The 72089-nt window shown below is 32.4% G+C and overlaps 1 protein-coding gene across 2 annotated transcripts; it reads right to left on the bottom strand.

Annotated features, from left to right (window-relative positions):
- Positions 1-1143: 1143 nt before the first annotated feature.
- On the bottom strand, positions 1144-58768 carry LOC142339982 (rho-related GTP-binding protein RhoA-B-like). 2 transcript variants are annotated; one of them, XM_075390364.1, is made up of 4 exons: positions 58493-58768; positions 57861-58062; positions 50530-50674; positions 1144-1525 (listed from the first exon to the last, which is right to left on the bottom strand). In XM_075390364.1, exons 2-4 carry the CDS (start codon positions 58030-58032, stop codon positions 1264-1266), a joined length of 579 nt encoding a protein of 192 aa, XP_075246479.1. In that variant the 5' UTR covers positions 58033-58062; positions 58493-58768; the 3' UTR covers positions 1144-1263. The 2 variants fall into 2 exon arrangements, with proteins under 2 accessions (XP_075246479.1, XP_075246478.1); XM_075390363.1 differs by having other exon boundaries at positions 57861-58072.
- Between the last annotated feature and the right edge of the window lie 13321 nt (positions 58769-72089).

A 72089-nucleotide genomic window follows, 5' to 3' on the forward strand; every position in this document is an offset into this window, starting at 1 on the left:
GGTCCGTTCTTGTCACTTGGTCTTAATGATAACAGTTCTTGTTGGCGTTCTAGTGCCATGAAGCTTTATTCAGTTTACTGGCTTTAAATTTTAGCTATTACTTTTTGATAACTTGGGTACTAATCGTTTTTGGAATTTTTGGATCTTGATTTTACTAAGTGTTCTTTTTGTCCTCTTTTTAGCTAATGGAATTTAGAAAAAATTACCCGATGGAATTTGAACCCTGATCTTGCATGTATTGCGTGGTTATCTGGTTCTGTACTTTGGGGCCATGGATTTTTATATAAGATTTTATATAAGATTCTAGTTTTTGCCATTGTTGTTCTTTGCTCCTTTTTTACATCGACTCTCATTGGTTTTGGCAGGTTGTTCTATATTGTGCGGTTCTATGTTGTTCTAAGGGTCCGAAATCAATTTCTATGTACATTTCCATCATTGATCGTGTTTGGTTTTATTTAAATTCGTTGATGGAAGACAATATTGCCTTAAAGACGAAAACAAAGTTCTTCATTTTAACAAAAGTTTAAATTAATTTTGACAAAGAAAATAAACATCAAATAAAGTATTTAGATGCGTTTGTTGCACTTATCTTAAACAAATGGACATTTACGAAGGGTTAATTTAGTGACAAAGACAAATATAATATGTAACTTTGCAACGTGTCAATTTGTGTAATTTAAGTCAAACTTTTGCGAAGATATAGGGCACGAGAGAAGAGTTCTATATAATAATGCGAATACAACTAGATTAGATAAGTAATGAGACGTTGCTTTAAAAAATCTTCATTCAATAATTTTCCAAAAACTTCAAAATAAAAAATTTTTTCAAAATGTTGCTAGCCAGCCACTGTATTTAAAAGCTCATTGCTATGCATAGGGTAATATATTCTACAAAACATTTGAAGCTCACGGAATTCTCTGTATCAGGGGAAATTATTTTGTAATCTAAAGAAAATTTTTTATCAGAACCTTTGCATCGAATGACTCTGACAGATGCTTCAATTACGTCACACTAAACTTACAGACAAATGCGTCTAGGCTGAGTTACATCAAGAGTGTTACAAGAGTTTTTTTTCAATTATAAAAAGCTTTTTCAATTATAAAATTTTTTTAACTATAAAAAGTTTTCAGTTATAAAAAAAACTTATGTAATCAAAAATGACTTTAAAAAATGGTACAGACATTTACAATAAAGATTCCGCGTATACAACTTAAGTTCTTCAAATAAATTTAGCGACCCCAAATTTGGATTACTGTAATAAAATTACAATATAAAGCATTTGGTTTTTTTCTGTCCTCTGGCAAGTGTCGCTAAGGCTGCCTTTTGGAATACCTTTTGCACATCGGGATAGCCATTCTCGTCCTTGGCCGAACACTCATGGTAGTAGTCGGTCCCTATCCTTCTGGCCAGTTTGGCTGTCTCTGAGGATGGAATAGTCTTTCTAGGCATGTCTTTGCGCAAGTCTGTTTTCAAGGCCACCAGAACCAATGACACTTTATCGTCGGGAATTTTTGGGTAGTAGTCTCTAAGCAGCAAAAAACGCCCATTAAAAACTCCATTTCGCTTCTTAAAGTAAAAAAGAAGGCTCGCTAATGTGAATTGCACATAATGTTCCGACCAATCTCATTTACAAAGATTTAAAGTAAAAAAAGATTGGTATAATAAGTGGTATAATAATTTCAAACTAGCAGTGGTTTCCATAGAGCTTTAAGCAGTCAATTTTCAACTTTATATGAAGTTGAGCAAATTCTGAATATATTGTTGAATAAAAACTTGAAAGTAAGTTTTGCTAGAAAAATACTAACGGGAAGCAACACGTTATAAAGTTGGATTGAAAATTTCGATAGCCAGCATTTTATTTTATATTGTGAAAGATGCAATCGAACTATGTAATAGCGGTTAAAAATTATGACCACCGTCTATTTTCTAAATTTGTAGTGATATATAACTATTTTTATATGAATAAAAGAAACATTATAATTGCAAAATTTATTGGCCATTTTTCTATTTTATTGTACTACTATGTAGTTATCTTCACATTCTACAAAGCGTGTTTGAAAGAAAACTGACCAAAAACTTTTTTTCCAAGAAACTGAACGTCGAACAGTCACAAAATTAACAGAACCGGGATTTAAAAAAACTGTGTATTAGAATCGCTGAACGTTAATAAAATGTTTCATCAATACTACAATATTAAAGTCTACCTCAAATGAATTTAGTCTGCTTTCTAGCTTTCAACAGCAGGAATTGGAATGTTTTGAGACTATTATTAACAAAAAAACGATATCTCAAAACTTCAAAAACATTCTTCTGACTGAAACAACTACTGAACGAGGCAACTAGTGTCAAGTGGTTAAAGACTTTTATTGCTAACCATTTGACACCATCGGCTAACAAAGACGATACAAAATTTTCATTAAAAACGAGATTTTAAAAAATCTGAAGGGTTTTTTCAAGTCTCGAAATATTTACAGAGGTCAAATTCGACTAATAAACGAATCAGAATCGTTCTTCCATGTCACGTAGTTGCTTTGCCAATGTCGCTATTAAAGTGAGACTGAAAGGCCTGAATATGAAATGAAAACATTTTTTTGTCATATATTTGCAGTATTGTGCATTTATTTTTTTCCCCAAAAAATCGAAAACTTCCCACATTGGAATCAATTTAGCAAAATTAATATTTACTTTTAGTTGCACGTTTTTGGATCAAATATGTGTAACTTTTGCTCCTGCCTGAGTCACAAATGTGTTTTCAATTAAAGTAGTTGCTTTTTCAAAATCATCTGTCTTGTTTACTTTTTTCTCCAAGCGAATCTAGTAACTTCGAATGCAATGATTGACAATAAAAATTTTCAGAAATATCTATCTTTAATAAATTTTGATTTAAATATTTGCCGTTGAAGGAAAAAGTCTTTTCAAATGTTAAAATTTCAGGAAAAGTTTGAAATGAGAAGTAAGTTTCCTGAAGTCTTATTTAGAATGAATAGAAATATAATTTGCTTAGCAGAAAACTCGCAAAATTGTAATGCCATATCAATTTGTTGGGCGGCAGCAGCGTCAATCACCCTCATGGATACGCAGCGGTATAGCAGCCTCAATCACCATCTGGTTACTTTGAATTCGATTTTAACTTTCACGCCCGTTCGTTTTGTTAACATATTGTATCGCGCTATCTAACAAAAAGTAAATTACTATGTGGCGGTCGGGAAAAAAATCGGGTGAGGTAGAATTAATCCGAATTGTTAACCAACGCAAATTTCTAAATTATAAAAAGAGTCCAACTTATTATGGCAGAGAGAAGATAAATGATTTCAAAGGAGACCGCTAGTCTTGCTGAAGCGGATAAGAGTAACCGCTTTGGCCGCCTACAGAATTAAATTAAGAAGAGCACAAAATCTTCTATTTTTCTAATTATCTGGCCTAAAATTTGCTAGTTCAACCGCTTTCTAAATAATGTCAATGGAAAAAGTTGCATAAGAAATATTATGTCTGAGGTGAAAATTGGAGTTTTTTTGTCGGTTATTTCGGCACTAAATCAAACTATTTGTTTTTAAAACCACTGAAAATAAATTTTCGTAATATGAGTGCCGCAAAGATTCTTTGAAAACAAACAACCTAAAAAATTAAGTGCGTTCGCAACTAAATTGAAGATTTCTCTCGATAGTATTTGGCAAATTGTGGAGATCTCAAAATGCCAGATTCCAAGTGATGTATACAATGTATTAGATAGCGCCAGAAAAGATGCTCCAATTCCCAAAAAATTTTGCTTGGATCAACTGTATGTCGAATATTTCTCCTGCTGGATTCAGAAACGTTTTCCTATTTTGTCTTCTATCGTTGCAATTAATAAGGAGTAAAAAGCCTGAATTCAAATCAACATTTTGCATTACTAATTTTTTCTCTCTCTTTTTAAAAAAAACAACATATCAAAAATGTCTCCTTTTGGAATCAAAATGAGACCAAATTTTTTGGAAGAATCAGCTGCCAAAATTTTTGCGTCATGAAATTTCAAATTATTTAATTATGTTACGTTCATTTAAATACCATTACAATTATTTGGTTTTGATGGCTATTTCTACTACAGGAAATGGAAATTTAAATTTTTTTTGGTTTTGTGATATGAAGTATTGTCGTCTTGTGCTGACTGAAAATTTAACTGTGCAGAATTTCTGCGCTTCTGACAATTTTTTTAAAATTGCTACTAAATAAATTGCATTACTAATTTTTTCCCTTTTTTTAAAAAAAAAACAACATATCAAAAATTTCTCCCTTTGGTATCAAAACATGACCAAAATTTTCAAGAGAATCAGCTGCCGAAAATTTTGCGTCATGAAATTTCTTTTTAAAAAAATGTTCCGTTTTTTTTAGTTGCCATTACAATTATTTGCTTTTGATGGCTATTTCTCCTGTCGGAATTGGAATTTTTCGAAGAAAATTGGTTTTTTGACATGGAGTTTTCTTCTGACTTTTAGTTACACTCTTGAAATCAGAAATTGTATTCATACAAAGAAACTTTGGTCAATTTTACGACGCAGTTTTGTTGACGCAGCCTCTCCAAGTAATAACTGTAATGCTGAAATCTCTTGAGTGGTTCATTAGATTTCCGTATTTCAAGATCTGTGGTTGCATTGGAAATTGCATAAGGTACGGAAAAACATCAAGCCTCGGAGTTAATGAAAATATCTAACTTTAGATTTCATCTTAGCTGAAAGTTACAATTTTATCCGAGTGAAATCAATCACTTTGGAATGCACTGATTTACTAATTAGCATCTTCTGCATTATGGCTATATCAATGAAGTTTTTTACAAAAATATAAAGGAAAGTTGTTGGAAAAATTTGAGCACTGCTATTGTTTTTTTTTGTTCTAAATCGAACTTAGAATCACAATTTCTATTTTGAGGACAAGCACTGAAATTTTATTAATTTGTTAATTTCACATCGCTGTATGGATTTCTGCACAGTTTTTGTTGTTTAGGAATATATCGGTCAGGGAACTATAAAAAGTTCTTTGTAAAACTAAAAAAGATCTTTTTTTGTTTTCCTTAGTGTTAGTAGTAACGTATTTCAGCTGGTTTAAGCAAAAAAATCAGGTAGTTACAGAGCGCAAAAAAAATCACTTAACGTTTCTAAAGTGAAAACTCCAACTGGAGTTAGTCTAATCTATCAGGCTTTCCGTGCTAGAAAATCGAATGGGTTATTTCTATTATAACAAAAAATACGATTTCTCAATGAGAAAAGAAAAATTTTGAAAACGTTTTTTGAAAGTAGCAAATATTCATTGGTTGAAATGATGGCGTAAAACGCCTTGCTAACTTTTTTTTCATAGTGGACAATGATACCATCGGATACCGAAAACGATGAAAAAGTTTCATTAAAACACGAAATGAAAAATCCTAAAGTTATTTTAAGCCTCGAAAAATTGTACTTAGATCATTCATCTGGCACATGTTTCTCCTGCTGGAACCAAGTTTGTTTTTCTAATTAACGTAAATTCTTTGGCGATGTAAAAGAGAGTAAAAAACCTGAAACAAAATCCTTTTCGAGCAAAAATTTACACCTCTAATCGTTGTTTATTTCCAAGAAATTTTACATCAAAATTTCCTCCATTAGATTCAGTTTAGAAAAAGTAAGAATTTCGCAATCAAGATTGCGTCCTAAAAATTAGTTTCCATTGAAGATGTATCCATAGAAAAAAAGAACGTCTGATAGTACGTTTATTTTGTTATCATTGTTACTGTTTGGTTTTGATGACAACTTCTCCTTGTGGAAGACGTAAGTCAAATTTTTTGGGTTTGTTGGCATGAAAACTTGTTTGTTGTCTTTCATTTATACACTTGAAAAATAAAAATTAAGACATAGAGATGTGTCGGAAACATTTAGTCTCTCCAATTAGAATCTCTAACGCTGAAATCTTTTGAATGATTAATCGGATTTTCATAATTCACGATATGTAGTTGAATTTATAATTGCATTGAATACGAAAAAACGTGATGCGTTAATCCAATTTATTTAAAAATACTTTCACAGATTATCAAGAATACCTCATAGTACGTTTGATTAGTGGTCAATACATTTTTTTATGGCTATTTCTCCTACCAAAACGGGTAATTTTTTTTAAAAAAATAGATTTTTGACATTAAGCCTTCCTTCTTCTGACTTTTGGTTGCAGTGTTGAAGACAAAAACTGTATTGATACAAAAATGTTTTGGTTAATTTTTTGATGCAATTTTGTTGACGCGTAATGCTTAAATCTTGTGAATAGTTCGTTTGATTTCCAAATTTCAAGATCTCTGGTTGCATTTACAATTGCATAAAAATACGGAAAAAACATCAAGCTTTAGAGTAAATAAAATAATCTAATTCTGGATTTCATCTGAACTGAACGTTAAAATTTCTACGAGTTGAAACCAATCACATTGGAATGCACTGATCGGCTAGTTTAACATTTTCTGTGTTATGACATTTTAAATGAAAATCTTTCACAGAAATGTTTGAAGAATTTTTGAAAAAATTTAAGTGGAATTACTGTCTTTTTTGTTCTCAACCAAACTGGGAATCACAATTTTCATTTTGAGGATAAGCGCTAAAATCCCGCTAAAATTTAAATATTAGCGGGATTGTATTAGGTTGTGAAATTGACCTTGTTGTATAGATATCTGCTCCTTTCTAGTTGTTAAGGAATAAATTGGCCAGGGGACTTAAAAGAGATTTTAATAAATCAGGAAAAAAATGATTTTTTTTGTACCCTTAGCGTTAGAAGTAGCACATTTCAACTATTGTCAGCAAGAAAATTTCTTCAATTGTTGGTCTGTGCTCAAAAATTATCACCGTTAGCCAACGGAAAGGCAGAAACTGAAGTTCGAACAGTTATGAAATCAACAATATTGGGACAAAAAATCAGTGTAGTTACTAAGTGCAAACTTTTCGTCACTTAATGTTTTTTTATTATTAGAAAACTCTACTTCATGATATAAGATTCCAACTGAAGTTAGTCTAATCTGTTTGACTTTCCGTGCTACGAAATTGAATGTGTTAATCCTATTAAAAGCGATTTTTCAATAGGAAAGGAAAAATTTACAAAATATTTCTTGAAGATCGCAAATATTCGGTCGTGGAAACGTAGATAACGTGATTCGTGGTGACGTTAAGTTCCTTGCTAACTTTTTTTACGCAGTGGATAATGATACTGTCGAATACCGAAAACGATGCAAAGGTTTCATTTAAACACGACTTGAAAAAATCCGAAAGTTAATTTTAGGGCTCGAAAATTGTGCTTAGGTCATTTATCTGTCTTATCATTCTCCTGTTGGAGTCAAATAGGTTCTTTCAATTAACGTAGTGTCTTGGACAATGTAAAGGAGAGTATAATTTTTGTCAAGAAAGTGTGTATTAAAATTCCCCCTTTAGAATCAGTTTTAAAATAATGCTTTCCCTATCAGGTCGAGATTGTTTTGCGTCCTAAAATTTTATTTCCACTAAAGGTTTAGTTACAGAAATTAAAAAACGTCTGATTGCACGTTTATTTTGTTATCTTTGCAACTATTTGGTTTCGATGACAAATTCTTGTGGACTTTTTAAGTTTGCTAACGTGGCAGCTTGCTTGTTGTCTTTTATTTACTCTTGAAAAATAAAGAAAAATTCCGGACATTAAAATTCTGTCCGAAACGTTTAGTCTCTCCAATCAGAATACGTAACGCTGAAATCTTTTGAGTGATTTATGCGGTTTTTGTAATTCACGATCTGTAGTTGATTTTATAATTGCATTAAATATGAAAAAACGACATGCGTTAAAAATAATTGTATATACTTCTTTATTTCATCTCAACTGAAAGTAATAATATCCTCAAATTGGAGCCAATAACTTCAAAAAGCAGTGATTGATTAGTTTATTATATTTTCAGTTTAATACAAATAAATAAATAATATTAGATAGGAAAAAAGTTTGAAAAAAACTTGATCAGTTATACTGCTTTTTTGTTTTGTTAAACTGTAATCGCACGCAGAGTCACAATATCCCTCTTGTTGAACAAGTAGCGCTTTCTCATTGAGTATTTATTTTGATCTTGCTGCATAGACTGCTGCGCAGTTTGAATATTTTTGGGAAACATTCGTCCAAGGAAGTAATTGGCTTAATTTAGTAAGCAGCTTTTGTTTTAATTAGTAAAAATTGGTGTTGTTTGCCCTTTAATTTAGAAGCAACATAATTAATCTGGTTTACGCAGAAACATTCATTCAATTGCTGCTTGATATTGACTTGTTTTTTTAGGAACATTCTATTTGCTTTTTTTCAATATTATAAATCAGCCTTTGTCAAAATTTATCAAAAATGCACAATTTTTTTTGAATATTTTTGACGTTTTTTTTCGACTATTTTTAACGTTTTCCCGGCTGTTTTAGGCAATTTTTTTGCTATTTTTGACGTTTTTTTTTACTATTTTTGACGTTTTTCCGACTATTTTTAACGTTTTCCCGGCTATTTTAGGCGTTTTTTTCGGCTATTTTTGACATTTTTTTCGACTATTTTTGACGTTTTTTTGACTATTTTTAACGTTTTCCCGGCTTTTTTAGGCAATTTTTTCTGCTGTTTTTGACGTTTTTTTCGACTATTTTTGACGTTTCCCCGGCTATTTTTGACGTTTTTTTCGGCTATTTTAAGCGTTTTTTTTGGCTTTTTTGACGTTTTTTTTCAATTGCCAAGCCTAAAATCAGACTTGGATTAGACTTGCCAAGTCTAAAATCAGACTTGGATTAGACTTGCCAAGTCTAAAATCAGACTTGGATTTTGACTTGCCAAGTCTAAAATCAGACTTGGATTAGACTTGCCAAGTCTAAAATCAGACTTGGATTAGACTTGCCAAGTCTCAGCCCAGACTTGGATTTAGACTGCCAAGTGTAAAAAGTGACATGATCATGGTTCTGAATCAGTAATGAAATAAGACTTGGATTTAGACTTGCCCAGTACTGAAATTGACTTGGGGTTAGGTCGGGGTAATAAAAAGTTTTAAAGTGATAAAGCAATAAAACGTCATATATTTTCAAATCGTAGTTAATTTTTTTATCCGATAGATATCCACTAAATTTGAAACAAGTGTAATGCGCCTGTTAAGCAAATGTTTTTCATTTCAGCATCAATTAAAAGTTTCTTAGCTGCTCAAAGTTTGTTTTTGGCCACTGATTTTAACACCATAAACTGCTGCATAGACTGCTGCGCAGTTTGAATATTTTTGGGAAACATTCGTCTAAGGAAGTAATTGGCTTAATTTAGTAAGCAGCTTTTTTCTTAATTAGTAAAAATTGGTTTTGTTTGCCCTTTAATTTAGAAGCAACATAATTAATCTGGTTTACGCAGAAACATTCATTCAATTGCTGCTTGATATTGACTTGTTTTTTTAGGAACATTCTATTTGGTTTTTTCAAAATTATAAATCAGCCTTTGTCAAAATTTATCAAAAATGCACAATTTTTTTTGAATATTTTTGACGTTTTTTTTCGACTATTTTTAACGTTTTCCCGGCTATTTTAGGCAATTTTTTTGCTATTTTTGACGTTTTTTTTACTATTTTTGACGTTTTTCCGACTATTTTTAACGTTTTCCCGGCTATTTTAGGCGTTTTTTTCGGCTATTTTTGACATTTTTTTCGACTATTTTTGACGTTTTTTTGACTATTTTTAACGTTTTCCCGGCTTTTTTAGGCAATTTTTTCTGCTGTTTTTGACGTTTTTTTCGACTATTTTTGACGTTTCCCCGGCTATTTTTGACGTTTTTTTCGGCTATTTTAAGCGTTTTTTTTGCTTTTTTGACGTTTTTTTTCAATTGCCAAGCCTAAAATCAGACTTGGATTAGACTTGCCAAGTCTAAAATCAGACTTGGATTAGACTTGCCAAGTCTAAAATCAGACTTGGATTTTGACTTGCCAAGTCTAAAATCAGACTTGGATTAGACTTGCCAAGTCTAAAATCAGACTTGGATTAGACTTGCCAAGTCTCAGCCCAGACTTGGATTTAGACTGCCAAGTGTAAAAAGTGACATGATCATGGTTCTGAATCAGTAATGAAATAAGACTTGGATTTAGACTTGCCCAGTACTGAAATTGACTTGGGGTTAGGTCGGGGTAATAAAAAGTTTTAAAGTGATAAAGCAATAAAACGTCATATATTTTCAAATCGTAGTTAATTTTTTTATCCGATAGATATCCACTAAATTTGAAACAAGTGTAATGCGCCTGTTAAGCAAATGTTTTTCATTTCAGCATCAATTAAAAGTTTCTTAGCTGCTCAAAGTTTGTTTTTGGCCACTGATTTTAACACCATAAACTGCTGCATAGACTGCTGCGCAGTTTGAATATTTTTGGGAAACATTCGTCTAAGGAAGTAATTGGCTTAATTTAGTAAGCAGCTTTTTTCTTAATTAGTAAAAATTGGTTTTGTTTGCCCTTTAATTTAGAAGCAACATAATTAATCTGGTTTACGCAGAAACATTCATTCAATTGCTGCTTGATATTGACTTGTTTTTTTAGGAACATTCTATTTGGTTTTTTCAAAATTATAAATCAGCCTTTGTCAAAATTTATCAAAAATGCACAATTTTTTTTGAATATTTTTGACGTTTTTTTTCGACTATTTTTAACGTTTTCCCGGCTATTTTAGGCAATTTTTTTGCTATTTTTGACGTTTTTTTTACTATTTTTGACGTTTTTCCGACTATTTTTAACGTTTTCCCGGCTATTTTAGGCAATTTTTTCTGCTAGTTTTGACGTTTTTTTCGACTATTTTTGACGTTTCCCCGGCTATTTTTGACGTTTTTTTCGGCTATTTTAAGCGTTTTTTTTGGCTTTTTTGACGTTTTTTTTCAATTGCCAAGCCTAAAATCAGACTTGGATTAGACTTGCCAAGTCTAAAATCAGACTTGGATTAGACTTGCCAAGTCTAAAATCAGACTTGGATTTTGACTTGCCAAGTCTAAAATCAGACTTGGATTAGACTTGCCAAGTCTAAAATCAGACTTGGATTAGACTTGCCAAGTCTCAGCCCAGACTTGGATTTAGACTGCCAAGTGTAAAAAGTGACATGATCATGGTTCTGAATCAGTAATGAAATAAGACTTGGATTTAGACTTGCCCAGTACTGAAATTGACTTGGGGTTAGGTCGGGGTAATAAAAAGTTTTAAAGTGATAAAGCAATAAAACGTCATATATTTTCAAATCGTAGTTAATTTTTTTATCCGATAGATATCCACTAAATTTGAAACAAGTGTAATGCGCCTGTTAAGCAAATGTTTTTCATTTCAGCATCAATTAAAAGTTTCTTAGCTGCTCAAAGTTTGTTTTTGGCCACTGATTTTAACACCATAAACTGCTGCATAGACTGCTGCGCAGTTTGAATATTTTTGGGAAACATTCGTCTAAGGAAGTAATTGGCTTAATTTAGTAAGCAGCTTTTTTCTTAATTAGTAAAAATTGGTTTTGTTTGCCCTTTAATTTAGAAGCAACATAATTAATCTGGTTTACGCAGAAACATTCATTCAATTGCTGCTTGATATTGACTTGTTTTTTTAGGAACATTCTATTTGGTTTTTTCAAAATTATAAATCAGCCTTTGTCAAAATTTATCAAAAATGCACAATTTTTTTTGAATATTTTTGACGTTTTTTTTCGACTATTTTTAACGTTTTCCCGGCTATTTTAGGCAATTTTTTTGCTATTTTTGACGTTTTTTTTACTATTTTTGACGTTTTTCCGACTATTTTTAACGTTTTCCCGGCTATTTTAGGCGTTTTTTTCGGCTATTTTTGACATTTTTTTCGACTATTTTTGACGTTTTTTTGACTATTTTTAACGTTTTCCCGGCTTTTTTAGGCAATTTTTTCTGCTGTTTTTGACGTTTTTTTCGACTATTTTTGACGTTTCCCCGGCTATTTTTGACGTTTTTTTCGGCTATTTTAAGCGTTTTTTTTGGCTTTTTTGACGTTTTTTTTCAATTGCCAAGCCTAAAATCAGACTTGGATTAGACTTGCCAAGTCTAAAATCAGACTTGGATTAGACTTGCCAAGTCTAAAATCAGACTTGGATTTTGACTTGCCAAGTCTAAAATCAGACTTGGATTAGACTTGCCAAGTCTAAAATCAGACTTGGATTAGACTTGTCAAGTCTCAGCCCAGACTTGGATTTAGACTGCCAAGTGTAAAAAGTGACATGATCATGGTTCTGAATCAGTAATGAAATAAGACTTGGATTTAGACTTGCCCAGTACTGAAATTGACTTGGGGTTAGGTCGGGGTAATAAAAAGTTTTAAAGTGATAAAGCAATAAAACGTCATATATTTTCAAATCGTAGTTAATTTTTTTATCCGATAGATATCCACTAAATTTGAAACAAGTGTAATGCGCCTGTTAAGCAAATGTTTTTCATTTCAGCATCAATTAAAAGTTTCTTAGCTGCTCAAAGTTTGTTTTTGGCCACTGATTTTAACACCATAAACTGCTGCATAGACTGCTGCGCAGTTTGAATATTTTTGGGAAACATTCGTCTAAGGAAGTAATTGGCTTAATTTAGTAAGCAGCTTTTTTCTTAATTAGTAAAAATTGGTTTTGTTTGCCCTTTAATTTAGAAGCAACATAATTAATCTGGTTTACGCAGAAACATTCATTCAATTGCTGCTTGATATTGACTTGTTTTTTTAGGAACATTCTATTTGGTTTTTTCAAAATTATAAATCAGCCTTTGTCAAAATTTATCAAAAATGCACAATTTTTTTTGAATATTTTTGACGTTTCTTTTACTATTTTTAACGTTTTCCCGGCTATTTTAGGCAATTTTTTTTGCTATTTTTGACGTTTTTTTCGACTATTTTTGACGTTTTTCCGACTATTTGTAACGTTTTCCCGGCTATTTTAGGCGTTTTTTTCGGCTATTTTTGACATTTTTTTCGACTATTTTTGTCGTTTTTTTTACTATTTTTAACGTTTTCCCGGCTATTTTAGGCAATTTTTTCTGCTAGTTTTGACGTTTTTTTCGACTATTTTTGACGTTTCCCCGGCTATTTTTGACGTTTTTTTCGGCTATTTTAAGCGTTTTTTTGGCTTTTTTTGACGTTTTTTTTCAATTGCCAAGCCTAAAATCAGACTTGGATTAGACTTGCCAAGTCTAAAATCAGACTTGGATTAGACTTGCCAAGTCTAAAATCAAACTTGGATTAGACTTGCCAAGTCTAAAATCAGACTTGGATTAGACTTGCCAAGTCTAAAATCAGACTTGGATTAGACTTGCCAAGTCTCAGCCCAGACTTGGATTTAGACTGCCAAGTGTAAAAAGTGACATGATCATGGTTCTGAATCAGTAATGAAATAAGACTTGGATTTAGACTTGCCCAGTACTGAAATTGACTTGGGGTTAGGTCGGGGTAATAAAAAGTTTTAAAGTGATAAAGCAATAAAACGTCATATATTTTCAAATCGTAGTTAATTTTTTTATCCGATAGATATCCACTAAATTTGAAACAAGTGTAATGCGCCTGTTAAGCAAATGTTTTTCATTTCAGCATCAATTAAAAGTTTCTTAGCTGCTCAAAGTTTGTTTTTGGCCACTGATTTTAACACCATAAACTGCTGCATAGACTGCTGCGCAGTTTGAATATTTTTGGGAAACATTCGTCTAAGGAAGTAATTGGCTTAATTTAGTAAGCAGCTTTTTTCTTAATTAGTAAAAATTGGTTTTGTTTGCCCTTTAATTTAGAAGCAACATAATTAATCTGGTTTACGCAGAAACATTCATTCAATTGCTGCTTGATATTGACTTGTTTTTTTAGGAACATTCTATTTGGTTTTTTCAAAATTATAAATCAGCCTTTGTCAAAATTTATCAAAAATGCACAATTTTTTTTGAATATTTTTGACGTTTTTTTTCGACTATTTTTAACGTTTTCCCGGCTATTTTAGGCAATTTTTTTGCTATTTTTGACGTTTTTTTTACTATTTTTGACGTTTTTCCGACTATTTTTAACGTTTTCCCAGCTATTTTAGGCGTTTTTTTCGGCTATTTTTGACATTTTTTTCGACTATTTTTGACGTTTTTTTGACTATTTTTAACGTTTTCCCGGCTTTTTTAGGCAATTTTTTCTGCTGTTTTTGACGTTTTTTTCGACTATTTTTGACGTTTCCCCGGCTATTTTTGACGTTTTTTTCGGCTATTTTAAGCGTTTTTTTTGGCTTTTTTGACGTTTTTTTTCAATTGCCAAGCCTAAAATCAGACTTGGATTAGACTTGCCAAGTCTAAAATCAGACTTGGATTAGACTTGCCAAGTCTAAAATCAGACTTGGATTTTGACTTGCCAAGTCTAAAATCAGACTTGGATTAGACTTGCCAAGTCTAAAATCAGACTTGGATTAGACTTGCCAAGTCTCAGCCCAGACTTGGATTTAGACTGCCAAGTGTAAAAAGTGACATGATCATGGTTCTGAATCAGTAATGAAATAAGACTTGGATTTAGACTTGCCCAGTACTGAAATTGACTTGGGGTTAGGTCGGGGTAATAAAAAGTTTTAAAGTGATAAAGCAATAAAACGTCATATATTTTCAAATCGTAGTTAATTTTTTTATCCGATAGATATCCACTAAATTTGAAACAAGTGTAATGCGCCTGTTAAGCAAATGTTTTTCATTTCAGCATCAATTAAAAGTTTCTTAGCTGCTCAAAGTTTGTTTTTGGCCACTGATTTTAACACCATAAACTGCTGCATAGACTGCTGCGCAGTTTGAATATTTTTGGGAAACATTCGTCTAAGGAAGTAATTGGCTTAATTTAGTAAGCAGCTTTTTTCTTAATTAGTAAAAATTGGTTTTGTTTGCCCTTTAATTTAGAAGCAACATAATTAATCTGGTTTACGCAGAAACATTCATTCAATTGCTGCTTGATATTGACTTGTTTTTTTAGGAACATTCTATTTGGTTTTTTCAAAATTATAAATCAGCCTTTGTCAAAATTTATCAAAAATGCACAATTTTTTTTGAATATTTTTGACGTTTCTTTTACTATTTTTAACGTTTTCCCGGCTATTTTAGGCAATTTTTTTTGCTATTTTTGACGTTTTTTTCGACTATTTTTGACGTTTTTCCGACTATTTGTAACGTTTTCCCGGCTATTTTAGGCGTTTTTTTCGGCTATTTTTGACATTTTTTTCGACTATTTTTGTCGTTTTTTTTACTATTTTTAACGTTTTCCCGGCTATTTTAGGCAATTTTTTCTGCAAGTTTTGACGTTTTTTTCGACTATTTTTGACGTTTCCCCGGCTATTTTTGACGTTTTTTTCGGCTATTTTAAGCGTTTTTTTGGCTTTTTTTGACGTTTTTTTTCAATTGCCAAGCCTAAAATCAGACTTCGATTAGACTTGCCAAGTCTAAAATCAGACTTGGATTAGACTTGCCAAGTCTAAAATCAAACTTGGATTAGACTTGCCAAGTCTAAAATCAGACTTGGATTAGACTTGCCAAGTCTAAAATCAGACTTGGATTAGACTTGCCAAGTCTAAAATCAGACTTGGATTTAGACTTGCCAAGTCTAAAATCAGACTTGGATTAGACTTGCCAAGTCTAAAATCAGACTTGGATTAGACTCGCCAAGTCTCAGCCCAGACTTGGATTTAGACTGCCGAGTGTAAAAAGTGACATGATCATGGTTCTGAATCAGTAATGAAATAAGACTTGGATTTAGACTTGCCCAGTACTGAATTTGACTTGGGGTTAGGTCGGGGTAATGAAAAGTTTTAAAGTGATAAAGCAATAAAACGTCATATATTTTCAAATCGTAGTTAATTTTTTTATCCGATAGATATCCACTAAATTTGAAACAAGTGTAATGCGCTTGTTAAGCAAATGTTTTTCATTTCAGCATCAAATAAAAGTTTCTTAGCTGCTCAAAGTTTGTTTTTGGCCACTGATTTTAACACCATAAACAGCTGCATAGACTGCTGCGCAGTTTGAATATTTTTGGAAAACATTCGTCCAAGGAAGTAATTGGCTTAATTTAGTAAGCAGCTTTTGTCTTAATTAGTAAAAATTGGTTTTGTTTGCCCTTTAATTTAGAAGCAACATAATTAATCTGGTTTACGCAGAAACATTCATTCAATTGCTGCTTGATATTGACTTGTTTTTTTAGGAACATTCTATTTGCTTTTTTCAATATTATAAATCAGCCTTTGTCAAAATTGATCAAAAATGCAGAAATTTGTTTGACTATTTTTGACGTTTTTTTTTTGGCTATTTTTAAAGTTTTCCCGGCTATTTTAGGCGATTTTTTCGGCTATTTTTGACGTTTTTTTTCGACTATCTTTGACGTTTTTTCGACTATTTTTAACGTTTTCCCGGCTATTTTAGGCAATTTTTTCTGCTATTTTTGACGTTTTTTTCGACTATTTTTGACGTTTTTCCGACTATTTTTAACTTTTTCCCGGCTATTTTAGGCGTTTTTTTCGGCTATTTTGGACATTTTTTCGACTATTTTTGACGTTTTTATCGACTATTTTTAACGTTTTCCCGGCTATTTTAGGCAATTTTTTCTGCTATTTTTGACGTTTTTTTCGACTATTTTTGACGTTTCCCCGGCTATTTTTGACGTTTTTTTCGGCTATTTTAGGCGTTTTTTCGGCTTTTTTTGACGTTTTTTTTTTCAATTGCCAAGTCTAAAATCAGACTTGGATTAGACTTGCCAAGTCTAAAATCAGACTTGGATTAGACTTGCCAAGTCTAAAATCAGACTTGGATTTAGACTTGCCAAGTCTAAAATCAGACTTGGATTAGACTTGCCAAGTCTAAAATCAGACTTGGATTAGACTCGCCAAGTCTCAGCCCACACTTGGATTTAGACTGCCAAGTGTAAAAAGTGACATGATCATGGTTCTGAATCAGTAATGAAATAAGACTTGGATTTAGACTTGCCCAGTACTGAATTTGACTTGGGGTTAGGTCGGGGTAATAAAAAGTTTTAAAGTGATAAAGCAATAAAACGTCATATATTTTCAAATCGTAGTTAATTTTTTTATCCGATAGATATCCACTAAATTTGAAACAAGTGTAATGCGCTTGTTAAGCAAATGTTTTTCATTTCAGCATCAAATAAAAGTTTCTTAGCTGCTCAAAGTTTGTTTTTGGCCACTGATTTTAACACCAAATGGTCGGAAATCAAGTTATCGTTTTCTAACCTAGTGATCGGCTGTAATAATTTGAATCGTGTAGTTGAATTTTTAATAGGCAAAACAAAAATTCGCAACTCAATTAACTTTTCCCTAGACAATGATCGGCAAACTCATGGAGATCTCAAATACTGGATTCCAAATGACGCATACAAGGTTTTTAGTGGTATCTCAAAAGACAATTCGAATTCCATAAAAAGGTTTTACAACATTAATTTAAAAAAAAAATAGGGTATCAAAGCGTAACAAAGGCCCGGCAATCACCTTGCATCTACCTCTGTTACGGGAAGATCGCCAAATTAAACTACTCAAAAACAATGAATATGTTTGGACGATGTAACTTTTTCATGAAGTGTGGTTGAAGCAATTCCCAGTTAAATTTGGCCCAAGACTCTAATAATTATTTCATCTCCGTTTTCCTATAAGTGGACTCACCGTTCACGATTGGCCACATTACAAATAATATTTAGTTGCACGGATTACAAACAATATTTTCCGACCCTTTGAAGAAATCATATGAGGCCCACTTTTCAAGAGCGGTAGCAGGTACCGCTTCATAGCAACACTAACAACATTGTCATTAGTGTTTGAAAAACTGATATAATAAGCATTTATTCCAGAGTCAATGACGTGATCAACAGCATTATTTTCGCACAGATTGATCTACCATAACTTTGCTTTTTACATTTTGCGATGAACTGTACTCAAACAATTATAAACTCTTGCGTAACCAGTTCCAGTTCTTAAAGTCATTTGATTACAAAGTGCAAAATGGCATGCTCCGAAAGAAAAGTTTCTATTCATTTCTATGAATTTGCCCAAAAATTTTGAGAATAGTAAGAAGCAAAAAAGTTAAAGGTATTATTCAAAATGTCAGCTCATTTTATCATAAAAAGTATATAAATTTGCAATCAGAAGAGTAAGTTCCTCTGAATTTGACAAAGGTGTTGCCGTAAAAACCGCTCTACTGTCTCTATAGCGGACCTCTAGCATGGAATCTACGAATGAAAGCTGTTTTTATATACGGTTTATGATAAACGCAAAGTTTCATTGAGATGCTCACCTTTTGTTTTCATTTAATCTTGCTTAAACCTTTCAGCACCTAGGTCGATCTCTCTAAAGCACAAAATAAAAAAGTTCAACTGTGAGTCACAAACAAATGGTACCCGGACTTACCAGTCATTACACTTCAGAACTGAATCATGGATCTTTTACAGAATGCACAGAACACTGATCATTGCATATTATAGACTGTTTATTATGAGCTTTTATCAACACTTCTTGTAATTATCTGAACAAGATGAAAAAATATTCTGCTGATACTCTGAATAGGTTGAAACATTTTCTGCTTATAGTCTAAACAGGCTGTTCAAAAATATTCGGCTGTTCGTCTGAACAGGATGAAAAATATTTGCTGTTGATCTGCCTACGCAATCCAAAACGGTCTGATCGGACACATTTTTGGTCTGTTTTGTCTTGCCACAACCTCTGGGCTATGTCATTGGCTCTCATTTAATTTCAACGCCTTTTTACATATAAATCAGGGCTATTTCATCATTCAGCCTAAATGTCACATTTTTTTTCTGAAAAAACTAGTTCGAGTAATGTTTATGAATCTGGTTCCAGAAAGTTGAATAACGTGGCACATAAAAGTAAAATAGTATACATTGGGCTACGAAACAAACCACCAGAAAACAATCCAATAAATTCAAATCAAGGTACCATTTTTTCGAAATCGTTGAGAACGCTTAACACCGCTATGTGACTGTAGCCTTCACCAAATAGGTTGAAATGAAAAGTTTTTTCATCCTGAAAATCTTCTCTTTTAATAATCATAGTGCTCTGGTAATGGACCCCCAAGCAATCAATAAAAACTAATATTGTTTGCCATAACTACAGGATCAAGATGACTTTGGCGCATAATTCCCGCAAATTTTACTTTGGTTGGCCGAATATCATTTTTGAATTGCAAAAATTTTAACAAAATGTTCTCAATTTTTCGCTCTTGAACATCATTGTCGCCAATTATTTTAAACACATGAGTGAAACTCGATGCATATTCGACAAGATGTTTGAAGTCAGCAGAACCACGACCGACAACCTTTACCATGGCATAAAGAAAAGAGATAAAAATGAAAGTAAAACCTAAGTATCCGGGTGGGTTAGGACAAGAAGCAACAATGACACGCAATTAATTACTGTCTCCTCAATAGAAAAATGAATTGTGATTTTTTCTGTCATTATAACTAGCCAAGATATTCACAACAACTTCCAATCAACCTTCAATCAGCAACAACTTTCACGAAAAAACAATTTTCAATGAAATCTGAAATACACAACAAATGAAGACCATTGAGTCTACTATTCACACACGTGAATAAGATAAACTGAAATAGATTGATAGATTGATAAACACTGAGATTGACACCCCATGGGCGAAAGCCCCAAGCTTACACTACTACTACTACTACTTCCACGTCTACGCCAAAACTAAATCTGACTCGCACGTCGACCTCCACCGACCTCCACTAGCCTTCATCACCCTTCTACCTGCAACCCCCCTCTACCTCCAACGACCTGCGCCACCAACCTCCACCGACCTCCGCCACCAACCTCCGCCAACGACCTCCACTGACCTTTGCCAATGACCTCCACTAACCTTCATCAATCTGCATCGCTTTTATCCCAAAGATGTAAATGCACCACTTTGAAGAAGAAGGCTGGTTTATGGGGGCGGCCATTTTGTACACATCAATCGTGGATTTTCAAAAATTTCATTCTTGTTTATTATGGAATTGCTTTGCGCATACTGAAACCTGTTGGTTGATACTTGTCAGACTACTCAGTGAAACAGCAGAACGCTAGTGCTCCTAGAATGCATGTCTCATCATGCTCAAACATACAGCAGTGCATGTCTCAACATACTCAGAAAAACAGCAGTCCTCTTCTCATCATACACAGAAAAACAGCTTTCAGAGCGTCATCAGTAATTTTATGCCGATTCAAGGCTCATTCTGTCAGATTTATTTAGTCTGCAAATAACTGGATTCAGTGCTGAGTAATATTGGAATATAGTGATTCATTAATTAAATGGTACGAGGTTGGCAAAAGTTTCACCTATAATTTAAACCCGACTGTTTGTCTTTTGTTGGCTCAAATAAAAGCGCTCGATTTTGTGGGTACATCTGCTAGCCATGTTAATGTCTAATTTCCTTATTAATTGGATTGTTTCGAGAGATGGACTTTGTTTTTGTGATTCCATAAATTGATTTAGTAACCAACAATAAATATGAGTTTTATAAGCAACTAATTTGATTCGTTTACATTCTCAGCAAAATTATTTTTTTTTGTTAATTTGGAGTGATCAACCTATTCAATCAAAAAAACATATTTCGAGAGCATTTATTTCACTTACTTTACACAGTACACTGTTTTTTTTCCTTAATTTTTGGACAAATTTTCGTCGGCTTTGCCAAAACTTGAATTATAATCAAAGGCAATTGTTATTGGTTTCGCAACTAAGGATAGAGAAGGCTCGCCAAATTTCATTTATCCAGGACTTTTGGTTAAAATTTTTGCTAAATTTTTCAATTTTTCGATTTTTTTAAAATCGAAAAAGGCTCCAATTAAGTTTTTGATTCCTACTTTGTTTGATTTTGCAGGAAGCAGAGACCTGTTATCTGCTTCCAAAATTTTTGAAAACTCCAAAAACGTTAGATGTGTAATTGTTGCCTATAGGAGTTTTCCGGATTTAAGTTTTCGAAATTAAACCCAATAATTATACGAATTGCTTGATTTATTTGTGGGTTAAGGAAATATTTCTTTTGCTAATTAATCTATTCTGCTAAAATTTGGGATAAATAAGTCTTCTTGTTGGACGCTGAGGAAAATTAGAGCCAGGTTTCAACTCATCTTGGATTTTTACAATCAATAATTATTCCGATTATATCAGGGCAATGTCTTTTTCAGTTTTATTTTACAATTTTGTTTTTCTGTTGATTATTGTCATTAGTTTTGCATCCCATGACTATGATTTATCAATTAATTATTCAATTGAATTTTTAAAAAGCTGCAGGTGAGCCTTACAAGGCCTTCTGCTGTTATTTAATGCCTCCTATGACTTTGAAGATATTTGTTTCGAGAGAAAATTAGTGAAGTTTTGAAGTTTGCCATTTTTAATCATTTTGCTGTCCAAAGGTAGCTCAGTTTAAATCTATACAGGCCTAAATTTATTCCAAGTGAAGAATATCAATTTTTTTGTAAGAGTTTTTTATTCGAGTAATGTTTATTGGTTTTCTTACTACAAAAGTTTACAAGAACTTCGTGAAATTTTTGATTCCTATTTCGTTTGATTTTGCAGGAAGCAGAGACCTGTTCTCTGCTGCCACAATTGTTGAAAACTCCAAAAACGTTAGATGTATAATTGTTGCCTATACGAGTTTTCTGGATTTAAATTTTCAAAAAAAAATATTTATACGAATTGCTTGATTTATTTGTGGGTTAAGGAAATATTTATTTTGCTAATTAATCTATTTTGCCAACATTTGGGATAAATAAGTGTTTTTGTTGGACGCTGAGAAAAATTAGAGCCAGGTTTGAACACATCTTGGATTTTTACAATCAATAATTTATCCGATTATATCAGGGCAATGTCCTTTTCAGTTTTATTTTACAATTTTGTTTTTTCTGTTGGTTACTGACAAGACTTAATTCAAATCGCCGCCAAATTAATGAAAAATCCTATTAACAACAAAATAAGGTCAAATGAAAATGTGTTTTGTCTTCAGAGAAAAGCTCATAGTTTTTATAGCTTTGACAGTGTAATTTCGTAAACTTTAAAGTTTTTTATCGTTTTGAATTCATTTCTCATTCGTTTTGCATCCCATGACCATGATTTATCAATTAAATATTCAATTGAAATTTTAAAGAGGTGCAGGTGAGCCTTACAAGGCCTTCTGCTGTTATTTAATGCCTTCTATGACTTTGAAGATATTTTTCTGTCCACATGTAGCTTAGTTTCAATCCATGCAGGCCTAAAAGTATTCCAAGTGAAGAATATCAATATTTTATAAGAGTTTTTTATTCGAGTATTGTTTATTGGTTTTTTTACTACAAAAGCTTACAAAAACTTTGTGAAGTTTAGCATATATTCCTGTATTTGAGGTAGCTATTAATTCCCTTTTCAAATAACCATATTAGGTATAGCTCCAATTGGCATTGACGGAATGCAAACAATACAAATTTCGAATCACTTCGGTGAATGAATGATAGTTTTAACGACTGCGAAGCCGTTATCTCAATCAACAAAACATATTTCGAAAGCATTTATTTCACATACTTTACACAGTACACTGTTACTTTTTCCTTAATTTTTGAACAAATTTTTGTTACTTTTGCCAAAACTTGAAGTATTTTCAAAAACAATGTTATTGGTTCTACAACTAAGGATAGAGAAGGGTCACCAAGTTTTATTTATCCAGGTCTTTTGGTTAAAACTTTTGCTAAATTTTTCAAATTTTCGACTTTTTTAAAGTCGAAAAAGGCTCCAATTAAGTATTTGATTCCTACTTTGTTTGATTTTGCAGGAAGCAGAGACCTGTTATCTGCTGCCACAATTCTTGAAAACTACAAAAACGTTAAATGTATAATTGTTGCCTATAGGAGTTTTCTGTATTTAAATTTTCGAAAAATAAACCCAGTAACTATACGAATTGCTTGATTTATTTGTGGGTTAAGGAAATGTTTATTTTGCTAATTAATCTATTTTGCTAACATTTGGGGAAAATAAGTGTTCTTGTTGGATGCTGAGGAAAATTATAGCCAGGTTTGAACTCATCATGGATTTTTACAATCAATAATTATTCCGATTATATCAGGGCAATGTGTTTTTCAGTTTTATTTTACAATTTTGTTTTTTCTGTTGGTTACTGACAAGACTTAATTCAAATCGCCGCCAAATTAATGAAAAATCCTATTAACAACAAAGTAAGGTCAAATGAAAATGTGTTTTGTCTTCAGAGAAAAGCTCATAGTTTTTATAGCTTTGACAGTGTAATTTCGTAAACTTTAAAGATTTTTTTCGTTTTGAATTCATTTGTCATTAGTTTTGCAACCCATGATTATGATTTATCAATTAAATATTCAATTGAACTTTTAAAGAGCTGCAGGTGAGTCTTGCAAGGCCTTCTGCCTTGCAATACCTCTTATGACTTTGAAGATATTTGTTTCGAGAGAAAATTAGTGAAGTTTTGAAATTGGCCATTTTTAATCATTATTCTGTCCTTATGTAGCTTAGATTCAATCTATACGGGCCTAAATTTATTCCAAGTGAAGAATATCATTTTTTTTAATAAGAGTCTTTTATTCCAGTAATGTTTATTGGTTTTCTTACTACAAAAGTTTACCAAAATTTTGTGAAGTTTAGCATATATACCTGTATTTGAGGTAGCTATTAATTCCCTTCTCAGGTAAGCATATTAGATATAGCTCCAAATGGCATGGACGGAATGCAAACAATACAAATTTTGAATCTCTTCGGTGAATGAATGATAGTTTTAACGACTGCGAAGCCGTTCTCTCAATCAACAAAACATGTTTCGAAAGCATTTATTTCACATACTTTACACAGTACACTGTTACTTTTTCCTTAATTTTTGAACAAGTTTTCTTCAATTTTGTCAAAACTTGAAGTATATTCAAAAACAATGTTATATGTTTTACAACTAAGGATAGAGAAGTCTCGCCAAGTTTCATTTATCCAGGTCTTTTGGTTAAAACTTTTGCTAAATTTCTCAAAATTTCGACTTTTTTAAAATCGAAAAAGGCTCCAATTAAGTTTTTGATTCCTATTTCGTTTCATTTTGCTGGAAGCAGAGACCTGTTATCTGCTGCCACAATTGTTGAAAACTCCAAAAACGTTAAATGTATAATTGTTGCCTATAGGAGTTTTCTGGATTTAAATTTTCAAAAAATAAACCCAATAATTATACGAAATGCTTGATTTATTTGTGGTTTAAGGAAATAATTTTTTTGCTAATTAATCTATTTTGTTAACATTTGGGAAAAATAAGTTTTTTGTTGGACGCTGAGAAAAATTAGAGCCAGGTTTGAACTCATCTTGGATTTTTACAATCCATAATTATTCCGATTATATCAGGGCAATGTCTTTTTCAGTTTTATTTTACTATTTTGTTTTCTCTGTTGATTACTGACAAGAGTTAATTCAAATCGCCACCATATTAATGAAAATTCCTATTAACAACAAAATAGGGTCAAATGAAAATTTGTTTTGTATTCAGAGAAAAGCTCATAGTTTTTATAGCTTTGACAGTGTAATTTCAAAACTTTAAAGGTTTTTTTCGTTTTGAATTCATTTGGCATTAGTTTTGCATCCCATGACTATGATTTATCAATAAAATATTCAATTGAATTTTTAAACAGCTGCAGGTGAGCCTTGCAAGGCCTTCTGCTGTTATTTATTGCCTCTTATGACTTTGAAGATAATTGTTCAGAGAGAAAATTTGTGAAGTTTTGAAATTTGCCATTTTTAATCTTTTTTCTGTTCACATGTAGCTTAGTTTCAATCTATACAGGCCTTAATTTACTCCAAGTGAAGGATATCAATTTTTCTATGAGAGTTTTTTATTCGAGTAATGATTATTGGTTTTCTTACTACAAAAGTTTACAAAAACTTTGTGAAGTTTTTGATTCCTATATCGTTTGATTTTGCTGGAAGCAGAGACCTATTATCTGCTGCCACAATTGTTGAAAACTCCAAAAACGTTAGATGTATAATTGTTGCCCATAGCAGTTTTCTGGATTTAAATTTTCAAAAAATTAACCCAATAATTTTACGAAATGCTTCATTTATTTGTGGTTTAAGGAAATATTTTTTTGCTAATTAATCTATTTTGTTAACATTTGGGGAAAATAAGTGTTCTTGTTGGACGCTGAGGAAAATTATAGCCAGGTTTGAACTCATCTTGGATTTGTACAATCAATAATTATTCCGATTATATCAGGGCAATGTGTTTTTCAGTTTTATTATACAATTTTCTTTTTTCTGTTGATTACTGACAAGTCCTAATTCAAATCGCCGCCAAATTAATGAAAAATCCTATTAACAACAAAATAAGGTCAAATGAAAATGTGTTTTGTCTTCAGAGAAAAGCTCATAGTTTTTATAGCTTTGACAGTGTAATTTCAAAACTTTAAAGGTTTTTTTCGTTTTGAATTCATTTGTCATTAGTTTTGCATCCCATGACTATGATTTATCAATAAAATATTCAATTGAGTTTTTAAAGAGCTGCAGGTGAGCCTTGCAAGGCCTTCTGCTGTTATTTAATGCCTCTTAGGACTGACTTTGAAGATATTTGTTTCGAGAGAAAATTAGTGAAGTTTTGAAATTTGCCATTTTTAATCATTTTTCTGTTCACATGTAGCTTAGTTTCAATCTATACAGGCCTTAATTTACTCCAAGTGAAGAATATCAATTTTTTTATGAGAGTTTTTTATTCGAGTAATGATTATTGATTTTCTTACTACAAAAATTTACAAAAACTTTGTGAAGTTTTTGATTCCTATTTCGTTTGATTTTGCAGGAAGCAGAGACCTATTATCTGCTGCCACAATTGTTGAAAACTCCAAAAACGTTAGATGTATAATTGTTGCCCTTAGGAGTTTTCTGGATTTAAATTTTCAAAAGATAAACCCAATAATTATACGAAATGCTTGATTTATTTGTGGTTTAAGGAAATATTTTTTTGCTAATTAATCTATTGTGTTAACATTTGGGGAAAATAAGTGTTCTCGTTGGACGCTGAGGAAAATTATAGCCAGGTTTGAACTCATCTTGGATTTGTACAATCAATAATTATTCCGATTATATCAGGGCAATGTGTTTTTCAGATTTATTATACAATTTTGTTTTTTCTGTTGATTACTGACAAGACTTAATTCAAATCGCCGCCAAATTAATGAAAAATCCTATTAACAACAACATAAGGTCAAATGAAAATGTGTTTTGTCTTCAGAGAAAAGCTCATAGTTTTTATAGCTTTGACAGTGTAATTTCAAAACTTTAAAAGTTTTTTTCGTTTTGAATTCATTTGTCATTAGTTTTGCATCCCATGACTATGATTTATCAATAAAATATTCAATTGAGTTTTTAAAGAGCTGCAGGTGAGCCTTGCAAGGCCTTCTGCTGTTATTTAATGCCTCTTAGGACTTTGAAGATATTTGTTTCGAGAGAAAATTAGTGAAGTTTTGAAATTTGCCATTTTTAACCATTTTTCTGTTCACATGTAGCTTAGTTTCAATCTATACAGGCCTTAATTTACTCCAAGTGTAGAATATCAATTTTTTTTGAGAGTTTTTTATTCGAGTAATGATTATTGGTTTTCTTGCTACAAAAGTTTACAAAAACTTTGTGAAGTTTTTGATTCCTATTTCGTTTGATTTTGCAGGAAGCAGAGACCTATTATCTGCTGCCACAATTGTTGAAAACTCCAAAAACGTTAGATGTATAATTGTTGCCCATAGGAGTTTTCTGGATTTAAATTTTCGAAAACTAAACCCAATAATTATACGAAATGCTTGATTTATTTGTGGTTTAAGGAAATATTTTTTTGCTAATTAATCTATTTTGTTAACATTTGGGAAAAATAAGTGTTCTTGTTGGACGCTGAGGAAAATTATAACCAGGTTTGAACTCATCTTGGATTTTTACAATCAATAATTATTCCGATTATATCAGGGCAATGTGTTTTTCAGTTTTATTATACAATTTTGTTTTTTCTGTTGATTACTGACAAGACTTAATTCAAATCGCCGCCAAATTAAAGAAAAATCCTATTAACAACAAAATAAGGTCAAATGAAAATGTGTTTTGTCTTCAGAGAAAAGCTCATAGCTAGCTTTGACAGTGTAATTTCAAAACTTTAAAGGTTTTTTTCGTTTTGAATTCATTTGTCATTAGTTTTGCATCCCATGACTATGATTTATCAATAAAATACTCAATTGAGTTTTTAAAGAGATGCAGGTGAGCCTTGCAAGGCCTTCTGCTGTTATTTAATGCCTCTTAGGACTTTGCAGATATTTGTTTCGAGAGAAAATTAGTGAAGTTTTGAAATTTGCCATTTTTAATCATTTTTCTGTTCACATGTAGCTTAGTTTCAATCTATACAGGCCTTAATTTACTCCAAGTGAAGAATATCAATTTTTTTATGAGAGTTTTTTTTTCGAGTAATGATTATTGGTTTTCTTACTACAAAAAGTTTACAAAAACTTTGTGAAGTTTTTGATTCCTATTTCGTTTGATTTTGCAGGAAGCAGAGACCTATTATCTGCTGCCACAATTGTTGAAAACTCCAAAAACGTTAGATGTATAATTGTTGCCCATAGGAGTTTTCCGGATTTAAATTTTCAGAAGATAAACCCAATAATTATACGAAATGCTTGATTTATTTGTGGTTTAAGGAAATATTTTTTTTGCTAATTAATCTATTTTGTTAACATTTGGGGAAAATAAGTGTTCTTGTTGGACGCTGAGGAAAATTATAGCCAGGTTTGAACTCATCTTGGATTTGTACAATCAATAATTATTCCGATTATATCAGGGCAATGTGTTCACATGTAGCTTAGTTTCAATCTATACAGGCCTTAATTTACTCCAAGTGAAGAATATCAATTTTTTTATGAGAGTTTTTTTTCGAGTAATGATTATTGGTTTTCTTACTACAAAAAGTTTACAAAAACTTTGTGAAGTTTTTGATTCCTACTTCGTTTGATTTTGCAGGAAGCAGAGACCTGTTATCTGCTGCCACAATTTTTGAGAACTCTAAAAACGTTAAACGTATAATTGTTGCCTATTGGAGTTTTCTGGATTTAAATTTTCAAAAAAAAACCCAATAATTATACGAATTGTGGGTTCAGGAAATATTTCTTTTGCTAATTAATCTATTTTGCTAACATTTGGGATAAAGAAGTGATTTTATTGCACGCTGAGGGAAATTAGAGCCAGGTTTGAACACATCTCGGATTTTTGCAATCAATAATTATTCCGATTATGTCAGGGCAATGTCTTTTTCAGTTTTATTTTACAATTTTGTTTTTTTCTGTTGATTACTGACAAGACTTAATTCAAATCGCCGCCAAATTAATGAAAAATCCTATTAACAGCAAAATAGGGTCAATTGAAAATGTGTTTTGTCTTCAGAGAAAAGCTCATAGTTTTTATAGCTTTGACAAGGTAATTTCGTAAACTTTAAATGTTTTCTCGTTTTGAATTCATCTCTCATTCGTTTTGCATCCCATGACTATGATTTATCAATTAAATATTCAATTGAATTTTTAAAGAGCTGCAGGTGAGCCTTACAAGGCCTTCTGCTGTTATTTAATGCCTCTTATGACATTGAAGATTTTTTTTCTGTCCACATGTAGCTTAGTTTCAATCTATGCAGGCCTAATTAAATTCCAAGTGAAGAATATCAATTTTTTATAAGAGTTTTTTATTCGAGTAAAGTTTATTGGTTTTCTTACTACAAAAGTTTACAAAAACTTTGTGAAGTTTAGCATATACTCCTGTATTTGAGGTAGCTGTTAATTCCCCTTTCAAATAAGCATATTAGTTATAGCTCCAATTGGCATTGACGGAATGCAAACAATACAAATTTTTAATCACTTCGGTGAATGAATGATAGTTTTAACGACTGCGAAGCCGTTCTCTCAATCAACAAAACATATTTCGAAAGCATTTCTTTCACATACTTTACACAGTACACTGTTACTTTTTCCTTAATTTTTGAACAAATTTTCGTCAATTTTGCCAAAACTTGAAGTGTATTCAAAAACGATGTTATTGGTTTTACAACTAAGGATAGAGAAGGCTCGCCAAGTTTCATTTATCTAGGTCTTTTGGTTAAAACTTTTGCTAAATTTTTCAAATTTTCGACTTTTTTTAAAATCGAACAAGGCTCCAATTAAGTTTTTGATTCCTACTTCGTTTGATTTTTCGGGAAGCAGAGACCTGTTATCTGCTGCCACAATTGTTGAAAACTAAAAAAACGTTAAATGTATAATTGTTGCCTATAGGAGTTTTCTGGATTTAAATTTTCGAAAAATAAGCCCAATAATTATACGAATTGCTTGATTTATTTGTGGGTTAAAGAAATATTTATTTTGCTAATTACTCTATTTTGCTGACATATGGGAAAAATATGTGTTCTTGTTGAACGCTGAGAAAAATTATAGCCAGGTTTGAACTCATCTTGGATTTTTACAATCTATAATTATTCTGATTATATCAGGGCAATGTGTTTTTCAGTTTTGTTTTACAATTTTGTTTTTTCTGTTGTTTACTGACAAGATTTAATTCAAATCGCCGCCAAATTAATGAAAAATCCTATTAACAACAAAATAGGATCAAATGAAAAAGTGTTTTGTCTTCAGAGAAAAGCTCATAGTTTTTATAGCTTTGACAGTGTAATTTCAAAACTTTAAATGTTTTTTTCGTTTTGAATTCATTTGTCATTAGTTTTGCATCCCATGACTATGATTTATTAATTAAATATTCAATTGAATTTTTTAAGAGCTGCAGGTGAGCCTTGCAAGGCCTTCTGCTGTTATTTAATGCGTCTTATGACTTTGAAGATATTTGTTTCGAGAGAAAATTAGTGAAGTTTTGAAATTTGCCATTTTTAATCATTTTTCTGTTCACATGTAGCTTAGTTTCAACCTATACAGGCCTAAATTTACTCCAAGTGAAGAATATCAATTTTTTTATGAGAGTTTTTTATTCGAGTAATGTTTATTGGTTTTCTTACTACAAAAGTTTACAAAAACTTTGTGAAGTTTTTGATTCCTATTTCGTTTGATTTTGCAGGAATTAGAGACCTATTATCTGCTGCCACAATTGTTGAAAACTCCAAAAACGTTAGATGTATAATTGTTGCCTATAGGAGTTTTCTGAATTTAAATTTTCAAAAAAAAAACAATAATTATACGAATTGTGGGTTCAGGAATTATTTCTCTTGATAATTAATCTATTTTGCTACCATTTGGGATAAATAAGTGTTTTTATTGAACGCTGAGAAAAATTAGAGCCAGGTTTGAACACATCTCGGATTTTTGCAATCAACAATTATTCCGATTATGTCAGGGCAATGTCTTTTTCAGTTTTATTTTACAATTTTGTTTTTTCTGTTGATTACTGACAAGACTTAATTCCAATCGCCGCCAAATTAATGAAAATCCTATTAAAAACAAAATAGGGTCAAAAGAAAATGTATTTTGTCTCCAGAAGAAGGCTCATAGTTTTTATAGCTTTGACAATGTAACTTCGTAAACTTTAAAGGTTTTTATCGTTTTGAATTCATTTCTCATTCGTTTTGCATTTCCATGACTATGATTTATCAATTAAATATTCAATTGAAATGTTAAAGAGCTGCAGGTGAGCCTTACATGGCCTTCTGCTGATATTTAATGCCTCTTATGACTTTGAAGTTTTTTTCTGTCCACATGTAGCTTAGTTTCAATCTATGCAGGCCTAAATGTATTCCAAGTGAGGAATATCATTTTTTTATAAGAGTCCTTTATTCCAGTAATGTTTATTGGTTTACTTACTACAAAAGTTTACAAAAACTTTGTGAAGTTTAGCATATATTCCTGTATTTGAGGTAGCTATTAATTCCCTTTTCAAATAAGCATATTAGCTATAGCTCCAAATGGCATTGACGGAATGCAAATAATACAAATTTTGAATCACTTCGGTGAATGAATGATAGTTTTAACGACTGCGAAGCCGTTCTCTCAATCAACAAAACATATTTCGAAAGCATTTATTTCACATACTTTACACAGTACCTTGTTACTTTTTTCTTAATTTTTGAACAAATTTTCGTCAATTTTGCCAAAACTTGAAGTGTATTCAAAAACAATGTTAATGGTTTTACAACTAAGGTTAGAGAAGGCTCGCCAAGTTTCATTTATCCAGGTCTTTTGGTTAAAACTTTTGCTAAGTTTTTCAAATTTTCGACTTTTTTAAAATCGAAAAAGGGTCCAATTAAGTTTTTGATTCCTACTTTGTTTGATTTTTCAGGAAGCAGAGACCTGTTATCTGCTGCCACAATTGTTGAAAACTCCAAAAACGTTAAATGTATAATTGTTGCCTATAGGAGTTTTCTGGATTTAAATTTTCGAAATTAAACCCAATAATTATACGAATTGCTTGATTTATTTGTGGGGTAAGGAAATATTTATTTTGCTAATTAATCTATTTTGCTAACATTTGGGGAAAATAAGTGTTCTTGTTGGACGCTAAGGAGAATAATAGCCAGGTTTGAACTCATCTTGGACTTTTACAATCAATAATTGTTCCGATTATATCAGGGCAATGTGTTTTTCAGTTTTATTTTACAATTTTGTTTTTTCTGTTGATTACTGACAAGACTTAGTTCAAATCGCCGCCAATTTAATGAAAAATCCTATTAACAACAAAATAGGGTCAATTGAAAATGTGTTTTGTCTTCAGAGAAAATCTCATAGTTTTTATAGCTTTAACAAGGTAATTCCGTAAACTTTAAAGGTTTTTTTTCGTTTTGAATTCATTTCTCATTCGTTTTGCATCCCATGACTATGATTTATCAATTAAATATTCAATTGAATTTTTAAAGAGCTGCAGGTGAGCCTTACAAGGCCTTCTGCTGTTATTTAACGCCTCTTATGACTTTGAAGTTGTTTTTTTTTCTGTCCACATGTAGCTTAGTTTCAATCTATGCAGGCCTAAATGTATTCCACGTGAAGAATATCAATTTTTTATAAGAGTTTTTTAATCAAGTAATGTTTAGTGGTTTTCTTACTACAAAAGTTTACAAAAACTTTGTGAAATTTAGCATATATTCCTGTATTTGAGATAGCTATTAATTCCCTTTTCAAATAAGCATATTAGGTATAGCTCTAATTGGCACTGACGGAATGCAAACAATACAAATTTTGAATCAATTCGGTGAATGAATGATAGTTTTAACGACTGCGAAGCCGTTCTCTCAATCAACAAAACATATTTCGAAAGCATTTATTTCACATACTTTACAGTACACTGTTACTTTTTCCTTAATTTTTGAACAAATTTTCGTCAATTTTGCCAAAACTTGAAGTATATTCAAAAACGATGTTATTGGTTTTACAACTAAGGATATAGAAGGCTCGCCAAGTTTCATTTATCCAGGTCTTTTGGTTAAAACTTTCGCTAAATTTTTCAAATTTTCGACTTTTTTTAAAATCGAACAAGGCTCCAATTAAGTTTTTGATTCCTACTTCGTTTAATTTTGCAGGAAGCAGAGACCTGTTATCTGCTGCCACAATTGTTGAAAACTCCAAAAACGTTAAATGTATAATTGTTGCCTATAGGAGTTTTCTGGATTTAAATTTTCGAAATTAAATCCAATAATTATACGAATTGCTTGATTTATTTGTGGGTTAAGGAAATAATTTTTTTGCTAATTAATCTATTTTGCTAACATTTGGGAAAAATAAGTGTTCTTGATGGACGCTAAGGAGAATAATAGCCAGGTTTGAACTCATCTTGGACTTTTACAATCAATAATTGTTCCGATTATATCAGGGCAATGTGTTTTTCAGTTTTATTTTACAATTTTGTTTTTTCTGTTGATTACTGACAAGACTTAGTTCAAATCGCCGCCAATTTAATGAACAATCCTATTAACAACAAAATAAAGTCAAATGAAAATGTGTTTTGTCTTCAGAGAAAAGCTCATTGTTTTTATAGCTTTGACAGTGTAATTTCGTAAACTTCAAAGGTTTTTTTCGTGTTGAAATCATTTGTCATTAGTTTTGCATCCCATGACTCTGATTTATCAATTAAATATTCAATTGAACTTTTAAAGAGCTGCAGGTGAGCCTTGCAAGGCCTTCTGCTGTTATTTAATGCCTCTTATGGCTTTGAAGATATTTGTTTCGAGAGAAAATTAGTGAAGTTTTGAAATTTGCCATTTTTAATCATTTTTCTGTCCACATGTAGCTTAGATTCAATCTATACAGGCCTAAATTTATTCCAAGTGAAGAATATCATTTTTTTATAAGAGTCCTTTATTCCAGTAATGTTTATTGGTTTTCTTACTACAAAAGTTTACAAAAACTTTGTGAAGTTTAGCATATATACCGGTATTTGAGGTAGCTATTAATTCCCTTCTCAGGTAAGCATATTAAGTATAGCTCTAATTGGCATTGACAGAATGCAAACAAAACAAATTTTGAATCTCTTCGGTGAATGAATGATAGTTTAACGACTGCGAATCCGTTCTCTCAAGCAACAAAACATATTTCGAAAACATTTATTTCACAAACTTTACACAGTACACTGTTACTTTTTTCTTAATTTTTGAACAAATTTTCTTCAATTTTGCCAAAACTTGAAGTATATTCAAAAACGATGTTATTGGTTTTACAACTAAGGATAGAGAAGGCTCGCCAAGTTTCATTTATCCAGGTCTTTTGGTTAAAACTTTTGCTAAATTTTTCAAATTTTCGACTTTTTTTAAAATCGAACAAGGCTCCAATTAAGTTTTTGATTTCTACTTCGTTTGATTTTTCAGGAAGCAGAGACCTGTTATCTGCTGCCACAATTGTTGAAAACTCCAAAAACGTTAAATGTATAATTGTTGCCTATAGGATTTTTCTGGATTTAAATTTTCGAAATTAAACCCAATAATTATACGAATTGCTTGATTTATTTGTGGGGTAAGGAAATATTTATTTTGCTAATTAATCTATTTTGCTAACATTTGGGAAAAAATAAGTGTTCTTGTTGGACGCTAAGGAGAATAATAGCCAGGTTTGAACTCATCTTGGACTTTTACAATCAATAATTGTTCCGATTATATAAGGGCAATGTGTTTTTCAGTTTTATTTTACAATTTTGTTTTTTCTGTTGATTACTGACAAGACTTAGTTCAAATCGCCGCCAATTTAATGAACAATCCTATTAACAACAAAATAAAGTCAAATGAAAATGTGTTTTGTCTTCAGAGAAAAGCTCATTGTTTTTATAGCTTTGACAGTGTAATTTCGTAAACTTCAAAGGTTTTTTTCGTTTTGAAATCATTTGTCATTAGTTTTGCATCCATCCCATGACTATGATTTATCAATTAAATATTCATTTGAATTTTTAAAGAGCTGCAGGTGAGCCTTGCAAGGCCTTCTGCTGTTATTTAATGCCTCTTATGACTTTGAAGATATTTGTTTCGAGAGAAAATTAGTGAAGTTTCGAAATTTGCCATGTTTAATCATTTTTCTGTCCACATGTAGCTTAAATTCAATCTATACAGGCCTAAATTTATTCCAAGAAAAGAATATCATTTTTTTATAAGAGTCCTTTATTCCAGTAATGTTTATTGGTTTTCTTACTACAAAAGTTTACAAAAACTTTGTGAAGTTTAGCATATATACCGGTATTTGAGGTAGCTATTAATTCCCTTCTCAGGTAAGCATATTAAGTATAGCTCTAAATGGCATTTACAGAATGCAAACAAAACAAATTTTGAATCTCTTCGGTGAATGAATGATAGTTTTAACGACTGCGAATCCGTTCTCTCAATCAACAAAACATATTTCGAAAGCATTTATTTCACTAACTTTACACAGTACACTGTTAGTTTTTCCTTAATTTTTGAACCAATTTTCGTCAATTTTGCCAAAACTTGAAGTGTATTCAAAAACGATGTTATTGGTTTTACAACTAAGGATAGAGAAGGCTCGCCAAGTTTCATTTATCCAGGTCTTTTGGTTAAAACTTTTGCTAAATTTTTCAAATTTTCGACTTTTTTTAAAATCGAACAAGGCTCCAGTTAAGTTTTTGATTCCTTCTTCGTTTTTTTTTCAGGAAGCAGAGACCTGTTATCTGCTGCCACAATTGTTGAAAACTCCAAAAACGTTAAATGTATAATTGTTGCCTATAGGATTTTTCTGGATTTAAATTTTCGAAATTAAACCCAATAATTATACGAATTGCTTGATTTATTTGTGGGGTAAGGAAATATTTATTTTGCTAATTAATCTATTTTGCTAACATTTGGAAAAAATAAGTGTTCTTGTTGGACGCTAAGGAAAATAATAGCCAGGTTTGAACTCATCTTGGACTTTTACAATCAATAATTGTTCCGATTATATCAGGGCAATGTGTTTTTCAGTTTTATTTTACAATTTTGTTTTTTCTGTCGATTACTGACAAGACTTAGTTCAAATCGCCGCCAATTTAATGAACAATCCTATTAACAACAAAATAAAGTCAAATGAAAATGTGTTTTGTCTTCAGAGAAAAGCTCATTGTTTTTATAGCTTTGACAGTGTAATTTCGTAAACTTCAAAGGTTTTTTTCGTTTTGAAATCATTTGTCATTAGTTTTGCATCCCAAGACTATGATTTATCAATTAAATATTCAATTGAATTTTTAAAGAGCTGCAGATGAGCCTTGCAAGGCCTTCTGCTGTTATTTAATGCCTCTTATGGCTTTGAAGATATTTGTTTCGAGAGAAAATTAGTGAAGTTTTGAAATTTGCCATTTTTAATCATTTTTCTGTCCACATGTAGCTTAGATTCAATCTATACAGGCCTAAATTTATTCCAAGTGAAGAAAAACATTTTTTTATAAGAGTCCTTTATTCCAGTAATGTTTATTGGTTTTCTTAGTACAAAAGTTTACAAAAACTTTGTGAAGTTTAGCATATATACCGGTATTTGAGGTAGCTATTAATTCCCTTCTCAGGTAAGCATATTAATTATAGCTCTAATTGGCATTGACAGAATGCAAACAAAACAAATTTTGAATCTCTTCGGTGAATGAATGATAGTTTTAACGACTGCGAATCCGTTCTCTCAATCAACAAAACATATTTCGAAAACATTTATTTCACAAACTTTACACAGTACACTGTTACTTTTTCCTTAATTTTTGAACAAATTTTCTTCAATTTTGCCAAAACTTGAAGTATATTCGAAAACGATGTTATTGGTTTTACAACTAAGGATAGAGAAGGCTCGCCAAGTTTCATTTATCCAGGTCTTTTGGTTAAAACTTTTGCTAAATTTTTCAAATTTTCGACTTTTTTAAAATCGAACAAGGCTCCAATTAAGTTTTTGATTCATACTTCGTTTGATTTTTCAGGAAGCAGAGACCTGTTATCTGCTACCACAATTGTTGAAAACTCCAAAAACGTTAAATGTATAATTGTTGCCTATAGGATTTTTCTGGATTTAATTTTTCGAAATTAAACCCAATAATTATACGAATTGCTTGATTTATTTGTGGGGTAAGGAAATACTTATTCTGCTAATTAATCTATTTTGCTGACATTTGGAAAAAAATAAGTTTTCTTGTTGGACGCTAAGGAGAATAATAGCCAGGTTTGAATTCATCTTGGAGTTTTACAATCAATAATTGTTCCGATTATATCAGGGCAATGTGTTTTTCAGTTTTATTTTACAATTTTGTTTTTTCTGTTGATTACTGACAAGACTTAGTTCAAATCGCCGCCAATTTAATGAACAATCCTATTAACAACAAAATAAAGTCAAATGAAAATGTGTTTTGTCTTCAGAGAAAAGCTCATTGTTTTTATAGCTTTGACAGTGTAATTTCGTAAACTTAAAGAGCTGCAGGTGAGCCTTGCAAGGCCTTCTGCTGTTATTTAATGCCTCTTATGACTTTGAAGATATTTGTTTCGAGAGAAAATTAGTGAAGTTTTGAAATTTGCCATGTTTAATCATTTTTCTGTCCACATGTAGCTTAGACTCAATCTATACAGGCCTAAATTTATACCAAGTGAAGAAAAACATTTTTTTATAAGAGTCCTTTATTCCAGTAATGTTTATTGGTTTTCTTAGTACAAAAGTTTACAAAAAATTTGTGAAGTTTAGCATATATACCGGTATTTGAGGTAGCTATTAATTCCCTTCTCAGGTAAGCATATTAATTATAGCTCTAATTGGCATTGACAGAATGCAAACAAAACAAATTTTGAATCTCTTCGGTGAATGAATGATAGTTTTAACGACTGCGAATCCGTTCTCTCAATCAACAAAACATATTTCGAAAGCATTTATTTCACAAACTTTACACAGTACACTGTTACTTTTTCCTTAATTTTTGAACAAATTTTCTTCAATTTTGCCAAAACTTGAAGTATATTCAAAAACGATGTTATTGGTTTTACAACTAAGGATAGAGAAGGCTCGCCAAGTTTCATTTATCCAGGTCTTTTGGTTAAAACTTTTGCTAAATTTTTCAAATTTTCGACTTTTTTTAAAATCGAACAAGGCTCCAATTAAGTTTTTGATTCCTACTTCGTTTTTTTTTCAGGAAGCAGAGACCTGTTATCTGCTGCCACAATTGTTGAAAACTCCAAAAACGTTAAATGTATAATTGTTGCCTATAGGATTTTTCTGGATTTAAATTTTCGAAATTAAACCCAATAATTATACGAATTGCTTGATTTATTTGTGGGGTAAGGAAATATTTATTTTGCTAGTTAATCTATTTTGCTAACATTTGGAAAAAATAAGTGTTCTTGTTGGACGCTAAGGAAAATAATAGCCAGGTTTGAACTCATCTTGGACTTTTACAATCAATAATTGTTCCGATTATATCAGGGCAATGTGCTTTTCAGTTTTATTTTACAATTTTGTTTTTTCTGTTGATTACTGACAAGACTTAGTTCAAATCGCCGCCAATTTAATGAACAATCCTATTAACAACAAAATAGGGTCAATTGAAAATGTGTTTTGTCTTCAGAGAAAAGCTCATAGTTTTTATAGCTTTGACAAGGTAATTTCGTAACTTTAAATGTTTTCTCGTTTTGAATCCATCTCTCATTCGTTTTGCATCCCATGACTATGATTTATCAATTAAATATTCAATTGAATTTTTAAAGAGCTGCAGGTGAGCCTTGCAAGGCCTTCTGCTGTTATTTAATGCCTCTTATGACTTTGAAGATATTTGTTTCGAGAGAAAATTAGTGAAGTTTTGAAATTTGCCATTTTTAATCATTTTTCTGTCCACATGTAGCTTAGATTCAATCTATACAGGCCTAAATTTATTCCAAGTGAAGAATATCTTTTTTTTTATAAGAGTCTTTTATTCCAGTAATGTTTATTGGTTTTCTTACTACAAAAGTTTACAAAAAGAAGTTTAGCATATTTTCCTGTATTTGAGGTAGCTATTCATTCCCTTTTCGAGTAAGCATATTAAGTATAGCTCTAAATGGCACTGACGGAATGCAAACAATACAAATTTTGAATCAATTCGGTGAATGAATGATAGTTTTAACGACTGCGAAGCCGTTCTCTCAATCAACAAAACATATTTCGAAAGCATTTATTTCACATACTTTACACAGTACACTGTTACTTTTTCCTTAATTTTTGAATAAATTTTCTTCAATTTTGCCAAAACTTGAAGTATATTCAAAAACGATGTTATTGGTTTTACAACTAAGGATAGAGAAGGCTCGCCAAGTTTCATTTATACAGGTCTTTTGGTTAAAACTTTTGCTAAATTTTTCGAATTTTCGACTTTTTTATAACCGAAAAAGGCTCCAATTAAGTTTTGATTCCTACTTCGTTTGATTTTGCAGGAAGCAGAGACCTGTTATCTGCTGCCAAAATTGTTGAAAACTCCAAAAACGTTAAATGTATAATTGTTGGTTGCCTATAGGAGTTTTCTGGATTTAAATTTTCGAAATTAAACCCAATAATTATACGAAATGCTTGATTTATTTGTGGTTTAAGGAAATATTTTTTTGCTAATTAATCTATTTTGTTAACATTTGGGAAAAATAAGTGTTCTTGTTGGACGCTGAGGAAAATTATAGCCAGGTTTGAACTCATCTTGGATTTTTACAATCAATAATTATTCCGATTATATCAGGGCAATGTGTTTTTCAGTTTTATTATACAATTTTGTTTTTTCTGTTGATTACTGACAAGACTTAGTTCAAATCGCCGCCAATTTAATGAACAATCCTATTAACAACAAAATAAAGTCAAATGAAAATGTGTTTTGTCTTCAGAGAAAAGCTCATAGTTTTTATAGCTTTGACAGTGTAATTTCGTAAACTTTAAAGGTTTTTTTCGTTTTGAAATCATTTGTCATTAGTTTTGCATCCCATGACTATGATTTATCAATTAAATATTCAATTGAATTTTTAAAGAGCTGCAGGTGAGCCTTACAAGGCCTTCTGCTGTTATTTAATGCCTCTTATGACTTTGAAGATATTTGTTTCGAGAGAAAATTAGTGAAGTTTTGAAATTTGCCATTTTTAATCATTTTTCTGTCCACATGTAGCTTAGATTCAATCTATGCAGGCCAAAAATTTATTCCAAGTGAAGAATATCAATTATTTATAAGAGTCCTTTATTCCAGTATTGTTTATTGGTTTTCTTACTACAAAAGTTTACCAAAATTTTGTGAAGTTTAGCATATATACCTGTATTTGAGGTAGCTATTAATTCCCTTCTCAGGTAAGCATATTAGATATAGCTCCAAATGGCATGGACGGAATGCAAACAATACAAATTTTGAATCTCTTCGGTGAATGAATGATAGTTTTAACGACTGCGAATCCGTTCTCTCAATCAACAAAATATATTTCGAGATTATTTATTTCACATACTTTACACAGTGCACTTTTACTTTTTCCTTAATTTTTGAACAAATTTTCGTCAATTTTTTCCAAAACTTGAAGTATATTTAAAAGCAAGTTTAGTGGTTTTACAACTAAGGATAGAGAAGGCTCGCCAAGTTTCATTTATCCAGGTCCTTTGGTTAAAACTTTTGCTAAATTTTTCGAATTTTCGACTTTTTTAAAACCGAAAAAGGCTCCAATTAAGTTTTGATTCCTACTTCGTTTGATTTTGCAGGAAGCAGAGACCTGTTATCTGCTGCCACAATTTTTGAGAACTCTAAAAACGTTAAATGTATAATTGTTGCCTATTGGAGTTTTCTGGATTTAAATTTTCAAAAAAAAAACGCAATAATTATACGAATTGTGGGTTCAGGAAATATTTCTTTTGCTAATTAATCCATTTTGCTAACATTTGGGATAAAGAAGTGATTTTATTGCACGCTGAGGGAAATTAGAGCCAGGTTTGAACACATCTCGGATTTTTGCAATCAATAATTATTCCGAATATGTCAGGGCAATGTCTTTTTCAGTTTTATTTTACAATTTTGTTTTTTTCTGTTGATTACTGACAAGACTTAATTCAAATCGCCACCAAACTAATGAAAAATCTTATTAACAACAAAATAGGGTCAATTGAAAATGTGTTTTGTCTTCAGAGAAAAGCTCATAGGTTTTATGACTTTGACAGTGTATTTTCGTAAACTTTAAAGGTTTTTTTCGTTTTGAAATCATTTGTCATTCGTTTTATATCCCCATGTTTATAATTTATCAATTAAACATTCAATTGAACTTTTAAAGAGCTGCAGGTGAGCCTTACCAGGCCTTCTGCTGTTATTTTATGCCTCTTATGACTTTGAAGATATTTGTTTCGAGAGAAAATTAGTGAAGTTTTGAAATTTGCCATTTTTAATAATTTTTCAGTCCACGTGTAGCTTAGTTTCAATCTATACACGCCTAAATTTATTCCAAGTAAAGAATATCAATTTTTTCACAAGAATTTTTTATTCGAGTAATGTTTATTGGTTTTCTTACTACAAAAATTTACAAAAACTTTGTGAATTTTAGCATATTCTCCTGTATTTGAGGCAGCTAATCATTCTTATTTCAAGTAAGCATATTAAGTGTAGCTCCAATTGGCATTGACGGAATGCAAACAAAACAAATTTTGCATCACTTCGGTGAATGATTGATAGTTTTAACGACTGCGAAGCCGTTCTCTCACTCAACAAAACATTTTTCCAGAGCATTTATTTCACATACTTTACACAGTACGTTGTTACTTTTTCCTTAATTTTTGAACAAATTTTCGTCGGCGTTGCCAAAACTTGAATTATAATCAACGCAATTGTTATTGGTTTCGCAACTAAGGATAGAGAAGGCTCGCCAAGTTTCATTTATCCAGGTCTTTTGGTTAAAACTTTTGCTAAATTTTTCAAATTTTCGACTTTTTTAAAATCGAAAAAGGCTCCAATTAAGTTTTTGATTCCTACTTCGTTTAATTTCGCAGGAAGCAGAGACCTGTTATCTGCTGCCACAATTGTTGAAAACTCCAAAAACGTTAAATGTATAATTGTTGCCTATAGGAGTTTTCTGGATTTAAATTTTCGAAAAATAAACCCAATATTTATAAATAAGTGTTTTTATTGCACGCTCAGGAAAATTAGAGCCAGGTTTGAACACATCTTGGATTTTTACAATCAATAATTATTCCGATTATATCAGGGCAATGTCTTTTTCAGTTTTATTTTACAATTTTGTTTTTTCTCTTGATTACTGACAAGATTTAATTCAAATCGCCGCCAAATTAATGAAAAATCCTATTAACAACAAAATAGGGTCAAATGAAAAAGTGTAAAGTGTTTTGTCTTCAGAGAAAAGCTCATAATTTTTATTACTTTGACAGTGTATTTTCGTAAACTACAGTTTTTTTCGTTTTGAAATTATTTGTCATTCGTTTTGCATCCCCATGTTTATGATTTATCAAAAAAACATTCAATTGAATTTTTAAAGAGCTGCAAGTGAGCCTTACCAGGCCTTCTGCTGTTGTTTAATGCCTCTTATGACTTTTAAGATATTTGTTTCGAGAGAAAATTAGTGAAGTTTTGAAATTTGCCAGTTTTAATCATTTTTCAGTCCACATGTAGCTTAGTTTCAATCTATACACGCCTAAATTTATTCCAAGGAAAGCATATCAATTTTTTCACAAGAATTTTTTTATTCGAGTAATGTTTATTGGTTTTCTTACTACAAAAATTTACAAAAACATTGTGAATTTTAGCATATTTTCCTGTATTTGAGGTAGCTATTCATTCCTATTTCAAGTAAGCATATTAAGTATAGCTCCAATTGGCATTGACGGATTGCAAACAAAACAAATTTTGCATCACTTCGGTGAATGATTGATAGTTTTAACGACTGCGAAGCCGTTCTCTCAATCAACAAAACATATTTCCAGAGCATTCATTTCACATACTTTACACAGTACACTGTTACTTTTTCCTTAATTTTTGAACAAATTTTCGTCGGCGTTGCCAAAACTTGAATTATATTCAAGGCAATTGTTATTGGTTTCGCAACTAAGGATAGAGAAGGCTCGCCAAATTTCATTTATCCAGGTCTTTTGGTTAAAACTTTTGCTAAATTTTTCAAATTTTCGACTTTTTCAAAATCGAAAAAGGCTCCAATTAAGTTTTTGATTCCCACTTCGTTTGATTTTGCAGGAAGCAGAGACCTGTTATCTGCTGCGACAATTGTTGAAAACTCTAAAAACGTTAAGTGTATAATTGTTGCCTATAGGAGTTTTGTGGATTTAAATTTTCGAAAAAAAAACCCAATATTTATACGAATTGCTTGATTTATTTGTGGGTTAAGGAAATATTTCTTTTGCTAAATAATCTATTTTGATAACATTTGGGATAAATAAGTGTTTTTGTTGGACGCTGAGAAAAATTAGAGCCAGGTTTGAACTCATCTTGGATTTTTACAATCAATAAATATTCCGATTATATCAGGGCAATGTCTTTTCAGTTTTATTATACAATTTTGTTTTTTCTCTTGATTACTGACAAGATTTAATTCAAATCGCCGCCAAATTAATGAAAAATCCTATTAACAACAAAATAGGGTCAATTGAAAAAGTGTAAAGTGTTTTGTCTTCAGAGAAAAGCTCATAATTTTTATTACTTTGACAGTGTATTTTCGTAAACTTCAGAGGTTTTTTTCGTTTTGAAATTATTTGTCATTCGTTTTGCATCCCCATGTTTATGATTTATCAAAAAAACATTCAATTGAATTTTTAAAGAGCTGCAAGTGAGCCTTACCAGGCCTTCTGCTGTTGTTTAATGCCTCTTATGACTTTTAAGATATTTGTTTCGAGAGAAAATTAGTGAAGTTTTGAAATTTGCCAGTTTTAATCATTTTTCAGTCCACATGTAGCTTAGTTTCAATCTATACACGCCTAAATTTATTCCAAGGAAAGAATATCAATTTTTTCACAAGAATTTTTTATTCGAGTAATGTTTATTGGTTTTCTTACTACAAAAATTTACAAAAACATTGTGAATTTTAGCATATTTTCCTGTATTTGAGGTAGCTATTCATTCCTATTTCAAGTAAGCATATTAAGTTTAGCTCCAATTGGCATTGACGGATTGCAAACAAAACAAATTTTGCATCACTTCGGTGAATGATTGATAGTTTTAACGACTGCGAAGCCGTTCTCTCAATCAACAAAACATATTTCCAGAGCATTCATTTCACATACTTTACACAGTACACTGTTACTTTTTCCTTAATTTTTGAACAAATTTTCGTCGGCGTTACCAAAACTTGAATTACAATCAAGGCAATTGTTATTGGTTTCGCAACTAAGGATAGAGAAGGCTCGCCAAATTTCATTTATCCAGGTCTTTTGGTTAAAACTTTTGCTAAATTTTTCAAATTTTCGACTTTTTTAAAATCGAAAAAGGCTCCAATTAAGTTTTTGATTCCTACTTCGTTTAATTTCGCAGGAAGCAGAGACCTGTTATCTGCTGCCACAATTGTTGAAAACTCTAAAAACGTTAAGTGTATAATTGTTGCCTATAGGAGTTTTGTGGATTTAAATTTTCGAAAAATAAACCCAATATTTATACGAATTGCTTGATTTATTTGTGGGTTAAGGAAATAATTTTTTTGCTAATTAATCTATTTTGCTAACATTTGGGAAAAATAAGTGTTCTTGATGGACGCTAAGGAGAATAATAGCCAGGTTTGAACTCATCTTGGACTTTTACAATCAATAATTGTTCCGATTATATCAGGGCAATGTGCTTTTCAGTTTTATTTTACAATTTTGTTTTTTCTGTTGATTACTGACAAGACTTAGTTCAAATCGCCGCCAATTTAATGAACAATCCTATTAACAACAAAATAGGGTCAATTGAAAATGTGTTTTGTCTTCAGAGAAAAGCTCATAGTTTTTATGGCTTTGACGGTGTATTTTCGTAAACTTTAGATGTTCTGTTCGTTTTTAATTTATCTGTCATTCGTTTTGCATCCCCATGACTATGATTTATCAATTGAAAATTCAATTGAATTTTTAAAGAGCTGCAGGTGAGCCTTACAAGGCCCTCTGCTGTTTTTTAATGCCTCTTATGACTTTGAAGATATTTGTTTCGAGAGAAAATTAGTGAAGTTTTGAAGTTTGCCATTTTTAATCATTTTTCTGTCCGCATGTAGCTTAGTTTAAATCTATGCAGGCCTAAATTTATTCCAAGTGAAGAATATCAATTTTTTTGTAAGAGTTTTTTATTCGAGTAATATTTTTTGGTTTTCTTAATACAAAAAAATACAAGAACTTCGTGAAGTTTTTGATTCCTATTTCGTTTGATTTTGCAGGAAGCAGAGTCCTGTTATCTGCTGCCACAATTGTTGAAAACTCCAAAAACGTTAGATTTATAATTGTTGCCTATAGGAGTTTCCTGGATTTAAATTTTCAAAAAAAACCAATAATTATAAGAATTGCTTGATTTATTTGAGGGTTAAGGAAATATTTCTTTTGCTAATTAACCTATTTTGCTAACATTTGGGATAAATAAGTGTTTTTGTTGGACGCTGAGAAAAATTAGAGCCAGGTTTGAACTCATCTTGGATTTTTACAATCCATAATTATTCCGATTATATCAGGGCAATGTCTTTTTCAGTTTTATTTTACTATTTTGTTTTCTCTGTTGATTACTGGCAAGACTTAATTCAAATCGCCACCATATTAGTGAAAATTCCTATTAACAACAAAATAGGGTCAAATGAAATTTTGTTTTGTATTCAGAGAAAAGCTCATAGTTTTTATGACTTTGACAGTGTATTTTTGTAAACTTTAAAGGTTTTGTTCGTTCTGAATTCATTTGTCATTCGTTTTGCAACCCCATGACTATGATTTATCAATTGAACATTCAATTGAATTTTTAAAGAGCTGCAAGTGAGCCTTACCAGGCCTTCTGCTGTTATTTAATGCCTCTTATGACTTTGAAGATATTTGTTTCGAGAGAAAATTAGTGAAGTTTTGAAGTTTGCCATTTTTAATCATTTTTCTGTCCACATGTAGCTTAGTTTAAATCTATGCAGGCCTAAATTTATTCCAAGTGAAGAATATCAATTTTTTTGTAAGAGTTTTTTATTCGAGTAATATTTTTTGGTTTTCTTACTACAAAAAATTACAAGAACTTCGTGAAGTTTTTGATTCCTATTTCGTTTGATTTTGCAGGAAGCAGAGACCTGTTATCTGCTGCCACAATTGTTGAAAACTCCAAAAACGTTAGATTTATAATTGTTGCCTATAGGAGTTTCCTGGATTTAAATTTTCAAAAAAAACCAATAATTATAAGAATTGCTTGATTTATTTGAGGGTTAAGGAAATATTTCTTTTGCTAATTAACCTATTTTGCTAACATTTGGGATAAATAAGTGTTTTTGTCGGACGCTAAGAAAAATTAGAGCCAGGTTTGAACTCATCTTGGATTTTTACAATCCATAATTATTCCGATTATATCAGGGCAATGTCTTTTTCAGTTTTATTTTACTATTTTGTTTTCTCTGTTGATTACTGGCAAGACTTAATTCAAATCGCCACCATATTAATGAAAATTCCTATTAACAACAAAATAGGGTCAAATGAAAATTTGTTTTGTATTCAGAGAAAAGCTCATAGTTTTTATGACTTTGACAGTGTATTTTTGTAAACTTTAAAGGTTTTGTTCGTTCTGAATTCATTTGTCATTCGTTTTGCAACCCCATGACTATGATTTATCAATTGAAAATTCAATTGAATTCCTAAAGAGCTGCAGATGAGCCTTACAAGGCCTTCTGCTGTTATTTAATGCCTCTTATGACTTTGAAGTATTTGTTTCGTGAGATAGTTAGTGAAGTTTTGAAATTTGCCATTTTTAATCATTTTCCTGTCCATGTGTAGCTTAGTTTCAATCTACACAGGCCTAAATTTATTCCAAGTGAAGAAAATTAATTTTTTTATAAGAGTTTTTTATTCGAGTAATTATTACTGGTTTTCTTACAACAAAAATTTACAAAAACTTTGTGAAGTTTTTGATTCTTATTTCGATTGGTTTTGCAGGAAGCAGACCTGTTATCTGCTGCCACTATTGTTGAAAACTCCAAAAACGTTAGATGTTTTATTGTTGCCTATAGGAGTTTTCTGGATTTAAATTTTCATTAAAAAAACCAATAATTATACGAATTGCTTGATTTATTCGTGGGTTAAGGAATTATTTCTTTTGCTAATTAATCTATTTCGCTAACATTTGGGATAAATAAGTGTTTTTGTTGGACGCTGAGAAAAATTAGAGCCAGATTTGAACTCATCTTGGATTTTTATAACCCATAATTATTCCGATTATATCAGGGCAATGTCTTTTTCAGTTTTATTTTACACTTTTGTTTTCTCTGTTGATTACTGACAAGACTTAATTCAAATCGTCACCATATTAATGAAAAATCCTATTAACAACAAAATAGGGTCAAATGAAAATTTGTTTTGTCTAAAGAGAAAAGCTCATAGTTTTTATGGTTTTGACAGTGTATTTTCGTAAACTTTAAAGGTTTTGTTCGTTTTCAATTCATTTGTCATTCGTTATGCCTCCCCATGACTATGATTTATCAATTGAACATTCAAATGAATTTTTAAAGAGCTGCAGGTGAGCCTTGCAAGGCCTTCTGCTGTTTTTTTGATGCCTCTAATGACTTTGAAGATTTTTGTTTCGAGAGAAAATTAGTGAAGTTTTGAAATTTGCCATTTTTAATCATTTTTCTGTCCACATGTAGCTTGGATTCAATCTATACAGGCCTAAATTTATTCCAAGTGAAGAATATCATTTTTTTATAAGAGTCTTTTATTCCAGTAATGTTTATTGGTTTTCTTACTACAAAAGTTTACAAAAAGAAGTTTAGCATATTTTCCTGTATTTGAGGTAGCTATTCATTCCCTTTTCGAGTAAGCATATTAAGTCTAGCTCCAATTGGCGTTGACGGAATGTAAACAAAACGAATGTTGAATCACTTCGGTGAATGATTGATAGTTTCAACGACTGCGAAGCCGTTCTCTCACAAAAGTTATTGCATTTTTGTCTTTGGCTGTAATTGTGGTTCGTTTTGTTTTTATACGGCATATTTCTGTCAATGAAAAACCTTAGTTGCTACAAAAGATGTTTACGTGATTCTATTTTCTGGTTTTGGATTAGAGCTTAAAATTTTAATGACTTTCAATAAAATTTTTTTAAGAAATTAGTTTTGTACTTCCCAATTTTAGCATATTTCCTTTTATTTGCGTCCGTGATGAACAAAGCCTATTATGATTTTTTTTGCTTTTGCCTCCAAGTGTGGTTGTTTTTGTTGTCGTTCGGCATAATGAAGACAATCACAAATTTTGATAGCTTCGACAATTGTTTTACTGAATCTATTTCCTGATTTCAGTTTACAGCTAACGATTTTTAAGACTTTCAATTAAATTTTCCCCGGAAATTAAATTTGTCATTCCCATCCTTTGTTTTTTATTGTCTGCATCTAGTAGCTAATCTTGTTGTTGACAAAGTTTATAAATTTTCTGTTGCTCTAAAGATTTTATTTGCTTTTGCTGGTGCTTTGACTGATTTCTGTGGAAATTAAAAATCTGTTTTCTTAAGAACTTCCTGACTTTTCGTTACTGGTCAATGTTTGCGGTTCTTTTTGTTGTCTTTTCCACAAAAATTTTTTACCAAGAAAACCCAGTTAAAATCAAAAGGAACCAAAGCAAATCATTCAATAGCTTTCCTCAGTTGAAAGTTTTTAATGGTTTTGAAGGTAGTCTAGATATAATGGCTTCAACACTGGGGCTTTGATAATTTGTCTGTAAAATTTTGAGATTTGTTTATTTTTGCTGTGTTTTGTCGTCCTATGATTTGGTCTCAAAATAACAAGGACAATTGGATTCTTGAGCTGTTGCAATTCGATCTGCTACAGTTTTAATTTGAAAACTTATGGTTTGTTTGAATCTTTGAAAATATTTCTTCGAAAAAATCAGAGGATTTTTGAGCTTTTTCGCTTTTAAAAAAAAATTTAAAATTTTGTTGCTTTGTCTGTGGAATGACAGGTCGCATCCTCTATCGAATAATCGAAGATCCAATCTTATAAATGTTTCATTGTAAACTAATGATTTCTTGCTTTGGTACTGAGCATTTTCATTAGAAAATTGTGAATTTTGTTTTTTTTGTTCATTCCGAGTTTTTGTTTCGTTTTACCTTGTCACACTAATAGGGCGGCCCAATTGGCACTGAAAAACTGCAATAATAGTGGTGTGTAAGTTTCTCCGTGAATAGTCTGTGGTTTCAACGGTTGCTGCACCGCGTTATTATTAAAATCAATTGTTTCCTGTTTCGTTATTGGTGTTATTTTTCCAATCGTCCGACATAATACGGATAGCGACAAGCCTCAATTGATTCCTATGACGTTTAATTTTGCCTTCGTAATGAGCCGAATAGACACAAAGAGGTTTCAATCAATTTGAAGTTGCTTGTTTTCAAAAAGAGAAACGTATTTTGAACTTTTTGTTTTTGCTCTTCTTTGTCAGCCTGTCACCGAAATGCATTATTGAGAGGTCTTATATCTTATCCAATGAATATCTAATGAAGTACAGGTTCATTTATTTATACCGGGTTCGATCGGGTTTTTTTTATTTTGTTATTTTCTGTATTTTTAAGTTTAGTCATCGAGTTTTGGTCGTAATTAATGTTTGCTATTACTTGTTTTTGTCTGTGTCTTGTCCAGTGCTCTCATTGATGGCAACTCTCGTCGGTTCTCGTATCCTGTTGTATTATTTCACTGAATTGTTTGTTGATAGGTATGTGATTTTTGAACCTCTTCTTTCTCTTCCTCATTTGATAGATTATTAAATCAAAACGTGGATGGGCGGGGTCGGAATATCATGCGCAAACGCTCACTACCAAGCCTCCTAGTTGTGGCTATGATCACGTTATGTAGTATAAAACTTGTACGTGGCCCCAAAATTGCAGCTAAAATTTGTTAGGTTGTTTTCGACCTGAACTTGTTGGTGGCCTCAACTTGTGTTCGACCTGTTCTTTGTCAAATTCATTTGTCTCGTTTGCTGTAAACTTGCTGCTTTGTTTATAATATGGTTAGTTTTCATTGCATCAGTTGCGTCTAGAAAGGATAACCCCACGGGAATAACCCGCATCTTGAATGGTGGTCAAATATGCCGATAGGCAAGTAATGTGAATTTTTAAAAAGATGTCAAGTAAGTCGAACAAAAATTTTCAAGATAGCCTTATTATGATTTGAACCTGGCGATAAGCGGCCCGCGATTTCCGGAATACATCTCACAGTGGATGAGAAGCATGGCTATCCACAGTGGTATGCTGGGGGCCTGCATTCACTAGATCTCTTGAAATGACTTTTTGTTTGTTTCTCTGGCGCACTGGAATACATTTCAAATTGCAAATACTATGCGCAGTCTTGATTGTAACGGTTAACGATGCAGTGTTTCAGAAAAATTACATAACTATTATATAGCTTTCGGATTATTTTTACTTCGGTTTACCTTGCGTTAACCAGCCGCTTGACTGCTAAGGAACTCACGAGGTATCACCACGCCTTAGTGGACAGTGGGACTTGATACAAAACTATCGTAACCAAAAAAGTAATATGTTGTTCGAGCTGGGTCCTTTCCGTGGGGTTTTTATCCAAAACCAATTGAGTTTAACTGCTTAGAATATGACGAACACGTGCTTCAAGACATTAAATCTATATTGGGTGGCTGTTCAGAATTCAGCTTTGTCGAGTTCATAAGAGTTTCATCTCCGGAAGGACACGTAGGGTCATCAATACTTCTTACAGACAACTTTACAATAACTTCTACCCATTAAGATTTATTAATTAGATTATTTAAAGAAAACCGAACTCCAGATTCTTAGCATGTAACATTAACCACGTGGTTTTTTCGATTTACATGTATTCATTTTTTAAAAAAATGGCTGAGGGATGTCAAATTATTGTCATTCTCAAGGTTCTAAGCAACCTTTGAAAATTCGTCACGAGTTTGTATAATCTTTATATAAAATTTATTTAGAGAAGGCCACAATGTTGGCCAAATTCGATATAAAACGTACCTTAATTCCTTCATCCAGACATCGGTACAATTTCTGAATGACGTTATGGAGTCTACACTGTAGCACAAGATGAATACTCCCACATCTTTGTAGGATAGTGGACGTAAATTTTGGAATTCTTCTTGTCCAGCAGTGTCCCAGAGTTCTGAACATTTTATCACTCAGCATCAGTTTTGATGAATTTAAATTTTATCAATGAAAATGTTATGGAGCTTAACTAATTAAGACGAACCTTCATTTTTTGACAAACGCTCAACTTAAACTAAATCATAAATAGGAAAAACGCAAAAAAGGCAACGTTAATTGAATTTTCACTACATCACTTTCTTTATTTAGCTCTGATAATGGTTGCAGATTTAGGGCTGAACGGGCACAGACGGATTGAGAAAAAATTTAGAAGAGTGGGCTCTACCTGACGGGATCTAGCATTCGATCTGCCAACAATCTAATAGGTTCAAATTTAGTCCTTTTTGAAAAACAGAATTCAATGAAAAAAATGTCATGAAATAAAAAGAACGAAAACATTTCATAGCTCTGTTATCCGTGGTGTGCGGTCTAGTTGTGTATCATTTGGTCTCCCCATAGCGACGTTCTGTCAGCTGTTTTTACATCAAATTGGCTTTTAAAGTAATGCGTATAAAATCGACGATTTAGAGCTGATAAAATATAATTTGATATGAGTCTTTCAATTTCTTTAGTTTTCTAGAAGAAATATTTGTGTTTTAGTTTTCCAAAAATTTCCTATTCTCTCAACTGTTGAATTTCATACAGGGTTAAAGATTTCACAATTTTTTTGCACGAGATATAATAAAATGGGCGCTCAAGTTTACATTCTTGAGTTTACAGAAAATCTATTCAGCTATTCAAAAGATATTTTGAAAGAATTTTTATAAAAATGTGGCATGTTAATGTGGCATTTTGTGCTCTGAAAACAGAATCAGCTACAGAAACTTGCTCAGCGACTTTTTATCTGAGTAAAACTTTGATAAATGAATTCCAAATCTTTATTCTCGTGCATCTTGTATCCTTCAGAACAATAACAAAAACTTGAAGAAAGTTACACTGATTGTTTTTGATGATTTTTTGCCATAATACCAGATATCAATTCTTTATTAAGAAAAGAGAATTCAGAGATCAATTAAAACTCATATTGAAGATTGACTCAAATATTTATTTTTTTTGCAAAATACTGAAACTTCCTTGCTCCTGTGAGCACATTTTTTAGTTGCAGAAACATAAAACAAACATTTTGCTCTCAAGAAGTTAAAACACATTGTATTGTGCGTTAAAAAATGCAAATGTTCTAATATACCCTTCATCTGGAATTTTTAAAGAAACATTTTAATACAATGTAACTCTTCGTCAGATACTGCAAGCAAACTGATACGCTATAGACTATCAGTTCCATACCAATCTGATCTTCAAAACATATTGAGCAATCCTAGTAATTCAAACTATGAAGCACTTTAAAGGGGAATAGTGTGCCATGGAAACTTTTCAGTCATACTTATTGGCTGGAAATGAAATGAGCATTTTTTTAAATTAGCACTTTTTTTTAAGTCTTTCAAGTTTTTAGTCAGCATGTCCATTCAATAGATACTTCAACAAATTTCTCCAGTGAAATAAGTTTTTTTGCAACTTATTCATCTGAAAAAAGTAATTCTCAGAATTAAGAACAGCAATTTTTCAGAAAATGGATCCTACAAAATCAGTTCCAATATTATATCTTCTGTTTTTTATCCGTAAAAACACATACAAAGGCTTTATTAGAAACAATATTATTTGCCAAAGGTTATCATAATTGTTTTCACGTGCTCATGAATATTTCTGCGATAGAAGTTGTGTATTTGCAAATTTTATTTTTTTGAGATCAATTATTTTTTAAGAAGGTTAAAAAACGAAATCTTTACTTTTTGTCATGTTTTTACAGAATTTTGTCATATTTTTGACGTAAGCACATTTTTGAGTTGGAAACAACTAAAGAAAACATTTTTTGTGGAAGTGTTAAGATGCATTGTATATTTGCGTTGAGAAATCTAACACTTCTGAAAAATGTGATTCTTTCATGGTCTTTTATTCAACGTTTTACTTTTATGACAGTAAGAACTCTTCAATCAAAGCCCACTCACCTTGCTCATAAAATTTTTTTGAACATTCATTTTACTCAAAACTATGAAGTACTCTTTAGTATTGGTGAGTGTGTCGTGAAGTGCATATCATACCTTTGAGCTGGAAAATGATCAAGCGCTATGAGCTTGTATCGAGCTTGTATCAAGCGCTATATTCTATTTTAGAAGAACCAGAGTCTTTCAATTGTTTCAACAAAAGATGTCCAAAATATGTTGGAAATTATCCTAATCTTTTATTTTGCTGTTTTTTGATTGATTTGCTTTCCAATTGCTAGCAACAAAATTCTTTGCTTGTAATGACTTCGAACGCAAATATAAAATCATCTGTCGATACATAAGTTCTGTCATTAAATGGACTGTTTATAGCTATTTTGCTGGGTACTAAGAAATGCGCGTTTTAAAGTGTTTTTCATAACTGCAATTACAGTATAATTTTTTTCCGCTGAGGGTCGAACCACTAACTTACATGCTTGGTGTCACTTTTTCCTAATGCGAGATAAGTTTAGATTTCTACCAGATGTTATTATATTCGAGGAATTTTTTTCAACCTACTTTTATCAACCAAGAATAACTTAGTATTTAAACAAAGCATTTGATGAGACCAGAAAGCAAAAATCCGATGGCACCTGAGTCTTACAAGAAGTTTTCAATTGTCGACGAAATATAGGGAAACAAGATACTAGAAACATACTCGACAATCTCTTTCTAACTTTAAATATTTTTGCAACATGCTTTTTTTCATACAACATGATGACGATCAGTACCTTTTTTCCCACAAATTTTTACCTGATTCAGGAAGCTATTAATCAAATTATTTTTTACCACTCTGCTTAATTTCTGGAAAGAAGGTTTATATAAAATTTTTTCTTCGATGATGAAAAAGAAAACAATTTGATTTGCGACCAGAGTCAATTAAAACTTATCTAAGCAGATCGTAGAGCCAATAGAAATTTCGGCAAAACTAATGATAAATTAATTACAGAAGAATTTTTTGGCCTTTTTGTCTGTCAAAACAAACTATCTGCAACAAGAATGCTTCAGTCAGCTAAATTCTGATGCAGCCAGGATAAATTACAGAAACTCAAAACTTTGCAAAAATATATTTCCTTTCGGTGCAAATATACGAGTACCAGCGCCACATTGTCCGTGCTCAAAGGTCACCAACATACGCAAACTACAACATCAAACGAGTGGACATTGATAATGAAGACGAGTTCCCTATAGCAGCAAAAGCAATCCATAACAAATTCTACGGGGACGATTTGATTATATCAGCCGAAACGCCGGAAGAACATATCAAGACGTTCGATCAACTACAGCCACTGCTCTCGAGACATGGATATGTGATTAGGAAATGAATCCGCAACAATGATCAAGTAAACGGAAGGATGACGGAAGACTTAAAATTGACCAGCGAAACCAATCAAGTTGACGTTGATCCAAATGAAGATGAGCCATTTCTACTTAGACTCCAATATATCGTTACTGACGATTGTCTTCAGGTCTGCAGAGGTACTACCCAAAGGCAGATCTTTTCTTTGGTATCTTAAGTGTTTGACGCAATTGGATTGTTTTGTTCTATTCAGTATTCACTTGAGACGACTCCAGAACATGTGGAAAAAAAACAAAATTGAGACAATGATAAGAAAACGAGTGAGTTAGATTTTTCCCTGAAGTAGAATGAACAACTTCCTCTTGTTGCCGAAACTGGAAACACTGGGAAATATTTCATTACAAAGAAGGAAAAAGATGAATTGCCTTTGTTTGCTGACTCATCTGAAGACCCGATGTGTGCAGTCGCTTATTTATGCTCTTAGAGGAAAGAATGCCCAACCAACTTAGCATATGTGTTTTGGAAAAAGCAAAGTGGTGCCGATGAGGCGTCTTTTAATATCACGCTTTGAATTGCAAGCTGACTGCAGTTTTGGTCCCATCGTTGATTTTTGCAACAAAAAAGGATTCATATTGTATTTCGGGAGTTTCCTTTTAACAAAAAATTGACAGTTTGTTTAAGCCATTTACAAGAAATGCTATTTTCAATTTCATAAAATCAATTTAGAGGATTTTCTATTTGTGCCCAATTGAGGTCAGTAAAAGATATTGTGGTTTTTGAGTAAAACCCTCGTTTTTTATGGCTCCCACAAAATGTTTTCCCAACCTTTAATACTGAATTTAACTGTTTAAACGGTTAATACGTTATTGAGGGTTGGCTCTCTTGAACAAATTATCTAAGCTTTCAGTTGATACATAATGCTTTTTTAATTAATGTAACTGAATAAGTACCTAAATTTTATCATTATTAATATAATGACTCTTCAGTCAAATTAGTTTTTTTGGTAGCATTTAAGACAGTTTTGTCTTTAATGGACAGTAAGGCCAGCACTGGGTCTGATCCAGTTGTGCAATTTTATAGTTGAATATATTTCTGGACTGTAATGGCGCGCTGTAATTTTTGAAATCGTTTTGCATATTTGTTTTGCGTATTAGTTAAAAACCAGAAAAATCTCAAATCAAACTTCAATTTTTGACAATTTAAATGAACGTGCAATTGACTACCAATCCGCAAACATGATGGTTTCCGTGAAAAGCCAATTTTTTTTTGTTGTTCAAAACCGTTTGCGTAATGTAGCTTGTTAAATTGTGAGTTCTAGCTGTATTAGAATTCTCCTGTTTTAATCTTTAGTCTTTTAGCTCAGGTTTACTAATTTGTCCCAATGCATTTGCATACAGCAAAAAATTATACTATTTTTAGAAGAAATCGCTCTTGTTTTGTCTTATTGTTTAAAAAAATTGTTTTAAAGGACGAAATGACTTTTTAAGGCTTGCCACATTCAGTTTTTTTGCTGACACTTTTAGCATATTCCCAGCAAAGAATGGAGTTGCATCGATTTCAATTCAATTGAAGTGTAGTCTTCAATACTTTTCCTAAATGTAAATAATAGTTTTTAGCGTTGATACAACGAGTTTTCATTTTTCCATTTTTTTTGACAAATTCTAATTTTTGAGGGTTTTCTTTGCTTTCTTGTCTGATCCTCCAGGTAATGGCATATTAATGACCAGCCAATTATCACAATCAATACCTTGAAAGAAGGAACAATTGATAACTTTCATCATTTTTAAGGAATAGGTTGTGATTTTAAAGGCTTCGACGCCGTTTCTCTGCAAAATTGAATTAAATTTTAGATGTCTTTTGTCTGTTTTTGTCTCTTTTTAGTCGTGTGACATTCTTGTTACTAACAAGTCTCAATGGTTTGGTTTGGAAGTATAGAAGTCATTGATTGATTTCAATTGATAGCTAATGGTTTTCTTGACTTTGAATTTAATTGTTTTCAAGAAGTGTAAAACGTATTTTAAAGTTTACCCCATTTCGTTTGCTATCTATTTATTATTACTTTAAACACAAACAGGTTCCATTTCTTTTCTGGTGAAATTCAGGTTTTTTGATGTAGTTTTTTTGTCTGATGCTACTTAAACTTTTTCATTTTAAATTTTTTAAATAGAAAATAGATAGAGAATGAATTTTGATTGTAAAGAAGCTTGTTGTTGTTATTTGATTTTGTTGTTCATCTGGTCTTTTACTCTCCGTAATGGCAGCTTTCATTGTTGCTGTACTATAAGTTTGTTAAGTTGTTTGAGCTGAAAGCATTTTTTCAAATAGATACACCAAAAACTTTCGAACTGTAATGGAATTTTCGATGTTTACTATCTCTTCTTCAATTGGTGGACATTTAAGTCAAAAACCAAAAACGTGGTTGGGCGGGGTCGGATCATTATGTGCAAAGGCTCAATTCTGAGCTGCCTTGTAAATTAGACTCTACCACCATACATGGAGGAGAACGCAGTGAATCTCTTAGATTTGGTTTAATTTTGTTAAAAATCAGTCACAAGCTGTAAAGGAGAAAACATTAATTCTAGTTCTGTCTTCAACACTTCAATAACACTTCTGGCTTCTCTTGTTTTTTTCTTTATTAAGGCATTCTTTTGACATAAAAAGAGCACATCCTAAAGATACACTGAACTGGTTAATAAAACTAGTTCTTAAGGCTTAGTTATACATGATCAACGTTAAAAATTGTCAAAAATTTTCAGTTTTTGTTTGTCACACCAGATTCAGTTGTTCGCTTCTGTCAAAAAAAATCCTTGCGAATCTCGGACTTTTATGAAAATTGCATTTCACATATTTTAATACTTCAACATCTTCAAAGTGTTGTAATGGGGAAGCTCAGGAAGCTTCACTGTGGAAGCCCTTATGGGTTGATATGATTTTTGAGGCACATTGAAAAATTGGTGTAATATCAATTTGCACAAACTGAAAATGCAGAATTTTGGAGAATGTTTTTTTGGAAATTCTAGTTTTGTGCGAAAAAAACATCGGCTAATGAAACTCAACAATTGATCATGGCACCCAAAACTGGCTGGTAAGTTTTAAGCGTTAACTTTATGTAAGGCGAACGCTATTATTTAGGCGTTGATTTATATCAAAACTCCACGCTTAGAAATCAAAAATTATCAAATTTTGTAAAATCTATATTTAAAAACGCTTATATAATCTAAGATCTACGCTTAGATGAAACGGTGAAAAAAATATACGATCTGGGCTCCGATTTTCTAACAAATAGTTAGCGCCTAGGTTTTGAAACGCTGAGTTATATAAGAACAACATTTACAAATTTTGATATTTTAAAAAAAAATTGCATAAATTACATAAATTCAACGTTTTTATGCCTTTTTAAGCCTTGACACCTCTGACCGCGTATTTAAATTTGCTTTCATTACGTGGCCAATGTTCAAAAAATGGAGTTTTCATAGGCAAATTTCTCTGGCCTTGCCACAACCCATTTAACTTAAAATTAAACTTAGAAGCGAGTGACAACGGGCTAATTTAGTTAAAATTTGCTAAAAGCTACCTATTTCCCACGGATACAGTATCTAATTACCGAAATAAAAGAAAGCCTAATTGGTGATTAATTTCACAAAGGTCCCTCTCGATTCCAAATATGGATTATATAACAATTGGTGGTTTTGAAATTACCCCTAGCAGCGTTCACAAGAACAGTTAAGTCTTTGAATTTGGACTGAAATTTAACGCGGTTTTTAACGCGGTTTTTAACGCCTCCACCTCGGCTCGATAGACACGCTGTAGAGCAGGAGGCTTAATATATGTGCAATTTTGGTCCAAAATCTGGCTGTGTTCCAACTTACCTATTTGTACAGTTTCTGTAACGGATCCGTGTGAGACTGTGAGAGTGTGTTTTGTCATGTCGAACACCGTGGGGTTGTAGTCAAAACTGAATGCATCGTCAGTTAATCTGTGAACAAGACAGGTCTTCCCAACTGAGCCGTCTCCAATCAAAACTGCCTTTACTATCTTCATCGCAAATACACTTCCTCCTTCAGAAAGATCCTAGTTTTGACTAAAATTATTGGGGTGGTCCGAAAGTTAACTGGATTTAGACAAAAAATCGTCGAGAAACGCTTACTCGATGAACGCAGATCTGCTGCTTCAACTTAAAAATTCTGATTAGCATGAAAATCTTTGCGAATTAACCGTTAACTGTTAACTGATAAGGTATACTTAAGATACGCTTATTGACCAAGTCTTCGGCAGTTTTTCTATCCGGACTCCTTGGATTCTAATCTCAGAAAACCAACTTCTGCTTTTTGAAAAAAAAAATTTAATTGCATATAATTGACAATATGAATATTTAGGAGCCGAAAATAGTTTGATAATATGAACTGAATCATCATGCGTCAACAAGTGATAAATATCGCAAATTTTGGTTTCTCTTATTTAAATCCAGCAACTTTGCGTCCCTCAAAAAACAAAATGAAACTTTTAATCTGTAATATCCACTGTCTCTTCCGCCAGGGTAATTCGAAGTTTGTTGGGAGTTATTTTGCTTGGAACAAAACTTTCCTCTTCTTGTATGTACAGAAATAGTGGCTTCTTGAAGTAAAAAAAAATCTTTAATTAGCAGCAGCAAACCAAAACACAAACTATCTGTTGTATGCAGTGCTAAAAATAATTATGTTGAGAAAAGTCATAAAATTTAATGGCATCTTACTGATTCGAAGTCATTCTCAATGCGAGAGTTATGCATATCTGGCCAAAAAGTTATATGAATAAATGTATAACAAATGCAGAGAGCGGTTAGAGTAATTACTTTCATACGACGTTGTAGAGTCTTTCAACAAAAACTTTCATCACACACATTGAACGATTGACTATTTTTCACTTACGTCAAGCTAAACAAAGTGCAGATGCAACTTGACACTATTGTCCGGAAAAGTTGTAAGACGTGTAAGCCTCCTTCGCTGGGTGTGTCTGTCGAGTCAATATTCGTAATTGTTGACATCTAAAAATCTATTCAGAGTAAAAATCAAAGTCATGTCAATCACTATTGCAACGGCTGCTCTCCCAATGAGTTGCGACGAGGAAAGTTTTACGCCGCCCAGTTCGTTTCAGTCGTTCAAAATCAGAATTTTTGTTTTTGCAGTTCGCTTTTATAACTGTATATCCGCTATGTTCTTACCGTTGCATTACAATTCGTTTTGACTATTTGCTAATCTAATTTTTTTCCGTATCGAACTGGATTTGATTGCTACTTATCAAACAATAAAGGATCACGTTATATATACCAAATCAATCCGACAGGAAAACAACTCCGAGACAATGATATATGTCTAAGACCTGTTTATGCAAAAAATATTTAAACTTAAACTTACGTTGGGCTGGCCTTTTGAACTCACAAGTTGAAACTCCCGAAGCTGAGTTTCGTAACGGTGGAACTGCAGCTCAAATATTTCGTAGACACAGGACACAGTAACAAATAATTTACTGCTCTAGAATAACTTTTAAAAGAAGACACAGAAATAGTTTTTTGTTCCAGAATATTTAAAATGCAAGACACTGTAACACTTTATTTACTGCTCAAAACAGATTCTTTTTTTAATGTTTTCCTGAGTTATATGAAGACAACGGTTTGCTAAGGCTAATATTGTTGAGTTGAGTTGGGTTGCTGGTTTTACTTCCCTTTTTCTCCATATCTTGTTGCTATGACTGTACTAGTAACAATACCTAAAATTGCCACTATTACTATGACTAGTGAACAACCAATACAAAAGAGTCTTTCTGATCTCAGTTTTAATGCTGTTACATTTGTCTACGCATGCTGTGAAAACTCAGCTTCAACAACTCCACACTCATATATATCGTAGGTAATTAAAATATCGTAGCTTCTCAGAACTTTTATATGTTTCCCACGCTTGGATCCATGTAACCCTTTTAAAAAGGGCAAATAGTCGGTGAAAAGCGCAAATATGATTTGAAAGTCAAAGAGTAATTGCAAGTGATATCTTTTAAAATTTGCTAAAAAATTTTTTTCTCGGAAGAACATTATTTGATGCTTCAAGCCATTGAGCAATAACAAGTGGTTCTTGTTAAACTCGTGAATGTGAGTGTCTATTACATGTGAGCGTCTATTTACCACATAGAGGTAAAAAGAATGTTTATCGGTTCATCTTATCAATAGGCAGTTTGCTCGTTATTCCGTATGTAATAATGCGACGGCAAACAATTAAACACTTCTTATGCTCCTTTTTCGATTCTTTCAAAATGTAATATTGATTACATTTGACTTCAAAAAATGAAAAAAAATGTAGGCTTCATTTTGTAATGAGTTAAATTTTTTGCTTCAGATAGAGCCAAATTCGTTTACGCATTTTAATACTAATATAAAATTTTCTTCATCTATATACATCTATACACAAATGTTTATATGCGTAAACGCATTCGGCTATTTTTTGAAGAAAAAATTCCAACTCGTTACTCAGCGATGCGAAAATTTTTTGCAAAAAAGGTTTTCACTGTTTTTCAATTTAATTGTAATCAACTTGACATTTTGAAATAAATTTCAAACGGAGCAAAATTCAAATGTTTGCATAAAACGCCACTGCCTTATTGAATACGGAGAAAAAAAAACAAATCTCAATCTAATGCCTTTTGATAAGATGGCCCGATAAAATTTTTTCATTTAATCTTAGTTGGCTGATAAAGGTATTTGAAAAATCCACGTTAATCTAATTGGAATTTGAAATAAAGTAGCACGGCTTTCGAATTTAGATTAAAATCAACACTTTATTTTATGAATCTCAGAAGCTTTTCAACTAAAAAATAGAACGGAGACATGAAATGTCATGGTATATTTCTCGCTGGTTAAAATTAAAATTGCTATATTTCTTCCTGACGTACAGTTTTTGATTTGAGATTTACTGCGTTATAACTCAGTAAAATTTTTGAGCCAAATTACTTGAGAAATTCAACTACTAATTGTGATGGTCTCAAAGAAACATCTAGAAACTTAGAAGTTTTCTTTGTTAAAGTTTTAGAGAACGAAAGAAGAACTTACCTGACGAAGTATGCTGCTATGTCAATAAGTAATGGCCACAGAATTAAACTCGATTCTAGTTTGTTTTGGCGCTGTCATCATCTTATTGACCTATCAATCAGATATTCGAAAAAAAAGTCTCCCGCCCACAGAAATCTGATTCTAACATCCACCGACGTCCAACTAATGAACTTGATTGTACCTAGGCAATATATGATTCTCATGAAATGTTGATGAAAAGGGAAAATCAACTCCGGGATGCAGAACGCCGATCTATTCACTTGTCAATCAATTAAAATGTTCTTCGCTAATCTGAATTTTCTTTGTATATTTTCGCATATATAACTACTATAAATACAAGCTAAATTTTGTTTTTTTTTCAGCTACAATTTAAGATTAAAATTCAACTTACTGAATTCTTTTGACCCGTGTTATGGATCACCACAATGGTGTCCAGACAACCTGCAGACAGAAAATTTTTGGATCTACAAAGTGCATTATAAGCTACTGCGTGGATTACGTCTTTTGTGGCGAAATGTTGCGCAGAGAAGAAAGAGGACAAGATCAACACCAATGGCACTATAAAGTACCTACAAATAAAAATATTCTTACTTATTATTTGCGGGTAAAATGAAATCATTAAATTTAGGAGCCCAATGAGTCCTAGAAATTTCATAGAAACTCCATATACAGACATCAGGTTGGCTATTCAAAGTTATATTACTCCTAAAGAGAGAATAGTATCGGCAGAAAAGTCTAATTTTTTGCCCGTAATACAAAGCGTAGGGGAGTCTGACCACAGTTTCTTAGCACGTCTCAGAGAAAAGGCACGCTATTGTGACTTCGAAAAACTCAAAACATCGGACAACCCTGAAGAGGAGTTGGTACAAATAAAATTTATCTTAGGTTTCAGGGATCCTGAAGAAAAACTTTGACTACTAGACGGTATATAAGCAAAGCCTGCAATGTCGGTTACCGACATGACCATGAGCCTACAGCTCAGAAGTGAAGCAATGGCTTTCGCAAGTTCTTCATCAGATATTGAGCCCCTTACTGTGAAATAAGAAGTTGGGTACAAATTCAAAGAGACCTTTCGGAAATCGAACTAAAAATTTATGGCTAATAACAGCAACAACATTTGCACTAGGTTAGGAGTTAAACCACAGTATAGTGGACCCTGTCCAGCGCTAAATAAAAAACGCAACACCTTTGAAAAAGTGGGACAATTGTCAAAAACGTGTAGAAGCAAACTTCAACCAAAATCAGTTAAGTAAAATAAAAAGAATAACATTTGCGACAAGGAAAACATTTAATCCGAGGAAGCATCTCCAGTATCGGAGAAGTAAATGTTCTTTTCTAAGGAACAAATCTTTAGCATGTAGGTGACATGGGAATATATCTCAATAAAAGACCACAAATTAAAGATGCAGGTAGACACAGGTGCAGATAGCACTGTAATATCCAAAAAAATTTGGACTGAGCTTGATAAACCTCAGTTGGATGGTAAGATAGGTCATCTCGAAGCTCACAATGGTCATCAATTAACGTTTTTAGGATCGCTTACTTGTGACGTTCTGGGTGAACGGAAGCAAGCACACACAATAAAAACTACCAGTTGTGCGGTCTGACAAAAAATTTGCACTACTTTGTGTAGAACTTCTACCCAAGCACGGTGCAATCAACATGGCACCCTAACACCTACCTGCTTGAAACAGTTACAAAGCTCATGTAAAGTTGATACTAAGATCACATCCAAAGTTCTGCAAAGCCAGAAGAACAACTCTGCCTCTTCGGGACAAGGTGACAGAGAAGCTGGAACAGATGGTCAGACAGGGCACCGGTACAACCAAGAGTAGTTACTAATGCATCTGCAGTGGGGTGGCAGAGATAGAAGAGTTAAAAGAGAGACTTGTGTGGACTTGCAAGTTCATATCAGTGGCAAAGTGGATGAGGACTACCCAATACCAGACAAGGAGACGATCTTCCACAACCTACATGGGCTTCACACTTCGGCAAAAATGACCTCTCAGATGCCTACTATCAATTTGAACTTGACAAAGAGGCAAAAGATATATGCGCAATCAACACATCTCAGGGACTGTTCAAGCTGTGCCGCCTTTCTCAGGGGTTGAAAAACTCTCTTTCAATCATCCAGAATTGCATCGAATCAATACTCAAAGGAATCAAAGGTGTTGTGATCTTCAAAGACGATGTGTTGTTCTATGGAAATACCAAGGAGCAGTTCGGCAAAAAGATGCTTCAGTCAAAAGTCGACTACATGAGAAAAATTTTACTAATAATGAGAAAAAATCTAACTCAAAACCAGTCGATAGCGTTAGTTTGTTGGGATACTTCATTTCAAAGGAAGAAATAGCACCAGATCCCAAAAATTGTAGAAAACATAAAGAAGCAAAAGCACCAACTAACAACAAACCATTAAAGGAACTTGAGTTGTTTGTTGAGCTAGCAACATTTTACGGAAGAACGATTCCTTACTTTGCAACAAAAATGCTACCCTTAAAGAATATGAGAAACAGCCATTTCTCATGGGACCAATTGCAATAAAAAGCCTTTGAAGACATAAAAAAATTATAAGCTAATTCATTGGTACAGCCACATAGTTTACAAAAAGAAGCAACAGTTACTACAGGCGCCTCTGAAAAACATGTAGCGGATTTTTTTTCAGGAAGGATATCCAGTTATATATGTATCGAGAAAATTGACTCTAGCGCAGCAAAACTACTCAAACATAGAGAGTGAAGCATTGGGAATTGTCCGTGTGGTTACAAGATTGAAACAATTTCTTCTTGGAAGACAATTAACCTCACAGACAGACCACAAGCCACTCAAATATCCCTCTGCACCAAACGAAGAGATCCCGAAAACAGCATCAGCTAGAATCAGAAGATGGGCAACGGCTCTGATGGGTACCGACTTTGAATTGAAGTACATACCAAGAGAGCAGATACCCAATGCGGATGCTTTGATCAGAACGGATTTTGACAAAGATAAATCCGACAACGATCGAAAGTGCTTCGCAACCAAAAACAGCAACATCGCTCAGAGTGATTTGGTAACCCAAGCAAAAATCAAATCTGAACAGGGAAAAAACAGACTCTTCCAGGACATAATGGAACGAATGAAAAGTGGCAATTGGAAACAATGTTCAGAAATGGAAAAATGATTCGAACAACATAAAGATGCACTGACTATGCGCTATGGAATACTCTTCAGAGGTGTTGTTCCTTCCATTCTACCAAAAAAAACAACGAAACTGAATTTTAGCAAAAGTGCATGAGACAGATCTTAGAAAAACTGAACAGAGACATCACTCAAATTGATAGCATTGTGGCCTGGCATTACCCAAGACGTTCAGCATTGAGTTATTGTAATAAAAGTTGTCAAATGAACAGGCCTAGCGTGGGAAAAACAGTCTATACGTGGCCAGATGCCGACGTTTGGGAAAGTTCCGCATGGATTGGAGTTATGTTTAGGACCAAGGTATTATCTTAGTAATTTTTGACGCGGGTTTTGGCTGTATAGAAGTTTTTCCCACGGGAAATGGAGCATAAGAAACAGTTAAAATATATTTTAGTCAAACCTTTTCAAGATTCTGATTACCAAAAACTTTAGTATCTGATAATAGTCGTGAGCTTGTAAGTGGTGACCTTAAACAGTGGTGTGAATCACTTGGAATTCAGAGAATGGAAGCAACCGTCTATCATCAAGGAGCGAATGGACTAGCTGAAAGAGCAGTTCATACAGTGAAGCGGTTACTTCAAGCCTGGAGTCCCAATATTAATATTTCATTTGAAGCATTCCGTCGAAGGGCAATGTTGACACATCGCAACACTTCAAAGACGAAGGGCAAGACTCCAGTTGAACTTCCTTTGGGACGCCGAGTGAAACTACCAGCTAAAGCAGATTTCGAATTGTGCGAACTCATTGTATTAAGGTCAATGAAAAGACGAAGACAGTTCCTGCTACCTTTATCTTTAGGAAGGGCTTGGACACAACTTTCATACAGCCCAAAAACTCAAAACTGACCATTCTAGTGAGTAACAACAAAAATTGCGAGACCAAATGAGGACAATGTGAGAACTGAACCATCACTGGAGGAGACCATAACTCAATCAAAACCACAACTTTGAAACCCAGATGTAGGACCTTCACATCAAGATGGAGTTTCTGCAGCCACATGAGCTGCAGATCAACATCAAAGCGAACCATCAGAGCCTTCACGAACATCAACAAGAAACAGAAAACAACCCGACAGGTTTGGAGAACCTATACCCACAACTTGTTTAAAAATGAGGGAGGATGTGATGGTTTCAAAGGAAAATCAAGAAACCTAGAAGGTTTCTTCATTAAAGTTTTATAGAACGAAATAAGAACTTACCTGACAAAAATGGACACAAAACTAAACTCTATTCTAATTTTTGTTTGGCGCTGACATTATCTTATTGACCTATCAATCAGACGTGAGAAGTAAATTCTCCCGTGCACAGAAATCTGATTCTAACATCCACCGACCTCCAACTAATAAACTTGATTGTACCTAGGCAATATATGATTCTCTTGAAATGTTGATGAAAATAGAAGATCACCTCCGGGGTTCGGAACTAAGATCTATTCACCTGTCAATCAAGTTAAATATTCTTAGCTAATTTAAATTTTCTTTGTATAAAATCGATTATATAACTATTATAAATACGAGCTAATTTTTGTATGTTTTCAGTTTCATTTTTAATTTAAAGTTCAACTTATTGAGTTTTTGTGACCCGTGTTGTCGACCACAACACTGATTTTTTTCAGTAAAGCTATTGACATAAAACAATAGATAGTCCAGTAGTATTTTTGGAAAGAAAAACAGTTCTTGCAGTTCTGTTGGGTAAGATTATGCCCTGGTGAAATTTTGTGACACCGAAACTGAGATAATTTATGGTTCCATATGGACATTTAAACTTTTAATTTCTTTGTATTGTCTTGCAATGTTTTCTATGATCCATATATGATCGCAGTATTATTAGTAACGACCTTACATGATCTTTTTTGGTAGCAACGGCTCAAATATCCAAATTTCTTCTTTTTGAATTCTTTTTTTATACTGGGTGTTGATTTTGCATAACCATAAAAATTTTTCCCACCAGTGGTATTTGAACATGTTCACAACGAGAGGCATTCAGTCCTTCTGATAAATAAAGAAACTATTTTGAAGTTGAGGGGGTTTTCTCGATCTATTGGCATCTTTACTGTAGCTGAAACTCGAACCCACGCTGCAGCAAAACTGTCGAAATGAGCTTGATTAAAAAGTTTCCTCAGAGGAGATTTACACTAAGGTTGCATTCAACACAAAATTGATGAGAATTGAGTTTTCCATAACGAGTCAGAACTAAAACAAGTGCTCAAGAATGCAATCACATTGTCACGACTTAACACATCGTTAAGAAGGAAAAGCCCTGCTTACGAGGCTTTAACTCTCCAGGCATATAAACCACTAAATTCAGAGTATGCACCCAAACTAGTTTAAAACCGACGGGTATCTTGTAAGATTCTTGCAAAATTCTTGTAAGATTGCTTAATCATACCTGAGTCTTGCACGATTCCTGTCTTTCACGTAGAACAATTGATTAGAAAATTTCTTTAAAAAATGCAAATTTTAGCAGTATAATTATCAAATTTTTAGTATCGCCTAATGAGAGGGGGCATTTGCTCAACAATTATTAGTTTTACTCACTGAATGAGAGGCGAGTCTTGACTTGACTAAGGCGAGAAATTGCTTATGACTTGACTAAGATGATGCACAAAGTGAAATTAAATGAGACGATTTGAGTTAACTGGAGTTTCAAAATGCAGTTGATTGATTATGAAATTGAACCATGAAGCGATTAAAAAGTGATTTCTTTCTTGTATTTGCAAGATATTCGTCGGATTCGGACTAGGGCGAAATAAAATCGAAATAAAAACTTTCACTAGGAGTTTCAAAATTTAGCAGTCGCTAGATTTCTTCAGATGCAATTTAAATATATATATAATTAGAGTGTTCAGTTATCGCCCGCTGTTATAAGCATGCTTTCTTGTACTGTGATGCATTCCGCCTTTTAAAATGATGTTGTTGGCTAAATTTCTGTTAGTCTTGATTGATTTACAAGCCAGTCATTAAAAATTTTCACCACAGACACCAAGAACAAAATTGTAAACACCTTTTAATACACTAATACACAAACTTCTGTTTGATTCACAAGAGAAACTTTTTCACATGAGATTTTTATACAAACCACATTAGTGGAGGATTCAAATAGCGGCTGTAAGACTTTGGCTCGACAGTTTTTTTCTGGAGTTTTTCACAAGGACTCTTACTTGTAGCTAAATTAGATATATCATTTTTGTTATTCCGCTCTTTTTTAAATATATTTATTTTATGCCGAGTGCATATGAGTGCAAATGATTGAGCGGGTTTAAGAATGCTTGATATTGACACGATGTAACCAATCATTCGGACACCATGTTGCAGTACATGAAAGTGTCAATTCTGGTCATTTATGAGGCGCATGGTTGATTTGATAGTGTTTGACCTTATAGTTATAATTATAATCGAACTTGTTAACCTTCACCTTGAATCCTTATCAATGGAATGTTCTACCCTGCCTTGAGAACCCTTGACTACAATCAAGTAGATTCTACTTATATGATCTAATCAGATATCTAGTCAGATAACTTATGATATTTTTATCTCCTGCGTTGAAATGAGACATATTTTCTTGTATTTTGCTTCATTGGTTACTTATTTTGATGACCTTCAACCTCAAAACGCACCATATCGTTCATATCGTGTCGCGTGAAATCTTGTGATTGACGTGTGACCTGCTTGTATATTCTCAGTCAAAAGAATCTCGTGCGCAGTTTATATTTTGATAAGACTATGACCTATTTTATTTATCGTAATAATTCTCTTCGGTTAAGCAAAGTTTCGTCTGGGTGGGCCTGGTTTATTGGGCGTAATTGGGTTTTAGTAATGAAGTCATTCGAATACCACATCATCGGAACAACTTTAATAATTCGGTTGTGAAATTTGATTGAGAATTAAGTGGACATTGAGTTATGTCTTAACCAAAAAGTTAAAATAAGTAAAAAAATTTTTTGCTCAACTACTGAATGAAACAAATGTGATTTTTTTTATTTGTAGAGCAGGATAAAATTGAGAAACATAATTGAAGAGCCACAAAAATTGATGCCTAGTGAATTAAACCTGATATACTTTGCCATGACAAGCAAGATGTTGCTTGAATCCTTTAGGCAACACTGTTTTTGAAAAACTGTTTAACCAATAACGGCAACGCTCGTGACTCACTTCTTTCTGAATTTGTGCTCATAAGTTTAATATTATAGATTTGTACGTTCAAAATTTTCGGCTATCAACAAGCGTTCCATCGTCTCATAGTGTCAAAAAAGAGTGTCAAATAAGACTACGGTATCTACAAAAAATGGGCACCTATTATTGAAAAGCATAAAATTGTAATATATGGGATACAAGGGCCGATTTGAAAGAACTAAAAATTTGATAAATGAGACCACCATTTTCTTCATATGATCGGCTGATAGATTTGTTTGCGATTTTTTTTGTTTAAAGTTTTTTAGGCTGCTTAGTACATAGTGAATAATGTCCACTGCTACATATTCTATACGTTTTCTAAATGTGTATACAAAACGTACAGGTCAGATGCTGACATACAATGGTGACTTCAAAAAAACGCCGAAATTAAAAGGAGCCGAAAAATTGATAACCATAAATGATTAAATTACTAAGCCAAATAAATTTAACTGAAATGAGACCAGAAAATTTTCAATCAACTAAAACCAGTATTTCAGAAATGAAGTTTTATTATTTACCAGCACAATAAATTTGAAGCGATGCAATACTTAATTATACTGTAGTTAGCACAGGCCACGGCCGTGCCTCAGCGTTTCGTGGGACTTGATATGGAACTATCACAACCGCAAATGACATCAAATTACCCAAGCAAACACTATTCGTGATATTTAACTAACAATTCCGGGAAAATAAACGCAATTTGTTGTTTTCGGCTTTTTGGATCATGTCAGGTCTCGGTGCTCTTTAACGTTGGTTTTTTTAGCGTAGATTTTTTTTACTGATCCCATACACTTATAACAACGTAGGTGACGTAAAACTATGACAGTGCCAATTGTAAAAGTGCCAAAAAATTCTCCAATTTTTCTTTGGGTATAAATTCTACGCCAATCAAACCACTCCAAATGAAATGGGAGCACAACATCCTAACCAATCAGACAGAATTGATGAGATTTTTTTTCTAATAATTCGTCAGCGTAAGATAATTGGAGCGGGATAAATCATAAAGAAACAATGATAATAGCAGACTTTGGTCATGCCTGAGTGAGCCCGCGGGAGTTCATCCTTGCCCTCATGTCTTTGAAAATCATATCGGCCAGCATTTTGATCGCTCTTCTCAGTTTTGAAGTTTTGGCATTTTTAAAATGAATTCAGGTTTCAGCACTCATAAAGGACGGCACAGTATGTCAGCGTTGCTGTACGTAATCACCGACGGATAAATGTGCCGATTATAGGAGTGCCAAATATTTAATCAATTTTTCTCCCGATATAAATCTAAACCAATCAGATTACATTAACTGAAATGAGCAGAAAAATTCCGAACCAATCACAATGAAGTGGTGAGATTTTGGATTTTATTACTTTAAAAGATCAAAATAGTTCGAGCAAGACAAGTTTTGAGCAAACAATGATAATTGCGGGTTACGACAATGCATCAGCGGACCGTGGGACTTGATGTGCTCAACTAAAATAGTGATCAACATGCCGTGATCGCTTGGAAAATCATTTCCGTTACTATTTAGTTTACAATTGATTGGTACTGGCACTTTTGCCACTTTTCAAATCAGTTCCAATTTTAGTTTTGTTAAACGTTAGCATGACACTACGTTGGCATAGTTATGCGTCATCAGGTCAGATGAGCAATGTAATTGTTGGAATCGCGGGGGACCGCTATTTACGGCCATGCGTCTCATGCGCTGCGGAATGTATATCAGAAATCATTAAAAAACGCATCCTCCACTGGCCATCTAATCGGTCATTGTTTATAATTCGTTTTCAACCAAGTAAATTATGCTTGCACGGTTTTTTTATACTGGTTAGTTTAACATGTCCTTACATTTTCTGTAATTAATCAAAAAAATTATTCGATTTTTATTATATCTCAGCATTTCTCCTTCTTTGCGAAAACAAGTTTTCCGAAAATAAATGGGCAATAAATAATTCTCTTGATCAATTTCAAAGTCTGGTAGTCCGGTGATTTTTAACTCCACTTTCATAACCGTATAGCTGCGAAAAAATCGTTAAAAACTTTATTGCAATTTTGTGCAGATATTTTGTGCTGTGTACCTTCAGGAGAACGAATTTCCCTTCTGGTGCGAATCACTTACATTGTGAGGTTGGATCAAGACAAAAGACAACCCTTAAATGTAACAAAGAGCAATTGACAATCCCCTTAGCAAGCACTCTGGTTACAATTTTTCGATAAAAATTTTTCAAGTGATTTTTAATTTTTTTTTACTTGGCCCGACCTGATTGATGCGCGAAAGTTCGCGAAGACCGCTTCTCTGATTAATCATTTTCATATAAAACTGAAGACTATCAGTCCTGACTTTTCCTACCATATGGATCAATTAGTCAGGAAAGGTTATAGCCCGGGTCGAGGTGTCAACGCTATAAACAGCTAAAAATGTAAGAATAGCGGTGAAAAGATGTATGAATTGCGGTTTATAGCGATGAATGCGGTGGAAAAAATCAACGCTAAAATCATCAAATAACTTCACCGCAGAAAATACTGGAAAAAAGAATGTAAGAATAGCGATGATTGAATTAAGAGCGGTGAAACAAATCACAGCTAAAAACCGCAAACCGTGCAATTTTTCACCGCTAAGTTAGAACAATTTTCATGCGACTAAACTTTTTTGTGAGATCTGACGTGAATGTGTTCAAAGCGCTGAAAAAATATCACCGCTCTTACAAAATTCACATAAACGCACATATAGCTCAATTATAAGTAGCAAAGGTGATTTTTTTTATTTTAAGCCTGATTTCCTTTTCATGATTTTAGTGTACTATTCCTAAATTACCGTTTTCATTGATTTTTCTCGTAAGAACCACCATACAAGTTGACACCTCTTAACTCATGAAAAAAATATTTTAGAAAAACTGATACAACTCATGATTATATATTCCGTCCCAGCCTCTGCATCAAATGAGATCAAAGTCAAATAAAGAGTTTTTTTTGCTTTAGCTAACCCCAGAGAAGAAATTTTCTGGCACTTGGTTAGTCAAACTCAACTATTTTCATACACGAGTTGGTTAGTCAAACTCAACTCAAAGTGCTCCGGCATTGAGTTGAGGTCTGGGACACTCACATTTGGGGGCAGCTCTTATCTAGATTTGAATTTTGGTTTTTATTTGACTTAAAGCGTAGGTTATTTTTGAAAACATTTTTGAGTGGTCAAGATTACTCGTCACTTTAGTTGCTATTCAGCGAGAAAACATTTTCAAAATTTGTAAAAATTTAGTGGGCCAAGGAGGTGTCCAAGGTGCAGAGCCGAACTAACTCAGATGTCCCTTATTAAAAAGGGATTAGAAACTAAGCGTTTTTGTATAAACTTTCCATTGAAAAACGAAAGTGTATCATACAAAAATTTGCCTCCGTGCTGATTCTACATCACCTTTCGTAAGTTTTATCATCTTAACTATTTGTTCCGGCCCCACTTGAGGAGGAAGGAACTATATACTCAACTGGGTTTTTTCTTGTTGTTCAGACAATTTCGGCCGATTGATATATTCATCGTAGAGAGTTGTGAGTGGTATCATTAAAAAGCCCATTCGGCTTAGAACATGGAATTGAAAACATTTTTTTTGAATTTCGTTTTCTAGAGCGATTTATCGAGGTTTACTTTTTTGTGAATATTGAGATTGATTTGTGTTTTTTTTCACATTTTTCGT

The sequence above is a fragment of the Convolutriloba macropyga genome, chromosome 5, assembly GCF_964194025.1.
Source record: "Convolutriloba macropyga chromosome 5, txConMacr16.3, whole genome shotgun sequence".
NCBI classification, from domain to species: Eukaryota; Metazoa; Xenacoelomorpha; order Acoela; family Convolutidae; genus Convolutriloba; species Convolutriloba macropyga.

What these genes read in the sequence shown, in the direction of transcription:
- LOC142339982 (XM_075390364.1), bottom strand. Translation starts at nt 58,032, where the DNA reads ATGAAGATAGTAAAGGCAGTTTTGATTGGAGACGGCTCAGTTGGGAAG. An exon ending in TACAGAAACTGTACAAATAG is followed by an intron (nt 50,675 to 57,860) that starts GTAAGTTGGAAC and finishes TAAAATGTTCAG; the next exon opens with AACTCTGGGACACTGCTGGA. An exon ending in GTCTGGATGAAGGAATTAAG is followed by an intron (nt 1,526 to 50,529) that starts GTACGTTTTATA and finishes TTTGCTGCTTAG; the next exon opens with AGACTACTACCCAAAAATTC.